Here is a 72,089-nt window from a genome sequence, read left to right as displayed (position 1 = left end):
AGTCCCAGGTAGTCCTGTCACTTTAAAATAGCTCTGTGCACAGCAAGTCCTGGGCTGTCTGGGACTGCAGGAAGATACCTGGAGTCCTCTCTAGTGATGGCCTGGGTGCCCACAGAAAGGGTTCTGAGTGCCACCTCTGACACCTGTTAGCCACCACTTCTCTATAGCATGACAATAGATATCTGCATCAAGCGCAACCACCATATGAATTACCGCCCCTTTGTCGCTTCTCCATAGTTCTCTGCACCTCCATTTCAGAAGACATCTGCGATCGTCTTCCATTAAACATATGAAGTGTCTTCTACGTCAAATGTCTGACCTATGTATGTAGCACCTATGTATAGCCAGATTACCTCAGCCCTGGTCTACAGATGCGGGGGAGGCCTAAGCCTCGGCTATTCCTCCGTAAGGTAATTGAATGAGCAGCTACAATTTTCCCTGTGATTAAATATTTATAAAGCCGAGTGAAAGGTGATGTTTTATGAGGTAACAAAAATTGCTTTCCCTAAATAATACCCCATAATAATTCAGTCACTGGTCATGCCAATCCGGATCCTGCGGTACGATACCGTGATTTATCATCTCTGGCCGGCTAATATTTCACTAGAAGACATGCCTGGCCATTTACAACCTCAATGTGAATGTATTACTTGGTGAAGAAATAGATTTGCTATATATCCTGCTACTTACACCTCACACCATATTCACACTAGATTCAGAGCATCAGACCTGCACCCCTTTATCATGATCTAGGGTCATTACTTATACAAGAATCAGATTGAAAGTATAAAGTATTTAAACACATGACAAAAGGACTAGAATTCAAGTTTATGGCTAAAAAATTTGAAACCACTATGAGATGACAACCCGATATAGCCTCTCTTTTTGTCATTTAGGGCCTACTCAGACAAGTGTTTTTTACATTACCGTATTTTCCGGGCCATTAGGCGCACCGGACTATAAGGCACATTAGTAGTCAGCGCCTTATATATGGAATAATTCCATATATAAGGCGCACCGGACTATAAGGCGCAGGGTCGGGGGCGTGGCGGAGGTCCGGGGGCGTGGCAGAGCGGAGACCGACCGGAGTGGAGACCGACCGGAGCGGAGACCGGAGAGGTGAGCGGGGAAGGGGGTCCCTTCAGGTGCAGGATGGCAGCGGACCCTACTTACATAGGTCCCTGCTACCGGAGACAGCAGATCTCCAGGGGGAACTGCAGACCACGCGGCAGAAGTTGGTTCGCGCTATGGCGCCTGTTGTCCGTGCTGCATGGTCTGCAGTTCCCGCTGGAGATATGCTGTCTCCGGTCTCCGGTAGCGGGGACCTATGTAAGTAGGGTCCGCTGCCCTCCATACATAGGGCGCACCGGACTATAAGGCGCACTTTGGATTTCTAAGGAAATCCTAGGTTTTTTTGTGCGCCTTATAGTCCGGAAAATACGGTAGTATGCTTATCCTTTTTTTTCCACATACCATAGTGACCCTTTGATTTCTATGTGTCTATTCACATGTTGGTTTTTTTCAATGGTGTGCACACTGTGAGGAAAAAATTGCAGTATGCACTATTTTTTCTCACATGCGGACCACAAACCGCCATAGAAGTCATTAGATCCACAAAAAATGGATAGCACTCGGATGATCTGTATGTGGTACGTATTTTCTCACATGCGGACCACAGACCTCCATAGAAGTCAATGGATCCGCAAAAAATGGATAGCACTCGGATCATCTTTATGCGGTCCGTATTTTCGCAAATTTTCCTAGGAAACTGGGCAGGGCAGGGTTTGTTTGTTTTTCTTTAGCAGATGTGAAAAAAAAAACGATGGCATACTGATGTGAAAAAAAAAACGGATGTTGATACAATACGGACTGCACATGAACATTTTTTGCATACACGTACATCTAATTGAGCCCTTTACTCAAAGAAGATGTGTGTATGTATCACTAGCTGCAGCTCCCAGCGTTGCCCAGGATAGTGAATAACTGCTCTCATCTATAACAAAATAGAATGGATTAACAAAAAATATTTTATATGTATCTATCTCTCTGACTGTCTCTCTAACTGTCTGTGTATCTCTGTTTCTGACTCACTGGGGCACATTTACTTACCCGGTCTTGTCACGATCCCGTGGCGTGTTGTCCGCCACTGATTCGGGTTCTGCCGGGATTCACTAAGGCCGTGCGCCCGATGTCCAGTAGATGTCGCTGCTGCGTCGAGGTCCGCCGGAGTTCACCTGCTTCTTCTCGGTGCATGTAAGTGCTTGATCTTGCAACACATTTCGTTTTTAAATTCTGCGGTTTTTCCGAATCCGTCGGGTTGTCCGAAGGCCACGCCCCAGATTTCTGTCAGTCCAAAATCCGATCCCGTGCGCCAAAATCCGGGCGGAATTCGGCGCAAAACTGAAAAAAAACTGGAAACCCGACGAAAGTGCAGCCGCGGAGCCCTTAGTAAATAAGCCCCAATGTCTCTGTCTCTTTCTCTAACTATATAGGTTACTGACTATCTCTGTCTCTGACCTTTTTCTGTCTTTCTCTGACTCCGGTTTTCTCCGACTGTCTCAGACTGTGTTTCTGTGAGTGTTTTTGATTGTCTGTCTCTGACTTTGTCTGTATCTGTCTCCGAATATCTTGTCTACGACTAGCTCTGTCTTTCTCTGTCTCTGTCTCCTACCTTCTCTGTCTCTATCTGTATTTTTTTCTGAATGACTCTGTCTCTGACTGTTACTTTGTCTATGGGGAGATCTATCAGAAATGTCAGAGCAGACCTGTTCTAGTTCCCCACGGCAACCAATCAGAGCTCAAGTTTCATTTTCCCAAAATGTCCAGTGAGTCATAAATAACTGAAATGGGAAACCCCTTTTAATTTTCAGGGTTAAGACTGCTTTAAAACCTTAATCTCTCTATGAAGGCCAGCTATACACCAACACACATGATTGGTGCTGCCAGAAGTAGAGACTAATACAGATGTAGTGTATAGGCAATATACTGCAGTAATGTATTGCTGTTTATGATATGAGCAGTCAAAGCCCCTCAGGTTCAAACACTCTAGGAGGTCTTAAAGATCATAACAACATGAAAGTTAAACTCAGCCCCTTTCCCTACACAGTAAATAAAAATAAACATTATCCCAAAATGTCTGAGCTATTAAAATCTAAAAATGTTGTCTGAATAGCAACTTTTTAACAACAAAAAATTGAATAAAGACTGACCAAAATGCTGCACATTTCCTACACTGATATCAATTAAAATGTCTACTAAAAATTACACCTTCCAAAAAGATAGAGAAACCGATTATTTCGCTTTTCCATCTTTTTTTTAAATGTATGAAAGCATAAAAAAATATAAATTTGTTATCTCTGTGCTGGTACTGATCCAAAAAATAAAGAGGATGTGTCATTTGGAACACACAGTAAAAGGTGTCAACAGAGCCCGCTGGAAAATGGCACAGAAAAGTTTATTTTAAAATCAGTTTCACAACATTTGTAATTTTTTTCCAGCTTTCCAGTACATTGCATGGAAGATTAAATGGCACCACTAGAAAATGCAATGTGTCCCAAAGGAAACAAGCCCTCAGTTACCGTTCAGTTTAAAAAGAAAATGCTATTTGGGAGTAGAGGAGAAAAAAATGGAAACACAAAAACGGAAAAGGGTTGCAGTGGTAAGGGGTTAATGGTGATTGTATCTGCAGTGGAACATATGCAGTGTTCTGATGAAGGTGTAGAGCTCTGAAGAATTATATTATAGTGGTAGTATTTAGTGATTATAGTTATTGAGCTCTGTTACTTTTACCTATAAATGTCCTGTATCTAAAAAAGATTAAAGTGTAATAAAAGTTACATCTGTGAAAAGCCATAGGGAAGATTTCTTTATAGGTTGTTTATTGTACAATAAAAGAGGTTTTATATGGACTACTGTAGACTAGAACATATCCAATGTCATAGTCATATATAACACTTGCTACAGGCAGGTCACTGGATCAGGCGCTGCGGCTGTCGGGGTTTAAAGCTAACTTATATAAGCCCATCCATATGGGATGCATTCGTATATATCCCTATGGACCTGACCCACATATGGATAATATTATATAAATGAACACAGCGTGGGTCTAAATCATAAATTATACATGAAGCTGTCTGTTGAGGATAATATATAAGTGTTCCAGTTATCGTTCCTATTATTGTAGGATGTCATTGGGGATTCTAAGTGTGATGTAATATAGGAATATAAATGCACAAGGGGCCAGATTTTGACTTCTTTATCAGGACATCAACATTCTTCACTTCCTCATAGCCTTATCTTGAACAACTAATGAAATGTCTGGAAGGTTCTACTTCAAAGAATGAAGAGGGTCTCTGGCTCTGTAGGGGTAGCTATCAACTAATACATTCAAAGTCCGGGGAGACTCCAGGCCTTCAGGGGTATTCCCATCTGGGCATTCACATTTAATTAAATTCACTTGCCATATGTAAACATTTCTTCAATTGGATGTTAATAAAAAAAAATGTTCATATGTGAAGATAATTTCTCATAAATGTAGTCATGTTGTCCCTTAGAAACCAGATGGCTTCCCCGGATACGACCACGTCACACTCTGGCAGCTGTGGCCAGACTTGCGCTATAGAGTCCTGCCGGACCTCCTGGCTTCAGCGATCATTACCACAGGACGGCTGTGCGACATGTTGTAACTCCCGGACATTTTATATACAATAACCTTTTGTATATTTGTGCACTCAATCCATCAGAGGTGGCCGTATCCGAGGAAGCTATCTCGTTTCTAAGGGACAACATGGCTATATGTATGAGAAATTATCTTCACACAGGAACATTTTTTTTATAACATCTAATTGAAGAAATGTTTATATATGGCAGATTAAATAAACTAAATGTGAGTGCCCAGACGAGAATACCCCTTTCCTTAGAGTTCCCTCCAAAGGATCATAGAAATCCAACGTGGTTGTATGACCAATATGTCAGTTAGGGACAGTTATGGAGTAGAGATAAGCGAGCACTAAAATACTCGAGTGCTCGTTACTCGGGTCTAACTTTTCCCGATGCTCGAGTGCTCGTATCGAATAACGTACCCCATTGAAGTCAATGGGAGACTTGAGCATTTTTCACTGAAAGAACACATTGAAAGAACACTAAGACGTCCTATGGGAGCGGTACGGTGCAGCACACATGCGGCACCGTACCGCTCCGTACCCGGAAAAAGATAGGACCTGTCCTATCTTTCTCAGTAGTACGGCGCCGTGCGCCATTAATTCTAATGGAGAGGGGCGGGGGTGAGCTGCGCTCACCTCCTCCTCCTCTCCCCGTACACTGCCGTTGCCCGCTACGGTACGGTACGGGCGGGCAACGGCAGTGTGAATATAGCCTAAAGAAGAACACATTGCAGATGTTCCATACATCTGCTAACCTATCGGAAGACACGCGTGCAGAACAGTGTTCTTCACAATAGTATATAAAGAACAATATGTGTGAAGAACACATTGCAGATGTTTCCTGCTCCATGATGCCATTATTATATTATGGAGTTATGATTAACCCCACCCCAAGGCCAAATACATATTTGGAATAGGGATAGCCAGAGTAACCCATACCTGTGTCTTAATTAGTTTTAGCATTCATAGACACAGAAATCTAAATATCTCTCAATTGGAGCATAGTAAGTGGGTCATGTCTAGTCTCAATGTTTGATTCATCTGGATCAAATAAGGCCAGAAGCCTGATCCTATGATTTCCCATTGAGAAGCTAAACTCCTCCAAGGTAATGGATCTGATTCAAGGTAGGAGGGTTCCTAGAAGGGGTATGTATGCACCAAGTGCAAGAAGGATCTTCAAGTGTGGACTAACCTTCCCCAAGTGTGCACTAACCTTGACTCACAAATTACTTTACGCTTGCGCTTGTATATACATCCCCACGACGGTCATGTGGATGTAGTCTGTGTGTCCCTGATTTATCATGATAGATTTTGGTGATATATTTGGCGTTTACATTGCTTTTTGAAACACAATACAACAGCTGAGGAGAGGAGACTTTCCTAATTATATTGCTGTTAACATTTACATTTACAAAACGTGTTCATTAATACGATGTTAATGCATGCATTAACATAACACATGCATCGAGGCAATGCTAATATGCTATATAATTCTTGATGTGTAGACTGTTTTTGGCACGTTAACCTGCATTTTTTCCACATTATTTACCTCTCTTTTAACCTGATCATTTCATGCAAAAATTTGCATAAAATCCACATCATGGTGCACATTTGAATCAAATTTTTACAGGCCTATAGACTTCAATGTAAAAAAAACACACACACAAAAAACATAAAGCCAAAGAAAAGTGACACAATCATTTATTTTGTGCTACACAAAACAATTTCCACACAGCATAAAAATGCATTGATGACATTACTATTTCCAAATCACATGCACCGTAAAGGAAAACTACTACTTGGCCAGGGCCACCACTAGGAATTTTTTTTGTATATTTTTTGGGCCCCATTCACCCAAACACAGGTTTCCCATTACAAAAACAGAGATGAGTGTACCCAACGTTTCCATACCTTGTATATAGATAGCCCCAGCACCTGCACCTCAATATATAGATAGCCCCAGCACATGCCCCCTCAGTATACAGAAAGCCCCAACACATGCCCCCTCAGTATAAAGATAGCCCCAGCACATGCCCCCTCAGTATAAAGATAGCCCCAGCACATGCCCCCTCAGTATACAGAAAGCCCCAACACATGCCCCCTCAGTATAAAGATAGCCCCAGCACATGCCCCCTCAGTATAAAGATAGCCCCAGCACATGCCCCCTCAGTATAAAGATAGCCCCAACACATGCCCCCTCAGTATAAAGATAGCCCCAGCACATGCCCCCTCAGTATAAAGATAGCCCCAGCACATGCACCTCAATATATAGATAGCCCCAGCACATGCCCCCTCAGTATACAGAAAGCCCCAACACATGCCCCCTCAGTATAAAGATAGCCCCAGCACATGCCCCCTCAGTGTATAGATAGGTAGCCCCAGCACATGCCCCCTCAGTGTATAGATAGATAGCCCCAGCACATGCCCCCTCAGTGTATAGATAGGTAGCCCCAGCACATGCCCCCTGAGTAGATAGATAGCCCCAGCACATGCCCCCTGAGTAGATAGATAGATAGATAGATAGATAGATAGATAGCCCCAGCACATGCCCCCTCAGTGTATAGATAGATAGCCCCAGCACATGCCCCCTGAGTAGATAGATAGCCCCAGCACATGCCCCCTGAGTAAATAGATAGCCCCAGCACATACCCCCTGAGTAGATAGATAGCCCCAGCACATCCCCCTGAGTATATAGCCCCAACACATGCCCCTCAGTATATAGATAGCCCCAGCACATGCCCCCTCAGTATATAGATAGCCCCAGCACATGCCCCCTCAGTATATAGATAGATAGCCATGGACTAAACGTTGCTGGGAGTGCGCCCCGACCTCTGCAGTGTGTGAGGTAGCGGAACCGAGCACATCATCCTGACACTACTTCAGCTCTGACCCACTGCTCACTGCTGATAAAGGATATATAACAGAAAATAATGGTCATAAATAAGTAAAATGAAAAAAAAAAAGTTGCCCTCTGTGGTCACATCCCGGAGTGACCCTGGGAAAAAAATCTAAAAGTATCCCAATTATGTAGGCATGGCCATCACAAGTAGACGGAGCCATCACAAGTAGGCGAATTCATCACAAGTAGGCGGAGTCACCCTATCATAGGCAACAATAAACAAGTCATAGCCAATGGTAGCATAAGGATAGGTGCAGATAAGCAGGGGATTGCATTCATGTACTTATGAGATTTTTTTTTAGCAGCTGACGTATTGTGATGTTCTGCAGCAGCCTAGGTGTGTCTTATGAGGTTCTGCAGCAGCTCCGTTGTATCCAATGAAGTTCTGCGGCAGCTCAGGTGTGTCTTATGAGGTTCTGCAGCAGCTCAGGTGTGTTTAATGAGGTTCTGCAGCAGCTACGATTGTGCTTCAAACCATCTTGTTTTAGTGAGCTGTAGGGATGGGAAGTCCGGCTCTTCTTAGAGAGCTGGATCGTTAGACTCCACTAACTAAAAAGAGTCGGCTCTTCTGGCTCCTGAAAGGCTCTTAAATATATATTTGGGTGCCTCAGTCCAGCCAGTCACCCTACTCCCTTTCACTTTTAACCCGATAGTTATCAAGCTAAAGGAGACTTGATTACCCGTTTAGGGGCGGGGAGCCGACTGCAGGGAGTCAACTCCCGTTGTTCTTATGAAAAGGCCGGCTCTTAGTGCCTTCTTGTTCCTGAACGATCCATCACTCATAAGCTAGATCTTTAGGCCCCGCTCACTAAGAAGAGCCGCCTCTTTTGGCTTCTGAATAGCTCTCTATTAAATACATAATAGGGAGCCGCAGGCCAGTGAAGTCATCCCTCTTCACACCACTTATGGAATACGGCCCCATGTATTCCAAGGGCAATACATCCATCCATGTACATGTACCATGAGCCGTATAAAAATATAGAGCATGTCCCATTATGGGCAGAGCTGTGCCCCATCTCCCTCCCAGGTATCTGAGAGGACACCATTTGCGATTATTACAGGAGCGTCTTACCCACATAGCCACAGTATGAACACCGTCCAAACATGTTTCTATCGTCTGAATAGAGACGTTGGCTGTGCAAAGGGGAGCAGCTAGAAGGCACAGTATGAAGGAGGAGCAGCACGGGGGAATAGTATAAAGGGGTGCTGCTTTAGGGGGGCATAGTATGAAGGGGAGCTGCTGGGGGGTACAATATGAATGGAAGGTGCTGCAGGGGGGAGAGCACAGTAAGAAGGAGAGCATCTCTTGTGGCACAGTAAAGGCGAGGGGAAGGGGAACTGCAGTGGGGGCACAGTAATAAGGGGAGCTGCTAGGGGGCAGAGTAAGAAGGGGAGATGCTGGGGGGCACAGTAATAAGGGGAGCTGCTGGGGGGACAGTAAGAAGGGCAGACGTTGGGGGGCAGAGTAATAAGGGGAGATGCTGGGGGGCACAGTAAGAAGGGGTGCTGCTGGGGAGCAGGGTATGAAAGGGAGCTGCTGGGGTGGGCACAGTTTGAAGAAGTGCTGCTTGGGGGATCACAGCAACAAGGGGAGCACCTAGAGAGTACATTACGAAAGGTAGCTGCTGGGGAGGACCAATATGAGGGGGAACTGCTGCTAAGGTACACAATATCAGAAGGACATTGAGGAATTTGTCACAATTTGACAGGAAACTGGTGGTGGGGAGGGGGCAATGTGAGGGGGAGATAGGGAGCACTAAAAGAGGAATTATACTGTGTGGTGGTTGTGGAGTAAGGAGCTGGGAGGTATAGGTGTATGACTGGTAGATGACTGGTATATAACTGGCAGATGACTGGCGTATGACTGGTAGATGACTGGTATATAACTGGCAGATGACTGGCGTATGACTGGCACATGACTGGTGTATGACTAGCACATGACTGGTATATGACTGGCACATGACTGGTCTATGACTGACACATGACTGGTGTATGACTGGTGGTGGCAGTTGGCAGAAGACGTCCAGTAAATATATAACAAGAGGAGATTAGGAACGTGTCCACATACAGGGGGAGATAGTCCTCATCTTTAGGTCCTGTCATCCTCCATATATACAGAAAGCAGAACTTCAGGTCATGTCATCCTCCATATGTACAGACAGCAGAACCTCAGAACCTGTCATGTGACAATGAATCCATGGCGACCAGGAGTAGGGGATGGCAGCCATGTTCACACCAGAAGACCCCGCTGCCCCTCCATCCAGACCTCCAGTAAGAAAGACTCCTCCTGCTCCTGAATAAGGACGCCGGAGACATCTGAAGAGAAGGAGGTCACACAGTTACTGCACAGAAGGACTCATGGGGAGGCTCCATCTATGGCCGCAGGAGCACTATAAGGCAGGTGAGAGTCGGGGTAGAGCGCCCCCTGTCCCCTAACTGGTTACCCAGGACTCATAGTGATGGTCATTAATGTTAATGGGGTTGAGAATAAAGCTTCCTGACTCTATAGCAGTGACAGCAGGGGGTATGGGAATTACCTTATCAGTGGGAGTCATGTGGGAGGAGCTTCAAAAATAGACAATTCTTCTAAGGGTCATTGCCCTATTATATATGTATATGGATGTATATATAACTGTATATGAGATAAATCTATGTGATGGACGCCAGGACGTCATTGTATATGCAGATTGCAAACAACATATGAAAGGATGTATACATATAATATACAGTATTTGGCTATACAGGCAGTTCCCAACTTAAAAGGGATCTACCACCAGGATGAAAGACTGTATGAAAATGAGCCTGAGGGGCTCCAGGCTCCATTAACACCTATAGAGCCTGGAGCCCCTCAGGCTCATTTGCATACAGTCCTTCATCCTAGTGGTAGATGTCCTTAAAAGGGAACCTGCCAACAGAAGGGTATTTCTCACTGGTGACAGGTTCCTATAAACACTTAACAGTAGATAGTAAAGACATTTTTATCATTGATAATCCGTGTTCCCATTACAGCACATTCATGGGAACACGGACAATGGTCACAGGGACAAAAATAAAATTTTATCTGGAGCTAAATTTATAAAATCTACCAAATCCAACTTGCATACAAATTCAACCTAAGAACGAACCTAACAAACCCCTTCTGGGGACCGCCTGTATAGACTGGATAAATCTATAACAAGTTTTCCTACTCAAATGATTTGCTGCTAAATATCCCAAAATTGTAGAGGTTTATTGTTTTTTTAATCTTTTTCCTTGTTTAGAATTTCTTATTTGCGTGATGCCACTAGTCGTTCTGAGTGGGTAAGTTACAGGAGGTAAGTGACTGTAAATGATGGATTTATATTATGTGTATTAGATATGTACATTCATGGCCTGATTTGGCTACATGCACCCCCTGCAGTTATACAGGGCGCTGGCCTACAGGGGGCGCATACACAGAACCCTTCACCTCCAGGCTCCGCCTTCTCTGTGATGTATCTAGTAATGTATAATGTAATATCATTCTCCAATAACATTTAGTAACACTGAAACATGTTTTACCACTGTGTGGTGTAGGGAGGGATATAGGATCCCCCCACCATAATCATACTAGGCCTCTCCCTCTCTACAATGTGAAAACAGGTAAATTTAAACTCATCATTAAGTTTAAAGGGGCAGAAATTTTAAACTGTTCTTATACTTTGTATAAAATGTACAGATATCAGTGTCCACTAAGTAATAACTCTTTGTTCACTCATTGTGTAATCTTTATTTTCTAGCAGCTTCCTCCCTCTGCAGTCTCTGTCTCTAAATTTTGGGTCCCCTCTGTGCCGGTGGGTGGAGGCTTTTCTCCTCCCCTCCCCTCTCCATAGACTTCTATATAATCCGACTCCTCAGTGAGATTGTGCCTAGAAAAGATGAAATAAATCAGAGACTTCAGAGGGAAAAGCCGATTAGGAGGGAAGGAGGGAGGATGGTAAGCAGTATAGTAAGATGATGAGGAAGCACTTTAATAAGAAGAAGAATTCCTTTATTTACTTAGCGCACAAAGATTACGCAGCGCTGCACAGGGCTTGCAAAATTGCTTTCATCTGATAAGATATATTACACGGCTTCTTGTAGTCACTATCTATGTCACAGTTGATTTATTGAAAGATCACTGAGCTTTAATGGGGCTGCACAGGCTTCCTGGCAGGGTAAAAGTTGTGGGGGGTCTGGGTGGTAGTTGTGGGGCAAGGTAAAAGCTATTGGGACGTATGGTAGTGGTGGAGGATGAGGGTAAAAGTTGTGGGCAACAGGGTAAACATTGTGGGCATTGGTGGAGGGTAGCAGGGTAAAATTTTTGTGATGGCTTAGTGGTGGTCGGTGGCAGGGTAAAAGTTGTAGGGGAGTGGGGTGGCGGTGGTGGGACAGGGTAAATTTGTGTGGATCGGGGTTGGGTAGGGAGCAGGGTAAGTGTTGTGGGCATTGGGCTGGAGGGGGAATGCTAAAAATTGTGGGGATCATGGTAGTGGGGAATAGGGTAAAAGTTTTGGGATGGTAGAGTGATGGTTGGTTGCAGGGTAAAAGTTATGGGGCCTGGGTTGGTGGTGAGGGGATCAGGGTAAAAGTTGTAGGGGAGTGAGGTGTTGGGAGGGTAAAAGTTGTGGGGATTGGGTTGGTGGGGGGGGGGGGGGGGGGTCACGTAAAAGTTGTATGTCAGTGGGGCGTCGGTGGAGGGTAAAAGTTGTGGGGCTTGGGTTGGTTGGGGGGAGACAACACCCAAAATGGCAGAATTTTAGTGCAATAGGAGGAGCAGAGTTATAGACCATCTCATCCTCCACCAGATTTATCCTCCAGCCTCAGACCCTGGGATAGACCTGGCGTCTAGTATAACTGTGCACTGTCTGAGTATTAGATACTTTTGATAAATCTGTCCCATTGGTGTAGCCAGGATAGCCGTTACACTACAGACGTCTGCTTCTGGCTCCCTCTTTAGGGTAACACAGCTGAGCAGCGGAGTCACCCACAGATTACCCATTGGATAGGTCATAATAGTGTGGGACCTGAAACCCCTTTAGTTCGGGAGTAGGTGGGACATTAAGAGATCTAATTATTGTTTCTTTGATGATGAACGGAGAACCAAAAGCAGAACCTGCAGAGAGCACAGTACAGACAGTCCCCTACTTAAAGACATCTGACTTACAGATGACCCCTAGTTACAGACGGACCTCTTTGACCACTGTGATCTCTAGTGAAGCTCTCTGGATGCTGTACTTTAGTCCCAGGCTGCAATGTTCAGCTGTAAGGTGTCTGCAATAAAGTTTTATTGACAATCTTTGGTGCCATTAAAGCAAAAAATATTGAAAATCAAATTGTCACTAGGACAAACAAGTTTTGATAAAATATATAGTTTTTACTTGCATACAAATGCAACACAAGTACAAACCCAAAGAACATGAGAGGAGTGGTAGATACATCAGCCTCGCCTTAATATATGGTGTCCTAAAGGGACCAAACATTACCAAGCTAAACAAATGGGTGGGTGTGGGTTGGTATGACAATTATGTATGTTTATGATTGTGCTATGATTTATTATCTGGATATAAGATTAAAAAAATAAATATTTAATTAAAATTAAAGGAAATCAACCAGTATGAAAAAGTAAAAAAAACAGGGATAGACCTGGCGCAGAATATGACTGTCTAAGAACATGAGAGGAGTGGTACATACATCAGTCTCACCTTAAAATATGAGTCCTAAAGTGGCCAAATGTTACCAAGCTCAACAAGTGGGTGGGTGTGGATTGGTAAGATAATTATGTAAGTTTATTATTGTGCTATGATTTATTGTCTGGATATAAGAATTTAAAAATAAAGGAAATAAACCAGTATGAAAAAGTAAAAAAATAAACCCTGAAAATACTCACCTCTCCATCTTGATCCCGGCGCTTGTCTTTGCTAGTCTTGACACACCGGGATCACCTAGAAAAGAGACTTATAAAAATATCCCTCCCTAGACCCTGAGTGGTCTAGGGAGGGGTATAGGGTCCCCCCACCATAATCATGTGAATGTGAAAACAGATAAATTGAAACTTATCATTGGGTTTGTTAAGGGCAGAAATGTTAAGCTACAGTTCAATTTTCTACAAACTGTACAGATATCACTGTCTAGTAAGTAATAACTCGATGCCTGCTCATTGTGTGACTTGTAACCTTCATTTCCTAGCAGCTTCCTCCCTCTGCAGTAAACATTTTGGAATGGCAGAGAGGTGGGGATCACAGTGGTGTGGAACAGGGTAAGAGTTGTGGGCATTGGTGGAGGGTAGGAGGATAAAGTTTTGGGATTGCTTAGTGGGGGTGGTTGGCAGGGTAAAAATTGTGGGGGAGTGGGGTGGCAGTGGTGGGGCATAGTAAAAGTTGTGGGGATTGGGGGGCCGGGTGGGCATTGGGCAGGTGGGGGAAGGGTAAAAGTTGTGGGAATTAGTTTGCTGGGCAATAGGGTAAAACTTTTGGGTGGTGGTGGGGCAGACTAAAAGTTGTGGGGATCAGGGTGGTGAGTGGATTGGGTTGGTGGTGGGGGAGCTAGCTAAAAGTTAAAGGGATTGGGTTGGTGGTGGTGGGGGATGAGGGTAAAAGTTGTGTGGGAGTGGGGTGTCAGTGGAGAGTAAAAGTTGTGGGGATCAGGGTGGTGATGGGTGGTCAGGGTAAAAGTTGTGTGGACTGGGTTGATGGTGGGGGAGCTAGGTAACAGTTGTGGGGATTGGGTTGCTAGTGGGAGGATCAGGGTAAAAGTTGTAGGGGAGCGGGGTGTTGGTGGAGGGTAAAAGTTGTGGGGATTGGGTTGGTGGTGGGGGAATCAGGGTAAAAGTTGTGGGTGACTGGGGTGTTGGTGGAGGGTAAAAGTTGTGGGTATTGGGTTGGCGGTGGTAGGGATCAGGGAAAGGTTATATGGGAGTGAGGTGTCGTGGAGAGTAAAAGTTGTGGGGATTGGGGTGGTTGGGGGGAGACAACAGCCAAAATGGCAGAATTTTAGTGCATTTTTCTGGTGTAAGCAAAGACAATAGGAGGAGCAGGCTTATACTAGACCGTCTCATCCTCCACCAGATTTATCCTCCAGCCTCAGACCCTGGGATAGACCTGGCGTCTAGTATAACTGTGCACTGTCTGAGTAATAGATACTTTTGATAAATCTGTCCCATTGGTGTAGCCAGGATAGCCGTTACACTACAGACGTCTGCTTCTGGCTCCCTCTTTAGGGTAACACAGCTGAGCAGCGGAGTCACCCACACATTACCCTATGGATGGGTCATAATAGTGTGGGACTTGAAACCCCTTTAGACCCAGAGTAGGTGGGACATTAAGAGATCTAATTATTGTTTCTTTGATGATGAATGGAGAACCAAAAGCGGAACCTGCAGAGAGCACAGTACAGACAGTCCCCTACCTAAAGACATCTGACTTACAGATGACCCCTAGTTACAGATGGACCTCTTTGACCACTGTGATCTCTAGTGAAGCTCTCTGGATGCTGTACTTTAGTCCCTGGCTGCAATGTCCAGCTGTAAGGTGTCTGCAATATTTAATCTTTGGTGCCATTAAAGCAAAAAATCGTGAAAATCAAATTGAAAATCAAATTGTCATTAAAGGGATCAAACGTTACCAAGCTAAACAAGTGGGTGGGTGTGGGTTGGTATGACAATTATGTATGTTTATGATTGTGCTATGATTTATTATCTGGATATAAGATTAAATAAATAAATATTTAATTAAAATTAAAGGTAATCAACCAGTATGAAAAAGTAAAAAAAACAGGGATAGACCTGGCGCAGAATATGAGAGGAGTGGTACATACTGTACATCAGTCTCACCTTAAAATATGGGTCCTAAAGTGGCCAAATGTTACCAAGCTCAACAAGTGGGTGGGTGTGGATTGGTAAGATAATTATGTTTAAGTTTATTATTGTGAAAATGATTTATTGTCTGGATATAAGAATTTAAAAATAAAGGAAATCAACCAGTATGAAAAAGTTAAAAAAAACTGGAAAATACTCACCTTTGCTCCTCTTCATCTTGATCCCGGCGCTTGTCTTTGCTAGTCTTGACATGCCGGGATCACCTAGAAAAGAGACTTATAAAAATATCCCTCCCTAGACCCTGAGTGGTCTAGGGAGGGGTATAGGGTCCCCCCACCATACTCATACTAGGCCTCTCCCTCTGAAATGTGAAAACAGATCAATTGAAACTTATCATTGGGTTTGTTATGGACAGAAATGTTAAGCTACAGTTCAATTTTCTACAAACTGTACAGATATCAGTGTCTAGTAAGTAATAACTCCATGCCTGCTCATTGTGTGGCTTGTAACCTTCATTTTCTAGCAGCTTCCTCCCTCTGCAGTAAACATTTTGGAATGGCAGAGAGGTGGGGATCAGAGTGGTGGGGAACAGGGTAAGAGTTGTGGGCATTGGTGGAGGGTAGCAGGGTAAAAGTTTTGGGATTGCTGAATGGTGGTGGTTGGCAGGGTTTTAGTTGTGGGGGAGTGGGTGACAGTGGTGGGGCATAGTAAAAGTTGTGGGGATTGGGGGCCGGGTGGGCATTGGGCAGGTGGGGAAAGGGTAAAAGTTGTGGGAATTAGGTTGCTGGGCAATAGGGTAAAAGTTTTTGGTGGTGGTGGGGCAGAGTAGAAGTTGTGGGGTTTAGGGTGGTGGTGGGTGGTCAGGGTAAAAGTTGAGTGGATTGGGTTGGTGGTGGGGTAGCTAGGTAAAAGTTGTGGGGATTGGGTTGGTGGTGGTGGGGGATCAGGGTAAAAGTTGTATGGGAGTGTGGTGTCTGTGGAGAGTAAAAATTGTGGGGATCAGGGTGGTGGTAGGTGGTCAGGGTAAAAGTTGTGTGGACTGGGTTGATGGTGGGGGAGCTAAGTAAAAGTTGTATGGACTGGGTTGATGGTGGGGGAGCTAAGTAAAAGTTGTGGGGATTGGGTTGCTAGTGGGAGGATCTGGGTAAAAGTTGTAGGGGAGTGGGGTTTTGGTGGAGGGTAAAAGTTGTGGGGATTGGGTTGGTGGTGGTAGGGATCAGGGTAAAAGTTATATGGGAGTAGGCTGTCGTGGAAGGTAAAATTTGTGGGGATTGGGGTGGTTGGGGGGAGACAACACCCAAAATTACAGAATTTTAGTGCATTTTTCTGGTGTAAGCAAAGACAATAGGAGGAGCAGGCTTATACTAGACCGTCTCATCCTCCACCAGATTTATCCTCCAGCCTCAGACCCTGGGATAGACCTGGCGCAGAATATTACTGTCTAGTATAACTGAAAAAGCGGAACCTGCAGAGATCACAGTACAGACAGTCCCCTACTTAAAGACATCTGACTTACAGATGACCCCTAGTTACAGACGGACCTTTTTGACCACTGTGATCTCTTGTGAAGCTCTCTGGATGCTTTACTTTAGTCCCAGGCTGCAATGTCCAGCTGTAAGGTGTCTGCAATAAAGTTTTATTGATAATCTTTGGTGCCATTAAAGCAAAAAAAATTTGAAAATCAAATTGTCACTAGGACAAACAAGTTTTTATTATAAAATATATAGTTTTTACTTGCATACAAATGCAACACAAGAACAAACCCAAAAAACATGAGAGGAGTGGTAGATACATCAGCCTCACCTTAATATATGGTGTCCTAAAGGGACCAAACGTTACAAAGCTATACAAGTGGGTGGGTGTGGGTTGATATGACAATTATGTATGTTTATGATTTATCTGGATATAAGATTAAATAAATATTTAATTAAAATTAAAGGAAATCAACCAGTACGAAAACATAAAAAAAAAACACTGAAAATACTCACCTACTCCTCATCTTGATCCCGGCGCTTGTCTTTGCTAGTCTTAACATTCCGGGATCACCTAGAAAAGAGAAATATAAAAAGCAGGCCGGATAATGGGGACGAGATGTCTGGTGCTCTGAACTCCGGTCAGTATTTTCAGTGTTTTTCTACTTTTTCCTACTGGTTGATTTCCTTTATAAATACAAAACAGTCTCATAGCATAACTAACTCAAGTGCAGTAGAGATGAGGCAAATGGAGGGGAGCTGGTACTAGTCAAGGGGTAAGGGGCTTATATCTTGGTCACATACTGGAATGTGGGGTTTTTGTCTCCATCCATTTCACACTGGCTAGACTGGGATTATTCCACCAAGGAGGTTGTCAAGGATTATTGCTGGTGATGATGGAGCAGTATTGTGGTCAGGGATGATGTTTGACACCAGAAGATCCTGTAAGGTGATATAGGACAAGATGAGAACATATCAGGAATGAAACCAAAGGGCCAGTAGAGCCATCAAGAACAAGATCGTCCTCATAAGTAGAAGCATTGGAAAACAAGAGTGACATTACTAGCAGGGTCAGTAATTATAGGAAATAGCACTATAATGGAGAAGATATAAGTAAAACAAATACCTGTAGGTCAAGCTACTATCCTCCTTCATGTCCCTTCAGGGTCAGGCACCAGTTCCTCTAAACCCTTCGGGGTCAGCTGTCACTGAACTGGGACTACTCCTGGGGTAGCGACCTGGTGGTTCCCTGCAGCGAAGACCAGATCCCCGTATGGGGGTTAAAGGGTGAAAACCAGGGGATCACTTAGACAACGCCCTCAGAATTAGCCCTAAGCCAAACCAGTTCAGTGGCACAGTGGGTCCACACCCGCTGCCTTACATTGCCCAAGAGAGGAAGATAGAGATGCTACCCGCAGGATAATTCTCATAAGAAATGGAAATTTATTGAAAACTTCATGAAAGTTAAAGTAGATACTGGACAAATTCACACATTTCTACATTAGACCACCCCTTAGAGAAGACCACCTCCCTAAAAGTTTTTTAGCAATCATTTTTTTCTTGTTTACACTCTATAAAAGCTGCCCCTCTATGAGCGGACCCCTATTTATCTAACTAAACACCACATTCTGATCTACAAATTTGTAGAGTTTGGCAACTTCCTGATCTTGCCTCCAATATGTTTGATTTCCTTTACAATATTCATTCTAGCATCTGTACGCCTGATTTATCAAATATTAAGTTGTAAAATTTCCAAAAATTCTTGGATCGAATCCCAGTGAATGGATGGAGTAGAAAATGGAATTTTGTAAACTCAACCCCCTAAAATGAATCAAATTTGGGCTTAAAGACCTTCCACCACCCTCCTCCCTCATTTCTCAGGCATCAATGTCATAAGTATCATTGCTTTCTTGTCAATTGGGTGGAGCCAGAGCGTTTGCTCCAGCTTAGGGCCAATCATCTGACAGTAGAGATTCTAATTAGAATAGTTCCAGGGTAGGCTCAGTACACAATATGCTAAATAGGCTCCCTACTGTCAGATGGGCGGTCCTAGCCATCAGAAATAATGACAATGTTTGCCCAGGAATGATGAGCGCTAAAATGTGTCACCAAAGTAATTCCAGATTTTTTTTTTTAATGAGAATCGTTTTTTTAACCTTTTACTAATTGTTGAGGAAAACTTTTTTTTATTGCTTTACACATTTGAGAAAATATAAACATTTTTTTTAGAAATTAGGCCAACTGTAGTAGAAATAACAAAATATTCAATAATTTGTAATATAAATAAATATAAAGGCAGAAAAATACTACAATTGTAAGAAAACAATTCCATCTACGCTGCAATGAGTGGATTCGCACATATTACAGGATGGAGGAGATGGAGGTGGTGAAAGGTCATCTTTAAATGTTATGAATTTGTAAAATTATATTTCAGGGGGAATGGAAAAAGAGAGTCACGCTGATGTGTAGCCATGCTGGGACTCGAAAGTAGAGGTTAAAAATGGGGGGATCATTAATGAGAAGGAAAGTTTAATGGGAACCAACACGTGGAGGAACCATTCTGGGGACCTGGAATATAATTTATATTGTTTGTGTCATGAAGAGTCATGAATTTTCCAATCTACTTTCTGTATCAATTTTCAAGATCTTTGCTTGCTTTGTAAAGCGCTGCAGAATTTGATGGTGCTATATAAATAAGGTTTATTATCATAAGAATAGGGATCCCGAGAGGAGGGCCTTGTGCTGGAGTAAGATTAGGGAGGGGTCATGTTGGGGGACAGGTCTGGTTATGAGTGTGGGGGCTGGGGTGACTTGGGTATTTAGTCATAGTCTGGGCCAGGTTCTCTATAACATACTAATGTGATACCAAGCATAAGTTTTGGGGCCTTTCATCATTATTTATGTGTTTCGGGGCGGTACTTGTTTGCTGACCCCATTGAAAACTTTATTCAGCTTTGTGTATTCTATTTCCTTTGAGCCACATTTTTTTCTGTGCGAAATGGTGTGTTCTGCTCAGAGGCTTCAGTTTCATTGTATCACCTGTAATAGTTACATTGAATAGTGCCCAAGAGAGGCCAAAATATATGGTGACACAGATAGGCCACAATGATGATGCCCAGGAGAGGCAAAATGTATGATTCCAAATAGGCCAAAATGTATCATGCTCAAGAGGCCAATTTGTATTATGCCCAAGGGAGGCAAAATGTGTGATGCCCAAGAGGCCAAAATGTATTATAGCCAAGAGCTCACTTTGTATAATGCCCAAGAGACAAATATGTATAATGCAAAAGAGGTCAATAAGTGTGATACCCAGAAGGCCACTATATATTATGCCCAAGAGGCCAAAATGTATGATGCCCAAGTGAGGCAAATCTTTGATGCCCAAGAGGCCAAAATGGATGATGCCCATGAGGCAAAGAGTATGATGCCCGAGAGGCCAAAATGTATGATGCCCAAGAGGCCAAAATGTATGACACCCAAGAGAGGCCAATATGTATGATGCCCAAGAGGCCAAAATATATGATGTCCATGTGAGGCAAATCTGTGATGCCCAAGAGGCAAAAAGTATGATGCCCAAGAGAGGCCAAAATGTATGATGCCCAAGAGGCCAAAATGTATGATGCCCAAGAGGCCAAAATGTATGATGCCCAAAAGGCCAAAGTATATGATGCCCGAGTGAGGCCAAAATGTATGATGCCCAAGAGGCAAAAAGTATGATGCCAAAGAGGCCAAAAGTATGATGCCCAAGAGGCCAAAATGTATGATGCCCAAGAGGCCAAAATGTATGATGCCCAAGAGGCCAAAAGTATGATGCCCAAGAGGCCAAAATGTATGATGCCCAAGAGAGGCCAAAATGTATGATGCCCAAGAGAGGCCAAAATGTATGATGCCCAAGAGAGGCCAAAATGTATGATGCCCAAGAGAGGCCAAAATGTATGATGCCCAAGAGAGGCCAAAATGTATGATGCCCAAGAAAGGCCAAAATGTATGATGCCCAAGAGAGGCCAAAATGTGTGATGCCCAAGAGGCCAAAATGTGCGATGCCCAAGAGGCCAAAATGTGCGATGCCCAAGAGGCCAAAATGTATGATGCCCAAGAGGCCAAAATGTATGGTGCCCAAGAGACCAAACTAATGGTGCCCGAGTGTGGACCAAACTAATGGTGCCCGAGTGTGGACCAAACTAATGGTGCCCGAGTGTGGACCAAACTAATGGTGCCCGAGTGAGGACCAAACTAATGGTGCCCGAGTGAGGACCAAACTAATGGTGCCCGAGTGAGGACCAAACTAATGGTGCCCGAGTGAGGACCAATCTAATGGTGCCCGAGTGAGGACCAAACTAATGGTGCCCAAGTGTGGACCAAACTAATGGTGCCCGAGTGTGGACCAAACTAATGGTGCCTGAGTGTGGACCAAACTAATGGTGCCCGAGTGTGGACCAACCCCTTATCTGAAATCTCATCTGATTATTGTAGATTATTGTCTTTCTGATTATCCTGCATTTATTAATTTGTCTTTTTTTTTCTTGCAGAGCTCATGTGTGTACAAGCAGTATATATCCCATATATGCTGCTGACTGTGGCGCTATACGCCGTATACCATCTGTGAGAGGTGCCAGTATCACATGCTGCACTCAATGGCAGCGCATATAGAGGAAATCTCTGTGTGCATTGATATAGTAATCAATTGTACTGGTGTCTTACAGAGATACCGGTACATTTGATAGAGGGGTTAATATTGAGACTCCTGGAGGAAGAGGTGAGTAACTGCCCCGGTCATGACATACACAAATACCTAGGTACCAGAATCAGGCCCAGTACATGGGAGGTGGATGGAAGATGAGCTGCAAGAATCCTGCTCAGCCGCTCCTCTCCGGTAAGTAGTGATATCATATTATGTTACTGTTACCATATATAATTACACATGTTTATGACGTGTTTGTATATGTCAGTAGGTCACCCAGGCCATAGAGGGATCACAGGTTCTGTATATAGGCTCCAGATCAGCGGCAGCAGAGCTTCCAGGAATATGCTCCGGATACACGGCATCACAGCCGGAGGAAGGAGCGTTCTCCATGCTAATCCCTGGTACTTACCCTGCACTGAATACATTATATCTACAGGCAGTCCCCGGGTTACGTACAAGATAGGGTCCGGAGGTTTGTTCTTAAGTTGAATTTGTATGTAAGTCGAGTTTAAACATTTTTTGCTGTATTGGGACCAAGGATTATCAATAAAGCTTCATTACAGACACCTTATACTAATCATTGCAGCCTGGGACTATAGTAAAGCATCCAGAGAGCTTCACCAGAGGTCAGAGGAGTCTGTCTGTAACTATGGGTTGTCTGTAAGTCAGTTGTCCTTAAGTAGGGGACCACCTGTATTCTATAATTGTTGTTATATGATCTCCAAGGAGAAGTGTCAGGCCTGGAGATTGGGAATACAGATGTAGAGACATATAGTTTCAGCTCTATTGCAGTATATAGGTCTGAGCTGTAATATCATATACAAACTGTGTCCAGAATGGTGACCTGTGTTTATGGACAATGCAAAAATTACTGATGCATTTCTTTGGGGAGGAGGACATGGGGGAGGAGGTGTGCGGTGCTGTACCCCACCTGTACAAACCGGGGTGTCATTGGTAAGTGCACAGCACCAGGTATGGGGGGGTCAGCGCGGTGCTCTGTGATTGGGGGTGCTCAATGTCTAATGCCTGCCAATAGAGAGCGCCCCACAATTCTGACTGAATTGGGGGAATTGGGGTGACTCTCCTTGATGATGTCCAGCACCACTAAAAAAGGATATTATTTTATCTGCTGTTCCTCATTGCCATTTGTGTCCTTTCTTTCTCCAGGACATATCACATCCATCACAGTGTTCTGAATCCCTACAAGGAATCCGACTGCTCATCCATATCATACAGATAGAGAATCCAGAGAAGAGAGAGACACAGATCCCCCTCAGCCATCGATTCCTGTCCTGACCTGGAGAAGCTGAGGTCGAGCGCCAGGTTCTCCATCACTGCTTCACGTCTCTGCCTTCTTCTCCCACCCAGAAGATGAGGCCACGGACCTGGGATTCCTCCTCAGACTAATGATCACATTGTGTAGTAACAAGTCATGGAGAGATGGGAACAGCTCAGCTGGGATTTGTCATTTAGGGTCCAAGTGTGATTAAACTTTGTGTTTCCATCTGATATGTGAGTGACGTGTATGTTTTATGTCATCCATATCTATATCTGCCAGAGAGCGTATAGAAAGGGAAATGAGAACTAGTGCACTATTGTTTAGGCCACTTTTTTTTACCACAAATATATAAAAATTGAGGCTGCAGAGGTCAAGCCCTTTCACATCACTCATCTTATAAAGAAAAAAAATGAAGAAACTTTTATCATACCTCCCAACCGTCCCGGATTTGGCGGGTTTTCACCTCTGTCCTGTCGTCACGGGCAGCTGGAAGAATGTCCCGGATATTCCCTCCAGGTCCGGGACTGGCTGGAGTTGTCCCGGCTCTGTGTCCCGCCCAGTATATACTTTCAAAGCCAAAACTTGCCGTACTGAATTACTTCTACAGACATCAGGCAATCCTTTTGAGAGATGTGTTGGGTTAGCATAGAGCAGAAACCACCTCATCAGTGTAATATCATCATATATCCATATATGGTCTCCTAGACACAAGGGGGCATATTTATGATACGCTGGCCCCTCCGCTGCATTTTTGCAGCAGGATACATCAAGTGGCTTCCGCCTCTTTAAGTATTGGGGCAGGCTGCCACGCAGCGTCTATTCTACACTAGTCATGGCATGGCATAGAAAAAGATGCGGCCGATGACTTTTCACATATGAAAAGTCACCGGCAGGAGCAAGTGCGCCCATTCCCGGCGCCCGCTTCACGCCCCCCTGACGCGAAGGTGGCGGATTGGGGCAAATAATCACAAGTGCTAGAAATAAACTGGTGTGGCACATTGGTCTTGATATATATGCCGCAAGGTCTTTAACATATACATAGCCAGTGATTTAATTCCATGAATTTTTCCCCATGTCACAACCTACTGCAGCATCTAAAAGATTTCCTAATACTAATGAATGGCGTGGGGGGAGCCGCCGCAATGGCTGCCGCTAGGTCTTATTTTCAGGGGAGGCCTTATATTTCTAAGCCCGAACAAACTTGTAGTAGGTCTTACTTTTGGGGGAGGTCTCTTTTTAGGGGAAACAGGGTAGTATAGTATACTACTACTATAACATATACTACTGCTATATACATATATACTAGTGACAAACACTCACCGGCCACTTTATTAGGTACACCTGTCCAACTGCTCGTTAACACTTAATTTCTAATCAGCCAATCACATGGCGGCAACTCAGTGCATTTAGGCATGTAGACATGGTCAAGACAATCTCCTGCAGTTCAAACCGAGCATCAGTATGGGGAAGAAAGGTGATTTGAGGCCTTTGAACGTGGCATGGTTGTTGGTGCCAGAAGGGCTGGTCTGAGTATTTCAGAAACTGCTGATCTACTGGGATTTTCACGCACAACCATCTCTAGGGTTTACAGAGAATGAGCGGCATCCAGTGAGCGGCAGTTCTGTGGGCGGAAATGCCTTGTTGATGCCAGAGGTCAGAGGAGAATGGGCAGACTGGTTCGAGCTGATAGAAAGGCAACAGTGACTCAAATCGCCACCCGTTACAACCAAGGTAGGCAGAAGAGCATCTCTGAACGCACAGTACGTCGAACTTTGAGGCAGATGGGCTACAGCAGCAGAAGACCACACCGGGTGCCACTCCTTTCAGCTAAGAACAGGAAACTGAGGCTACAATTTGCACAAGCTCATCGAAATTGGACAGTAGAAGATTGGAAAAACGTTGCCTGGTCTGATGAGTCTCAATCCAATAGAGCATCTTTGGGATGTGGTGGAACGGGAGATTCGCATCATGGATGTGCAGCCGACAAATCTGCGGCAACTGTGTGATGCCATCATGTCAATATGGACCAAAATCTCTGAGGAATGCTTCCAGCACCTTGTTGAATCTATGCCACGAAGAATTGAGGCAGTTCTGAAGGCAAAAGGGGGTCCAACCCATTACTAGCATGGTGTACCTAATAAAGTGGCCGGTGAGTGTATAGTTCTGCTATATACATATATACTAGTGACATATACTACTGCTATATAACATATATACTAGTAACATATAGTACTGCTATATACATATATACTAGTAACATATAGTACTGCTATATACATATATACTAGTGACATATAGTACTGCTGTATACATATATACTAGTGACATATACTACTGCTATATAACATATATACTAGTAACATATAGTACTGCTGTATACATATATACTAGTGACATATACTACTGCTATATAACATATATACTAGTAACATATAGTACTGCTATATAACATATACTACCGCTATATACATATATACTAGTGACATATAGTACTGCTATATACATATAATACCGCTATATACATATATACTAGTAACATATAGTACTGCTATATAACATATACTACCGCTATATACATATATACTAGTAACATATAGTACTGCTATATACATATATACTACCGCTATATACATATATACTAGTGACATATAGTACTGCTATATAACATATAATACTGCTTTATACATAAATCTTCCATACAGAAGGGATATACAGCACACGCATACATTGGCTGTTTATTACTAATGCACACACAGCTCTGCTCTATAGTCCAGAGTTATGACAGGTCACATGACCAGGCACGGACCAATGGAGCGCGGGACTACAATCCCATATCGCTTTACTGCCCACAGCCTGACTTCCTCTCCCCGCACCGCACGTGACCAGATGATCATGTGACCCTGACGTCATCTAAGGTCCTAACGGCTGCCGGACTGCGGCGGAGGGAGACAGAGGAGCGCAGTGGTGGGTGATGAGGCTGAGCGCTGCTGAGAGGAGGGTGCTGTGTCACTGCGAGGCCAGGACTAATCATGGATGAGCTATTCCTTACCACCTACACTGATACACTGTAGCAAACACTCAGCAGAGGGATGGGAGATGTGCTTAGCTCCATAGACTGCAAGTAGTTGTGTCCACCTGTCATTTGCCAGGAGCTGTGCTACAGGGCAAGTCCTTAGATATATATACTACAGAGGTTTCCATTCACTGACAGCAAGGATGATGATTAGTATGTGCGGGGTTATCCATCTTTTGATAGTAGGATATAAGGGATGTATATCCCACCAGCAGATCAGATTGGGCCACTGCATTGCCCATAGACTTCCTATTCTGATACTTTCCTGCAATACCACACACAACCTGCGAGCAAGGGGGGCGCTGTACAGACCTAGTCTACATACATAGTTTACAATTGTGGAACTATTACTGTAAAGTCTAGTATGATTTCCATCACTCATCGCCTTTGCTATAGATTATATAGATATAGAGCTGCATTTACAATTTTAGGCTTCAGAGCTGGAATCTCCTGCTGACCTCCTGACCTTTGTATTGTCTCTATATTGTAACGAGCCCTGGCTCTTCTCATGTACCTCTGCAGGTTGTACCTATATGCTGTGGGGACAGAGCTCACTCCAATCATGAGGCTGGTAATCCTGGATGACTATGCCCTGGCCAGCGAGTGGGCAGCAAAATATATATGTAATAGGATCATCCAGTACAACCCCGGACCAGACAAGTACTTTACACTTGGGCTGCCCACAGGTAATGAAGTTCTTCTGTGTTATCTAGAAAACTCTGCAGCTCCTGTCCAATTTTCACTATAATTTTTGAGGTAATAGTAAAAGTGGCACAAACTGAGACTAACAGAAGATATTAAAAGTCCATAAACATCAATGCACATTGTAACGGATCTGATAGTGATGGAAGGGAATAACGGAGGTCAGAACTTCAGTCTGAACTGGTCCTTAAAGGAAATCTACTATTTGTTTTTATGCATTATGAATCAAACATACCTTGAGAATACTGTAGCTACACTGATGCAGAAACATATCTTGTTTAATCCCTGAAAATAGTGGTTTTGCAAAAAAAAAAAAAAAAAACAATTATGAAATTCAGGACCTTGGGAAATCTGGGTGTAGAACATAAACACCTTACACAGAAGCTGCCTGAACTGTCCAGACAGGACTAATCAACCAGACCTGGATGACTCAAACACAGCAGCTGTGGGATGGTGCAGCGATTGATTACTTCTGCCTCTCAGGGACAAAACATTGATGATGTATTCTCAGCTTATGTCGGGAGCAGTGCATAATTAGGCTAAGGGGAGATGCGCCAGGGCAGCCACAGGAGCGACAGAGCGTCATCATCATAATTTTTTTTTATTGTTTTTTAAGCAAAACCACTCAGTTCAGGGATTAAACAAGATATGTTTCTGCATCAGTGTAGCTACAGAATTCTCAAGGTGTGTTTGGTTCATAATACAGAAGCAAATGGTAGATTTCCTTTAATTGTGAATCTAAAGGGGTTTGCCCATGGATGAAATTTCTCAAATTGCAATCCACTAGTGATTTTTACACAATAGCGATAATTTTTAACCCCCTTACTTTACATTTTTACTAGTTTTACAAGTTTTAATGCTGTTTTAGCTCCTATCACTCAGTGATGGTCAGTGTAATATTCCAGAGTGTGGACGAGACTCTCTGACCAGACATTTCATGATTACTGTGTGCTGAAAATGTACTTGGGTTATCGGGGTGCAGGTTTATATACACTTGTATTTAGCTTCTGAACATTCACTAGTATTTGACACATAGAAAGATAAATGAGACAGAACAGAGATGAGATCCATGAGATGGATATAAAACACAATTAATCATTCAGCTCTGCTATCAGAGCTATAACACGCACTGTCAGCGCTGCTACATCTCAGCCATAACACACACATAGTCAGCTCTGCTATATGCCTCCCTCCCCTCAGATAAAGACCTTGTCTTGCCTGTAGCTAGTAGTGCAAGTCTCTGTACGCTGTTTGCCGGCAGAAAGTTCCTGTGTCTTAGCTGGTCTTGTAATGCAGGGGGGAGGGGCAGGAGGCAGAGAGCACTACAGTGTGCAGACAAGAGAAGCTATTCCTGAGAGTAATCTGACCATCATCAGATAATCTATGGTCATGTCCAACCGTGTACACAACTAAAATTGTGTACACCAGGACTTGTAGAGACAGGTTGGAATTATATCTGTGAAATGCTTTTTTTTTGTTAATAACCGTGAATTACAGAATTTGTTATCCTGAGTATATGTAAGAATCTTGTCTCCTTGGGAAAACCCCTTTAAATTTATTGGTTTTTCTAAATACAGACTGGTGAGTAAAAGAAATGTCCTCTTTTTAGTCGCTTTTCCAGGAATCTAGAAATTCCTAGGGGACTGGGGTTGAGAATACTTACCACACTCTGACTCCCTGTGTCAATGTGTCTGCAGTAGTTTTTGGGCCAGTGCTCAGCTGGAAAGTTCTGTGGGGTCACTGACCCACTTCAGCCAATGAATCGCCTCCTCTGACCAGGGACTTCACTTGTGTTTTCCTAGGACTTTACTTCCTTTGTTGTCCCCAGGTCCGAGGAGGCTGCTCATTGGCCAGGGTGACTCATTACTGACCCCTAGACATTTTTCCATGTTCCTGGAAAACTAAGGGGGCTCATGGATGTGGATGCCACCTCTCGGGCCCATCCATTTCTTGAGCGAAGTCAGCGATCGGATTGTGGTGCGGCCGCGTCGGCTTTCATGCGATAGAAATGGGGGAGGTGGGGGGGAGGTTTGCCGTCGGATGATCCGACTGATTCGGACTGAGCGCAGGATTTAACTTTCAATTTGTCTCGCAAGCACTTGCATGCAGGATATCGGGCGCACAATCTTAGTGAATCGCGCCAGAGTGCATTATCGTTGGACAATGCACTTTCTGTGAATTCCGCGGGACCGGGTAAATGTGCCCCAATATATTGGTTACACAGGGTATGTTGGTTTTACCTGCTCTAATGAATTTAAAGGGATAGTCCTATTCGCCTTTAAATGGCATTCTAAAAATGTTAATTAAAAGAGAGACTTGCATTAGATCCAACAGCTCTTGTACATGGGTCCAACTCAGGGGGTTATGGAAATACAGGGGGGCGTATCTATGCCCAAGTGGTGAAATGTAGCACAAGGCAGCGGCTTGTATCTGAGAATAACAGGATTTTGTTATCGTCTGTGATTTAATTTTCTGAACATATGTTCCTGTGTGAGGTCTGTTCTATCCCCATTGATCTCTCTCCATTCCTTCCCGGACAGGCAGCACGCCATTTGGATGTTACAAGAAACTTATTGAGTACCACAAACGTGGAGACCTTTCCTTTAAGTATGTGAAGACATTTAATATGGATGAATATGTAGGTGAGTCCTAATCATGTGAATTAACCCTATTGTGATCAAGGGTTTTTGGTGCCTGAGCGTCCAGGTCAATTTTGACAGTTCTGCTTCTTTATATGACAATATCTTTGCAAACATTTTGCACGTTAATACAATTTTGTATTTTTTGCATGACGTATGAGATGGATAGTTTTATTTATTACATTTTTTTTTCTTTATAACATTGGCCAGTAAATGACTTCTTTTATTTGTCTTTTTTTTTTTTTTTTTTTTTTTTTTTTTTTTTTTAGATAAACAGTAAAACTGAATAAACTTTTAACAAAATATTTTATAATAATGTACAGAATTATATCATCACCCTTTCAACAAGTTCAGCTACAAATGCAGAGGGTGCATGTACTTCCGCAATTCTTCAAACTGTAAGCTAAGTCTTTCCTGTAGCTCCTTCCACAGCTGACAGGCTGGAGGGGGCGGGGCACTTCAGACACCTATATCTCCTGTACCCTGGCACCTAGAAACATTCTGGTGTCATATTAAAAAAAGAGAATCTCCCCTTCTATAAGGATTATGTATGGATGAAGTATACACTCTTAAAGTTAGTTGGAATTTTTGGAAATGGAAAGCTGTATATAAAAATCAGGTTTTTTTTTTTATCACAACTATAAGAGTGATCAGAAGATATAGCTGTTTGAAATTGGTGACTGTCATGAGGTTTATGAACGTCCTTTCTGCACGGGGCATGTGCACATAGGATGTATGTAGCAGCTGTGAGATATATAGCTGTATGTAGCAGCTGTGACGTATATTGTGTTACATAAAGTACACTATATATAAAAAAAAAATATCTCAAAACTTGGACTAAGGTAAAATAAAAAACTGACCTACCTGGGGACCTGTAACTGACAGTAGGCAGAATATAGACTTTGGCCGTGGTCTGTCGGTGAAGAAATGGATGACACGCAGACTAACCACTGTGCCGAGGACTGGGCTCTGTACAACAGAGTGATATGTAGTCCACTTCTTCCAGGCAATGTAGCAGCGCCAATCTATGATCTCCACATCGTCCTCTGTACCGTGGTTGGTCCATAAAATCTGTCCAATGCAAAGGACCAACCATGGTCCATGTGTCACCGGCCTTAAACGGTTTGTTCCAAGTTTAATTGTTTAGGGATAACAATCTGATCTGAGGATGAATAAGTGTACTTGTGCACACAGAAGGGCATGGTGGTATCACAGCGGGAAGACCCTGGGTGATGAGACAGGAGTAGTAGATCCCCTCTTGGTAATGATTTCTATAAAGCCTCTGTAACTTTACACCCAGAGACATTTTGTCGATCTATTATGATTATATGTAGTCTCCTGCAGTGATCCTTGTGTCTCTTTATGGACCTCAATATGTCTTTAGTTTAAAGGAAATCTGCTATCAAAATAAACCAGGGGCCCTACCTCATAGATACAGGCATCGTGACTGTGGTAATCTTCTTATATGTGTTATCCTTCAACTAGTTCCTTCTACAATCAACTTTTAAAATCATGCTAAGGTTTGTGTTACCAGAGGTCTTCTGTGCTGTAGCTTCACAGGCTGTTACACTGCAGGAGCACTTTTCCCCCTTCCCACTGTGTGCTTAAACATCCTCTGCTGCAGTGATTAGATCAGGCAGAGGGAAGGTGGGGACGTGCACAGTGTAATTGCCTGTGAAGCTACATCATGGGGGGGCTTTGATAAGATTCCCAGGAGCCTTTCTGTCTTATTAGCATAATTGTAAAAGTTAACTTTAGATGGAAGGAGGCCATGGATAACAAATATAAGATTACAAAGATAAGATTACCACAGTCCCGGTGCCTGGATCTATGTGTAAGTCTCCCTGGTTTATCATCATGGATTTTTATGGTAGATTTCTTTTAAGTAACCACCTTAATATTGTATTTTCTCACTCATAGGATTACCTAGGGACCACCCTGAGAGCTATCACTCTTACATGTGGAATAATTTCTTCAAGCACATAGACATAGATCCTAACAACGCTCACATCCTGGATGGCAACGCCGCCGACCTGCAGGCCGAGTGTGAGGAGTTTGAGAGAAAAATCCAGGAAGCTGATGGCATTGAGCTGTTTGTTGGAGGTAAGTGACACCCGGCAGACGTGTAGAAATCATCCACCAATCAGTCACGCTCTGCATCTGATTAACCCCTTCCTGCCAGTACTATTCGGTCCTGTTGTGGTTCGGGTGCCTTCTGTATTATGTAGCAGACACCCGCTGCTTACACCAGTGGTGGTTGTGTCGGTAATGAATGGGGAGCACAAACCTGTACATCCTGAGCCCAAAAGAGTCTCACAGCATGGACCACTCATGTACATTATGATGATTAAAGAGCTAGTCAAGTTTTATTAACTCCTTCTTTTCTCTCCCTTCACAGGTATTGGTCCAGACGGTCACATTGCCTTTAATGAGCCAGGTTCTAGTTTGGTATCCAGAACACGGCTTAAGACCTTAGCAATGGACACCATTTTAGCAAATGCCAAATACTTTGATGGGGATCTTTCTAAAGTCCCTACAATGGCATTAACAGTTGGAGTGGGGACAGTAATGGATGCTAGAGAGGTAACATTTCATTCCAATTATTCGCACACGTTTCTTTTTCTGGAGAGGCAGCTGTGCAGGTACTTCCTGCATACCCATACCCTGATATTATCCCATTAAACTACCTGCTCCCTCAGAAAGGGTGTGAAATGTCCTTTTTTAGAATTTCATCTTTTATGTTAAATCTCACCTATTTTACCTTCTTTAAAGAGAAGTGTCAGAAGAGAGGAGAGTCACGTTTAGAGGCTGCATGGGGAGATTCACTTCAGACAACTCAATCATTTGTCCATAGTGCTGCTGGTGCCATATTAAAGATAAAGAATCTCCTCTTCAAAATTGCATCAGGCTTGTGGTTCTGGTTGCTACAGAACTGGAGATACATGCAAGTAAAGAAATAGGCAGGAACCTGATTTTTTTTTTCTTAACTATTTATAATTGCCTGTATCTCCTGTTCTTCAGCTCACAGAACCACAAGCCTGATCCGATCTGAAAGAGAAAATTCCTTTGTTTGATATAATATCAAAAGCATGATTCTATATAATAGAACTGAAGATGGGTGACTCTGCCCCTTCAGCCTCTAAACTTTACTCATTTCAGGCAAAATGACACTTCTCTTCTCGATTACAAATGACTTTGGAGGAGATGTCACATAAAAGAGGGACTTCTAGTAAGAACTTTTCATACCCTACTTGAAAGTGCTGCCATTTCAGTGGTGTAAAATCTAGTGACACGGCCCACCCCATCTATGTAGTGTGGTGCAGAATGTAGATATATATGTGTATGTATGTATACAGGGTGCCCCATACTTAAGAACGCCCGACTTACAGACGACCCCTAGTTACAAACGGACCCCTGGAAGTTAGTAATTTCCTGTACTTTTGCCTATAACAGTTAGTACAGTCTGCAATTAAGACTTATTGTTAATCCTGGTTCTGATGACCCAACATTTTTAAAATCCAGGAAAGAGAATAAAAAATACACCAAGCACCAATTCACACTGGTTTTGTAAGACAATTGTTTGATTGTTTGAATTTTTATGGAAATTTTGATCGAGTTATGGTCTCTATACATAAAAAAGGGTTATACATCCTTATTCTCACATATTATACTACAATGTTATACATAAAAAATAAAATACATAACATTACTCAATACTAGACGGTTATAAAAATAGGATCCTATATAAATCAGCAGCAATGTTGAGCTGCAAAAATTGATAAACGTGATGTTTATACAAAGTTAATGTGTGATCTCAGGCAGGTGGAAGTCAAAGGGGCCCACGTGCTCACCTATACCTCAAAAATATGTAAAAGAATCTCATTTGTTGTTCCGTATAAGCATATCATAGTCCGTATATGTTAAATTGAATTGTATAACCAGTCACATGCTCTAGTATTGAGTAATGTTATGTATTTTATTTTTTATGTATAACATTGTAGTATAATATGTGAGAATAAGGACGTATACCCTTTTTTTATGTATAGAGACCATAACGCAATCAAAATTTCCATAAAGTTTTTTTAAAACAATTGTCTTACGAAACCAGTGTGAATTGGTGCTTGGTGTATTTCTTATTCTCTTTCTAGTTTTATTTTGATACAGAGAGACACCGGTATCACACCGATAGCACTTCCACTGTTGGGTTGTTTCATTAATTGGTCTTCTCTAACAATCAATGTCCAGGTAGTGCAGAGGTTTTATTTATTTATTCATTTTTAAAATCCAGAGACCAATATATATTTATATATATATTTTTTTTTGTGAACATACATACATATATATAACTTTTTTTTTTTTTTTTTTATCCAGGTGATGATCCTTATTACCGGAGCCCATAAAGCTTTTGCCTTGTATAAAGCTATAGAGGAAGGTGTGAACCATATGTGGACAGTGTCCGCTTTCCAGCAACATCCTCGCACTATATTCGTCTGTGATGAAGATGCAACGTTAGAACTTAGAGTCAAAACTGTGAAGTATTTTAAAGGTCAGAATAGAAGCATTAAGGTATTACTTATAGATTATGTTTTGTCTATTTCCATATATCACATACTGGGGCTGGCTAGTGGTGATGATAGGGGTAGTAGTTGTTTATCATACATTATTGGGGGGGGGTGAGTTACACAGCTCTGGGATACGTGCCTTTTACAGATTAAGGCTGTAAAATTAAGCCCTATATACGTCCCCCATACACCACAATGGCCTCACGGCGCTGTACGAGAGTGGTAGGGTGCAGCGCCGTACCGTTCCATAGCCTGTAGAAAGATGGGACATGTCCTATCTTTCGACGAAATACGGCACCGGGCCCTATGTTACTGTATGGAGAGCGGCGCTCTGCCTCTCCCCGGCGCCGATGCATGCCCTCCGTACAACGGTTGGCTCCAGGTTTCAGTAGTCCCCTGGGCAACAGAGCCTCAGTGGGCCCCTTTGCAGTGAAGTCAAGTGGCAGCATTAAACATTTGGAAACTAAAATAGTTTAATATTCCCTAGTTTATAATACCATACAGCCCCCTCATGGTTCATTTATATAAGCCCCCCTCATTTCTTATGTGGGTCCCGCAGCAGCTCTGGGCCCAGGTATGGCCAGTGCTTGTGCCGGCCCTAATCACAGATATGTGATGCAAGGAACCACTGCTAAACCTCTTGACAACAGCGCTGTAATGTGAAAATAATTGTTCTGCCTGGAAGCGGGGACTCTTGTATCATATGTCTGTATCATATGGTCCGGCATTCATAGTCTGTGTATGTTTGCATGTTTTAAGCCTATGGTCTTATTTAAGTGTGGGTTGTGGTTGCCGGATTTCACAGACCCATCTCTGCTCCTAAAACAGCCCCCTAAATTCTACAGTTGATTATTATGCTAGGAGTCCCTGCATCCCTGGGGGACTACAGCTCTGTATTTAAAGAGGACCTGCCACCAGTTTTTGACCACTCTGACTAACAATGCCTGCTGATAAAGGGTTACAAGTCCTCCCCATTATCACCTAAAATTAGCTGCCAGTGGGGCCCTGTAGCTTAATTACAGATGTTTTTCTGATATGCACATTAGCTCCTGTCTGCTGGCTTTGACTCTTCTCTTTCCCAGGAAGGCAGTGAACCACACCCCATTATTCTGACTGACAGCTCTGTCTCTTCCCATCACTGTTCTGCCTCCTTGTACTTGGGGACTGTCTGCTAATATTCAACTACAGACATACAAAGCTATATGTACAGATGGGAAATATTGTGCCAATTTTTTTCACAGTGCCTTGTGTTACATTCATGACATGTGACCAGAGTGACCTCATTGCAGGTCTCTCAGCCTTCTAAGAATAGTAGACTATGTATGTGATTACAGCAAATTACAGCAGTCTCCATGGAGGATGAGGAAGAGTAGAAGTCCATGGAGACTGCTGTGACTTCATGTGGTCAGATACATGCATGGGGTACAGTTTGCTATTGTCAAGAGGCTACAGGACCTAAGATTATGTCATTCCGGTCACAGGACATGAACTGTGACCAGTAAGGAGGCAGAAGGAATGCAGACAAGTAGGTGGGAGGGGCTGGCGGAGCAGGACACGCCTCTCGCTGATGCCAGGTAATATAAGATAAAAGATGATTTATGTGGATGTAATGTAAACAATTTTTAGCTAAAAGTAGAGAGTTAGTCAGTTATTAGAGCTCTATGGGAACCTGTCACTGGCTGTATATGTGTAGATGTGGTGACAGGTTCCCTTTGAAACTTGAATACGATATACGATGAGCAGTAGCCCCAGCTCTCCTAGCAAAATTCTGTCTGTGTTTAATGGACACAATGTCGTTGTGAAAATAAGCCTTAAAGATGTTTTACTAAGTTTACTTAAAGGAAACCTACCACCATGGATCTACCTATTAAAGTAGATCGGGCAGTAGGTGTCTCTATTGTACGTGAGGATAGCCCTTTTAAGAGCTAATCCTCAAATCACCTGTATCTTTTTAAAACTTTAATTGTGGTAATATGCAAATTTTCAAAAGAGGCTACTGGGACGTGGAGTAGTCGGAGCTGAGGCTACATGGCACAGCTACTCCACGCCTCAGTAGCCTCTTGCGTTCCGCCTACCCTCACATCTTCAGCCCGTCTGCAAAGCTGGGTTTTGCGCATGCGCGATAGCTCCGGCTTCAGAGCGGAGACTGCGCAGCCTGCATTCTGCACATGCACAGAACCCAGCTTCGCAGACGAGTGTGTGCAGCTACAAGGAGCTGCGCGCTAAAGATGTCAGTGTAGGCGAAACACCTACTGGGGTGTGGCGTATCCCTGGGGTGTGGAGTAAGGGCTCCTGGAGTAGCCCTTAAAAGGGGCTGTCCTCACGTACAATAGAGGCACCTACCACACGATCTACCTTAATAGGTAGATCCGTGTTGGTAGGTTTCCTTTAATAACTTGCTTACTAAGTTGGATGTCCCATCAAACAATTGGTGGGGATCTGCCTGCTGGGACCCACAGCAATCACCGGAATAGAGGTCCCCTTCTTACTAATTGATAGAGCATTCCTCCTACTGCCCCTTTCTATTCTATGGGAGTGTCTGCAATTGCAAAGCACAGCGCTCGGCTATCCCCAGCACTCCCTTAGACAGTGAATGAGAGTGCTGTAGATGCCTGAGAACTGTGCTTGCTGATTTCCGGCACTCCCATAGTATTGGATAGTGGCAGGGCACCACTTGACTTGCTGCTTCATTCAGTTAGTGAAATCTTGCCCCCTACTCTTGTGATCAGTGGGGTTTCCACCGTCCCCCCAGGATCCGATCCGATGTGAATAGGGGATAACTAGAGAATAGTATGCCTGATGCTTGGTGTCCCCTGGCCATAGATATGGCTAGTTGGCTGGGGGCGTCAATTTGCTGGATTGACTGTTTGGCCCCCAAACCAGGAAATATGTCCAAGCAGGGCCGGATTAAGATTGGTGAGGGAACCTGGGCACAAAATCTGGTCAGGGGGGCCCCCACTGAATGTAGTCCAGACAGATTATATACAGTCTGTACACAGCCCCCAATAATAAATATATATGGGGGTACCGGAGCAAAGAGCCGGACCCAAATATACTGTGGGCGATTTGGCAGGTCATGTGACCGCCAGAATTGCCCACATGTGGTGGGGGCCTCGGGGTGCGTGCCCCTGGGTCCCCCCCTCATAATCCGGCCCAGTGTTCATGTAGTGCCGCTTTGGAACTTTGGGCCTACTCCTTCATCTCTAGGGATAACAAACCATGTTGGTACAAGTGGGTGGTTTGGAGGAAACGTCATATGGTTTCTTCTTAGGTTATTACTGTATTTTCATCTCTTCCTCAAGGGTTAAGCAGTCTCTTTGATGTAGAAAGAATGTGCGTGACAGAAGTCTTGGTAAAAGTAGATCTGTTTCTGTTCTCCTTCCAGGTATAATGCATGTACATAACAAGCTGGTGGAGCCGCTGCACAGCATGAAGAAGAACTGACGTGGCGTGACAGTGGAGGATGACCACGTAGTGGCTATGCAATATTACTGTAACCTGCACAAGTACTGTATCCTGGAGGTCCAATCTCTCTGCTTCAGCCCTGTGACATTCCATACTACATAGGTTCTATAGACGACCTAACCCTGAGCCCGGCGCCGGTGTACAAGGCTCCCGCCTTATCGTATGATGCAGATATATTGCTACTTACATATGTACTAACCTGCACTTGCTGCTGAATGATTTTCTCTCTGGACATGTATGTCTGCACTGGGGGTGGCGATGCGTTGGGCTGCTTACGTGAAAGCGGACGGCTCGCTACCTGTGCTGGTCCATATATATCTCCTGCTGCCAATGTAAACTCTTTCTCTTTGGATAAATTTTGTTTTAAAAATTATTTCAAACTATGAAAATGTGTCTGTGCTGAATACACAATGCAATTTTCTATCATTAGTTAGCGTCTTATTCAACAATAAACTGTTATATAGGAAATCCAAGAGGGTGTGCTTTTTATAATTCATAAAGATTTGTAAAGGAGTCTACCATAAAGGGGTTTGCCCATGAAAGCAAGAGCATTTTAACCTTGCTTTACAATTTGGGTCAGTGTACATTCCAGAGTGTGAGCAGGGACTCTTTAAGAAGACACATTGGGGCACATTTACTAAGGGCTTTGGGCTGCACTTTTGTCAGACTGTGCACGTTCTTCATGGCTAACAGTTTGCACATGTATTTAAGAAGTGTGCACGCTGGGATTTTGTCGCACGCGACCCTTTTGTGGTGTATCTGCACGCCCTGACACAAATTAGGGGGCATGCAGTCGGACAATAAAGGTGCACCACATTAAAGATGGTTGAACGCCGTTGGGCCAGTAGGCGGAAGCGACCGAGGTTCACTATTTTGGGCACACATTCTTATTGAATTGCTGCACCCAGTATTATACACGGAAATAACACTTTTAGTGCAGTTTAAATGAGCCACATTATGATCCATCTAGTGCTTTGAGATGCTGTGTGCTAACAATGTGCTTAGAGAATCAGGGTATAGGGCTTATCTACACTTGGCTTTGAGCATTCTACTAGTATCTGACATATTGAAAAAGAGAGATTGGAGTCAAGAGATGGATATAAGACACACTGACACACTCAGCTCTGCCTCCTTACTATGAAATACAGTCCGCACTGCTATGCCCCTCTTCCCTCGGATCCAGAGCTTATCTTGTCTGTAGAGCTGCTGATCAGGTCAGACAATACTACGGCCATGGCCTAAATAAACAAACAAGGAGGCAAGAGATGTCCTCAGCTCATGCATATCGCCTCATATTTTTCATCTTGCAGAAAACATTTCACTTAACAGCAGTGCACATAAAAGGTACAGACGACATACAGGCGTCAGTCCCTGCATTAGGGAGAGTGGTCCCTAAACAAATCAGTTTTTCCCGTGATAACCAGACTGGGGATCCCCATACATAGACCTCTTTACCAACAGTGAAAATCGCAAAGTTTCTACTTGTTCAATCTAAGGCCTCATTCACACGGCTGTTGGGGGTTGGATATATGTTCCCCATAGGCCGGCATGGTACCGTTCTGTAGCTGTGAAAAGACAGGACATGTCCTATAATTTCTCGGCATACGGCGCTGTGCACCATGTTCCTCTAAGGGGAGGGGTGTGGTGAGCGGCGCCAACGTGTTCCTGCTGTATCAAGGTACGGCAGACACACGTCAGTGTTAATTCAGCCTAAAAGATCAACCTCCAGTGTTAGATGCCTTTTTTCAGTCTTGGGGGTCAACACCTTATGTATGGCTTTCCTGTAGTCATTCCCATTCCCAGAAGCTTAAAAAAATGGCCGGGAAAGAGTCGCGATCAATAACAGAACCCTGGGTAATAAACTTACTATCCTTATTTGTCATCCAGAGGTGAGGAATCTTCATCTCACAGCATGGCTATTGAATGGTTAATTCTGGAACGTAAAGGCCTTTCTTCTAAGGTTATTTCCACCTTACAGAATAGTAGAAATCCTGTCACTTAGGCTACATTCACATGAACACTTGGCCTGCTGGGCTGTAGCTGGTTGGGCATACGTCCGGCGCCATGGAGAGGAGTGACCCTTCCCCTCTCCATAGTGAGCCATTGGGCATGGCCCGTAACACAGGGAAAGATAGGACATGTCCTAGATTTTCCCTGTGTGGCACAGTATTTTCTTTCCGCTTCCCAGTATTCAGCCTGGAATATTAAATACTTTCATTAAGAAAAAATGGAAACACAAACTAACAAGGCCCTCAGCGTTAAAGATTAAACCTCTGCTTGTAGCCTTAGAGAATCTAAGTTTCCGAAGGGATGATGTTACCAGGTTCTTTAACCTAGTATATGTAGTGATTGCAGTGTCTGTGTGGATGAGGAGCCTTCGGCCTTCTGATAAGTAATTTGTAGTGTTTGGGAGTAAATTTAGAGATGCCATTTTGTGTGTGGGCGGAGCTTAAGAGCGAAATTCTGGGACTCCATAGAGTAGGTGGACCCCATGTTTGAACTCGAGAGTGGGGGTTCATCACCTCCCTAAAATTCTCTCTCTCTGGTGGGGTCGTCAGAGAGAAGGGGAAAACAGTAGTTACTTACTGATAATGACGTTTCCTCAAACGATTTGCTGGATCGGCTGTATGACCGCCAATCCAACGATATGTCCAGGTAAGCCAGCCATACTTGAACGTTGTGAACACATCTCTAGTCGGGATGATTCAGCACTGCCAGACCCACTTGACCACTTACCAGGAGATTGGGTGAAGTGCTTCATCACCCAATCCCCGAGTGCACAGCCTTTGCGTTCTCTCTGATGACTGTATGGACATGACTATTAGTGCAGGACCTACAGTGATGTCAGAAGCATGTGACTGATCACAAGATTCCTGTATCACTGCAAGGTCCTTTAATCATACTTCAAAAAGATGAGCCACTCTGATATCATGCCCACCCATCAGCTCCCCATCTTATTGTGCCCACCCATATAAGTTCCTGTTATTGTAAAGCTCCAGAAGCCCCCCTTATTTTGACCTCCCCTCCAGCAGCTCCCCTCTTAAAAAATAGTACCCCCTAGCAGTACCACCTCATAGCTCCCCACTATTGTTCCCCAACAGTAAAATAAACACGATTACTCACCTTTCCCAGCTCCCCCCCCAGCAGCTCCTCTCTCCTCCTGCTGTACATAGAAGTGAAGCAGGAGTGTCACCACCTGCTGACTGTGCTGCACACAGCAGGACCAGAGGAACAGTGATAGTGCAGGAAGATATTGACTCCCTGCACCATCACTGTAATCAGCTCTTTCGGCATCTGCCGGAGGATGTCCCGGCAAAGGGGATAGGACTAAAGAAGTTGTTGCTTCTGGGACTGGGTATGAAGAAGAGCTGTGTGTGCATCACTTGTGTGTGACCAACAGGGAATTTTCAATTGGTGTCAAATAAATTTTGTAGTTTTTGGATGACTCAATCTGGTGTGTGTCTTAGGCTACATTCACACGGCCGTTGTGCACAATGGGCGCATGGAGCAGTACACGTTAGTATGAATGTAGCCTTATAGCTAGAGGTCTAACTTATTGTTAAAAAGAAAAAGTATCACATGCAAATATTTACACCAAAGAAAATTTGTGGACATTTGGATACCAAAAACCTAAATACATAAAAAAAATATTGTTGTGTTTTCTCAAAATACAAAACTCTCTTCTTCACAAGTTTTTTTTCCATGGATTTCTATAAATATTTTATTTTTTTATCAAATGTAGTCGTTAGATATATACATTGCGGGAGTGAGACCTGCTCCAGAGGTAGAGATACAGATCTTCAACTTGTTACAAAAGGATTTGCTCAGCACACAAGAAACTTCAACAAAACTCCTCATGGGCATGTTTTTCTTCGTGAAGTGACCAGCAGGGGGAGCTTTGGGCTTCCCAGTCTATTAATGGCTGCAGGTCTGAAAACCTTGGATAATAATATCACCAGGACCTGAGTGTTTCTAGAACCACACAGAGGAGGCACATGGTGCTGACTCTCTATGATGGACAGATCTGAGGTGTCACTTGTCCAGTTGTCTTTTCAATACGCTGATGAACGCATCTTTAGGCACTTCCACGTTACCGATTTTCCTCATTTTCTTCTTGCCTTCAGCTTGTTTCTTCAGCAGCTTCATCTTCCTTGTGATGTCCCCTCCATACTGCCCAACAAACCAGCATACAAGATATGGTTATAGACATATCCAATATATGTACACTCTATTCTAGCTAAGAGCATGTTCACACATACAGCAATCTAGTTCCATCTAGTTCTGTGAGGTAACAGTGTGGTTACATTATCAGGGTACAGTGTTTATATGCACTTTCATTTGGCTACTGACATTGAAACACTGAAACATAGAGATGAGACACGAGGCGATTACAGAGAGGCTGAAAGACCAGTACACTGTTACACTGTGAGCTCTGCTACATCTCACAGACATGTGCCTGCCTCCCCCTTCCCCCAGGTCACTTATCTCCTTGTAGCTTGTTACACTGTGAGCTCTGCTACATCTCACAGATACGTGGCTGCCTCCCCCTTCCCTCAGATCAGTTATCTACTAGTAGTTTGCAGCCTGGCAGGATGTGATCAGCGAGTGTCTCTGAGCTCCATGCAGGGGGTGTGGCTACAGGATCAGAGCATAGAGACAGAAATCTCATCTGCACAATCTCACACAGAAATCCAAGATGGCAGCCGGACAATAAGTCAGAAGTTACAGGGTCGTGTTTAGGGACAACTGAAATTGTGTGCAGCAGGACTGGTAGAGACAGATTGGACTTATATCTGTGAAATTCTGTATTTTTGTTAATAACATTGAATTAGAGAATGTGTTATTTTCTTATCCTAAAACACATATAAAAAAACTTATCTTCGTAGGAATACCCCTTTAAGTATGTTGGTGATACGCAAACAAAAATAAAAACCACAACTGTCCGCCGCGTTTTCATTGTCCTAGCGATTCTACCAATATACTACATCTTCTAAAATATTCCATTAACACTTCAGAACTCGAGGTTTTCCCTTCAGCTCCGCTCAGACATAAAGGTAAATGTGTGAAAAATACATGAGATTTTTTTTTTTTTTTCATCGTCTAAAATCCACTAGAAACACAAAAGGTGTTAAATCTAAAAAGTTTGTTTAAGTAGAGAAACTGTTTGACAAATTAATGTATTCCACCATCCTGCCACACAAGGTTTTAATATTTTATAATCTTCAAGATCTTCCGACTGAGCTGTAAATTGGAGGGAAGAAGTAGTAATCTTCAGATGGGCGTAAAGAGGATTAAAGGAAGACGTCCATGTAATATCAAAGCGACAACATACTGGAGAGAATAAGAGAGAAAATACATACACATTTGGCCAGGACATTCTTCCTGTAGGGTTTAATCCTGTAAGAGAAGATCCATAAATCAATGCATGTGATTATAGGGATCTTATCAATAATACTTATTCCTCCACTTATCTCTTCGAAAACTGACTTTTAGGCTAAAAACACAACCATGTTGACCCCGGGCCATGGGTAACTGGATTCTGTGGACCAAACACTGTTCCCTGGATGGGAGACCAAGCATCATAGTCATATACATTACAAGGAAACCTCAGCGCCATAATGAAATCATGTTCTCAGTTTGGCTCCGTTGTTCCATGAGGAAGACTCCAGTTTTCTGGTGTACAAGCCTTGAAATAGTTGCAGTTCCTGCCGTGAAGCCTAGAATGGTGCCTACATCTCTGTATACACCACCTTTAGTTTAAGTGGGCATGGAGGGGCATGAGGAGGCCGTTGCAGGTTATAGTGCAATTATACACCAAAGCAAAATTGCCCGGCTGCACATCAGGAGACTGGAGCCTCTAGATAGATCCTGCACAGGGAAAGGGTTTAAATTACAGGGGTTTCCCACCAAACAAGGATAGGGCCTAACTTGCTGATTGGTGGGGGTCTCAGTGATAAGACCTGCACAGATCACAAGAACGGGGGTAGAGCCATGCGTGTCCTGCTGCTCCGCTCATCTCAGGGAGCGACTAGGGATCCCGACTGGAGTACATCGGACCCCCTGTTCTTGTAATCTGTGGGGGCTCATCACAGAGACCCCAATGATCAGCAAGTTAGGTCCTATCCTGTGAGGTCACGTGATATCTTGGACATGTGTGTTTTATCAAAGAAACAGAATGCAAAATCGTGTAAGGGCGCATGCAGACGGTGCCGGGGAGAGGAGGAGTTGAGTGCCCCTCTCCATAGGCGCGGTATGCCCGGAAAAGATAGGACACGTCCCTCCAGAGCGCCCATTGCCAGTCTATGGGGGACGTATACACTCACCGGCCACTTTATTAGGTACACCTGTCCAACTGCTCGTTAACACTTAATTTCTAATCAGCCAATCACATGGCGGCAACTTAGGGCATATAGGCATGTAGACATGGTCAAGACAATCTCCTGCAGTTCAAACAGTACGTCGAACTTTGAGGCAGATGGGCTACAGCAGCAGAAGACCACACCGGGTGCCCCTCCTTTCAGCTAAGAACAGGAAACTGAGGCTACAATTTGCACAAGCTCATCGAAATTGGACAGTAGAAGATTGGAAAAACGTTGCCTGGTCTGATGAGTGTCGATTTCTGCTGCGACATTCGGATGGTAGGGTCAGAATTTGGCATCAACAACATGAAAGCATGGATCCATCCTGCCTTGTATCAACGGTTCAGGCTGGTGGTGGTGGTGGCGTCATGGTGTGGGGAATATTTTCTTGGCACTCTTTGGGCCCCTTGGTACCAATTGAGCATCGTTGCAACGCCACAGCCTACCTGAGTATTGTTGCTGACCATGTCCATCCCTTTATGACCACAATGTACCCAACATCTGATGGCTACTTTCAGCAGGATAATGCGCCATGTCATAAAGCTGGAATCATCTCAGACTGGTTTCTTGAACATGACAATGAGGTCACTGGACTCAAATGGCCTCCACAGTCACCAGATCTCAATCCAATAGAGCATCTTTGGGATGTGGTGGAACGGGAGATTCGCATCATGGATGTGCAGCCGACAAATCTGCGGCAACTGTGTGATGCCATCATGTCAATATGGACCAAAATCTCTGAGGAATGCTTCCAGCACCTTGTTGAATCTATGCCACGAAGAATTGAGGCAGTTCTGAAGGCAAAAGGGGGTCCAACCCGTTACTAGCATGGTGTACCTAATAAAGTGGCCTGTGAGTGTATAGTTTATCATCCCAAACATCACCCTCATGGTTATTTTATATAAAGCCCCCCTCACCCCAGGGATTCCGTATGTACAGCCTTATGTGGGCCCCCCTAGCAGCTCTGGGCCCCGTCACTTGCCCAGGTATGCGCAGTTCTGTTGCTTTTCCTGGTCAGACCCCAATGATCAGATGTGTATCCACTATCCTATTGAAATATGGTCCTTTTATGGATATTCCTATAAGTAATATGAAATATTACAGAGCTTACAATCTAATACTTGTAACTTAGGCATAGCAGAAGTATATAATTCCTGTAGAATGATAACCATGGCTACACAATGTACATACATATATACAATTCTATAATACCATACAATCAAGTCAATGCTGTATGAAATTCTAACTGGGCACAAAAATAGAGAGTTGCATTCTATGTAGGAGTATAACACCGCACTGGTCTCCTGCTTGTAATCCCCTTTATCCCTCTTTTGCAGACATTGTCACATCGTTCATGGCGTCGCTGTAATTGATACTTACGTTTCGCGTGCAATTACCCTGCTCCCGATGGAGGCCTGAACAGCGATCTCAAACAGCTGCCTCGGTATGGCGTCTCGTAAGCGTTCACATATCGCTTTACCCACCCCGTACGCCTTCTCCCTGAATGAAATCATGCGCTCATTAATAACAGGGAACATGTAATTCTTGATAATAGGGGTTTATACACCCCTGCACTCTACAGGATGGACACCTCCAGCTGTAATAGGCACCACTACCCTATACTTCTTGTCCTCCAGGGTGTTGAAGGAAATTCTTCCGATTCCTAGATATATCACAAATATGAAAAATCTATCCCCCCAGCTTTCCCAGAGTTCACTTGACTTGGCAAGTCTGTAATGAACCACAGAACACCAGATCTAGAATGAATATTTACAATGGTCCCAACCTGTCACCACCTCTTGGATTTCTGCCGTGTAGGTGGAATACAACAGTTTTTAAAAATCAATAAAAACCAGACCATTGTACAAAACTTTGTCATCCATGGTGGATTCATATTCACGTAAAAGGCCTTAAACAAAACCATCAAGTCTCTGAAATTATTTCTGTCACCACTACCTGTTGGAGCAGCTCACAAGGAGTCTACCCATCTTTTATGTAGTTATTTCATACATTTATCATTCTAAAATCATCTTAATTATGTAAATGAGCCTGGGCTCGTGGAAAAAGTGATGTCACCCCTGTTACCCCTCCCCTCTCCTCCCCCTGCTCATGTCTGTGTGTAATGTATAGTAAAGCATTGCTAGTGTCTGCGCTTTATCTGCAGAAATACTGTGCTCTGCTATACACATGAGACACACAGACATCAGCTACACAAGTACCTGACATGTTCTCCTATACACATATGAGACACAGACATCAGCTACACAAGTACCTGACATGTTCTGCTATACACATGTGTAAGACACAGACATCAGCTACACAAGTACTTGCCATGTTCTGCTATACACATGTGTGAGACACAGACAACAGCTACACAAGTACTTGCCATGTTCTGCTATACACGTGTGTGAGGCACAGACATCAGCTACACAAGTACCTGCCATGTTCTGCTATACACATGTGACACAGACATCAGCTACACAAGTATCTGACATGTTCTGTTATACACATGGCTGCATCCTGGAGCAGTTGTATTTCATACACACACAGGCTGCAGGGGGCTCCAGCACCAGCATCATTATACAGGCTGTCAGTCATGCACTGGGGGTGTGGCTGTGCCTCCCACTCATGAATAAGCTGGACAGCTGAATATGATAATGACTCCCTGGACCTCTCTCAGGTCATTTGCATACAGCTTTAGTACCCGATTGTCCCTCTACATGCCTTTAAACTTAAACAATGAAGGGATAGAGGCAATGCTTTCTAATGGCAGTTTATGAAAATATATTTAGTTTTGGGGGTTAATTTGCCTGATGGGTTCTCACTAAGTGATCCTATTTAGGTAGGTGATAAAATAACATGGAGCACAACACTCACCTATGTGCAATAGTCACCAATTCCTCCACCGCACGACCATTTAATAAAATATCCATCTTCACCAGATCAGCTGCTTGGTATCCTGCGTCTTCATAGTCAAAGCTGTAATATAAATGGTAAACCGGATTGTAAGCTCTTGGGAGTAGGGGCCTCATACGACCATGTTTTTGCTCTGTAAGGTCTTATTTTGTCTGTATATGTCCTCCTTAAAGGAATATGATGGAGCTTAATATTGTATAAAATATAAGCTATAATGTAATGGTAAATATCAGAAAACTTTGGAACAGAACCCAAAGAGATATAAAAATAGGCAGTAAAAAGGGTTACTCTCATTTTAGAAGTGTAAAACATGTCCACAGTTTGTAAATGACTAAAAATGTAGATGTGGGTTCCACCAATGTAATAGGGGTCCCCAATACCCTCAAGTGATGTGAATGGAGAGTTGTGCCATTCTCCGATAGCAGAGTAAGTGTGTGAGTGCTCTGTACGGGCCGGTACCTTGCATAGCCAGAAGATAACGATTTCAAATTGTCATAAAAGTCCACCACAACTTCATTCAAAGGGAACAAATACTTCATCATAATCCTGTGCTCATCGATGTAGAGGAAGCTCTTCTGCTCCGCTCGTCGGGTCTGTGGGAACAAGCATTTTTGTTCATGGATATTTAGAGTTTTTCCTTTGGGTTCACATTGATATTAGAAACTATGACACTTAGTTACACTATTATTTGTGCAGAACCCGGCTCCATGTAGCTGAGCGCTGGAGGTATATCGATAGGTGGATCACAAGAGGCTACTGGGACGTGGAGTAGCCGATCCGTGTAGCCTCAGCTCCGGCTACTCCACACCCCAGTAAACCTCTTTGGTAAATTTGCATATTTGGGCCATTAAAAATGATAAAAGATTTGGTGGACTATAGGATTATCCCTAAAAAGGGGCTATCTTGCTACAGATTAGAGGAACCTGTCACCAAATCTACCTTAATAGGAAGATCCGTGGTGTTAGGTTTCCTTTAAGGTGTGTTCTAAAAATGCCCGATGTGAGACCGATCAACTATCCCAACGATAGGTTTTGCATTGATGGAGAACAAAATATAGATTTATCAAAACGAATGCATGCCAAAACAGCCTATGGTAGTGCGTACATGTGCACAACCTCTCTATTCATTCTACTTTTACATTGGTAACAACCCCTTTAATTAGAGCCTGAATGTCCAGGTCATTATTTGCAGTTACGCACTACTTTAAATGACGAGATCTTTACATTTGAATGACGAGATCTTGACAGAACGCTTTACATTTCAAGACTATTTTGACAGTTTTTTTCAGGACATTTGAGACTTGATAGGAAAGTTCTATTAGTTACATATATATATTTTTTTTTTAAAAAATTAGTCGATAATGGACTACAACTGAAAAAAAAAAAGTTTTTTTGTCATTTTTCCCATTAAAGTTTTATTTAATAAGTAGTAAAACTAAATAAACTAATAAAATAAACTAAATAAACAAAAATATGTTGTTATAAATAAGTACAGCGTCATATCATCACCTTCCCCCAAGTTCAGCTACAGATGCAGAAGGTGCATGTACGTTTGCAAACTAAGTGTTTCTTGCAGCACCTACATTCAGCTGACCGGCTGGAGGGGGCACATTTCAAACACCAATATCTCCTAAACTCTGGCACCTAGAAACACAATACTGGTGTCATAAAACAGGACATTCTCCCCTTTACTACGATACAAGGATTGTATATGGATGCTTCACAGAGCTGGATATCTACCATCACATCTACTGATAGCAGACAGTCCTCACCACACTGCACATTGTTTTATTTAGCTCCAAAAGGGCCATATACATGAAAAACTAACTTATGAACACATGAACTTAAGAAAAATATGCTAATGAAACTGGCAACGTTGGCCTGAGAGCCTTTTGGCTCCACAGTGTTCATCCCCCTGCCCCCACACATTCACCCCTTCCGTTCTGCCCTCTTATCAGGTGGAACCTGAAAGGTGATCTGCAATAAGCAGGTGAAAAGTAATTAATGAGTAGGAGGGACGTGAATATATTACAATACAGTGGAGCCAAGAGGTGCCGAGGTGACATCAACCCAAGCGCCTCAGACTTATTAGCATATTTTTATGTTCTTTTCTTCATGTATTCGGCTGTTCCGGAGCTAAATAGCAGGTAACGTGCAGTGTGGTGAGGACAGTCTACAATCAGTAGATCTGATGGTAGATGTCTGATTGTAACTTTAAAGGACATCTCGGAAATAGAAAGCTGCATATAAAAAATCTAAATGTTTTACTACAACTTTAAGAGTGGAGATCTCCAGTTCTGTGAAGCATACACAAAGGGGAGATTCTCCCGTTTAGTATGAAACAAAAATTGTGTTTCTATGTGCCAGGGTTCAGGAGATGCTCACCATCATGGCACTTATAAACATCCTGTGTGCACTGGGCATGTGCAAATAGGATGTGCATAGCCGTATGATTGTGGTCATGAAGGGGTTAAGGCACATGTAAAATGACAGACACAAGATAAGTGGTGCTATGTATAAGAATTACTGACCTGGCACAGCGACATAATCTTCGAAAGATATTCATCTGGTGAAATAATTGTTCCCAATATCATAGGTTCAAGATACTCCTTCACTAGAGACTTGTCAGGAAATTCTGATGGATTTACAATGGTTATCTCTTCCTCTCCATACTCCTATGTAAATAATGGGAACATATAGAATAACCTGGAAAGGAGTAGTGCATAAGGACTTACTGACCAGGATATCAAAGGGTCCACACGGACACACATTACCTTTATCAGCTTGGGGGAAGACAGCACAGCTTTGTAGGGGACGGTAGGGGAGGTCATTATGACAGATGCATTGTATTCCTGCTCCAGTCTCTGGTTAAACACCTCCAAGTGTAATAGTCCCAGAAAACCCAACCTGCACGAGTTACATAGATGGTCAATTATTATGTATTTATTCTTGGAAAAATATGCTTCAATAAAGGGAAAGTCAGAAGATGACAAAGCTTTAAAGGGGTTTGCCCATGAAAGAAAGTTCTAAAATTATAACCCCCTAACGATGTTTACCCAAGATCATTTTTAACTCCTTATTTTTACAATTTTATTGCTGTTTTAACTCAGTGATGGTCAGGGTAGAATACCAGCGTGTGAGCAAGGACTCTCTAAGCAGACACAAAGATCCCTCTAATTCTGTGAGGTGATAATGGGCTTAAATTATCAGGGTACAAGGTATATATACACTTTCATTTAGCTTATGAACATTCTACTAGAATCCGACACATAGAAAAAGAGAAGTGAGATCAGAGTCATGAGATGGATATAAAACACAATGACACACTGAGCTCTGCTCCCTCGACTAATCAATAAATCACAGTCAGCTCTGCTATAAAGACCTTATCCGTCTGTAGCTAGTAGAGAAAGTCTCTGCACACCGCTGCTTGCCGGCAGAAAGTGCCTGTGCTGGTCTTGTAATACAGGGAGGGGCAGGAGGCAGAGAGCACTGCAGTGTGCAGACAATAGAAGCTATTCATGAGAAGAAACTAACCATAGTCAAAAGATTTACGGTCGTACCCATTTTGTTATCTTTATTAAATTTTGTCTTCGTGGGAATATCCCTTTAAGGTTTATTTTTGCCTCTGCTCATTATGATACAGAGTTAAAGGAGTCGATACTGAAAACAAAATAGATGAAAAAATATGAGACTGACGCACCTCCAGCCGGCACCTAGCGCTGCGCTGCTGTCCCGACTTACAGACACACTGGAATCATTCAAGGTCAGTTTTTCCAGGGCACCTTTCAAATTGCTGTACTCTGATTGGTCAACAGGGAACATTCCTATAACAAAAAGTTTAAGAAAGCGGGGATTGTGATTCTTGTTTACATAAGAAAAGAACAGAGAATCAGTAAGCCAGGGGAAAACAAACTTCAAAGAGTAAATCAGAAGAGACATCCTTATGCATTATTTATCACGGTGGCATGGCGCCATCAATCCCCGTACTTCAGCTCTACCTAAACTTCTGACAATGTGGCAAAAACCTTGTCACCGTGTAACGGTTGATGGTGTACTGCCTATATCTCTCCCTCATGATCTCTGTAAATGCAGTGACAGAAGAAGCAAGTTTGCCCTCCGATACTGAAGTGCCTCTGATTGACAGCGCAGGATGGGCTATTCAATTTCAATGTTTTCTGCAATTTCCAACATCCCATAATATTGGAAGGAATAGTACAGGACCTCTGTTCTCGTGATCGTCGGTGTCCCAAAAGAAAAAAAAAAATCTGAAAATGTATCTCACCTGCAAACACCATGGGCTTTGCAGGCTTGAAGCCAGGCAGAGGCTCCACGGGCTGCTTCAGTAAATGCACAGTGTCTCCTATTTGTGCTTCCTGTACGTCCTTCATCCCAGCGGTCAGGTAACCCACCTGTCCGGCATATCTGAAAAACAGTAAAAGTAATGTATACAGAACACGGAATTTGCAATACTCTGTTCTATGCAATATGTGTCCATGTGCTGCCACCCAGTGGTTGGAAGGTTAAATTATTAACGGCAGTCTGGGAAACTTTTGTTAGTATTTCCACATATTGGGGGTCATTTACTAAGGGCCCGAATCGCATTTTTCTGTCACGTTACCCGAATATTTCCGTTGATTTTCCCTGAATTGACCTAGGATTTTGGCGCACGCGATCAGATTGTGGCGCATCGGCGCCGGCATGCACGCTACGGAAATGGGGGGGGGCGTGGCTGTAAGAAAACCAAACGGATTCGGAAAAACCGCCGTATTTTTTTTTTTTTAAAGTGTCGCAGCAGCAGCAGCGACACCTGGTGGTCAGCAGGCACACTACCTTAGTGAATCGCCGGAAGACCCGAATCCTCCACTGAGAACGCGCCACTGGATCGCGACTGGACCGGGTAAGCAAATCTGAATAAATTAAAAGGCTCCCTGAGGATACATGTCAGCTTTCCCAGTGATCAGGCTGAATGCCAGTACTGGGAGTCTAGTATACACTTCTGCCTGTAACCGATTGACCCCCCACACCATGACCTCAAAAGGGAAGGCAATCAAATCCAATGTAGCGGCTTAGCCGGACGCATTTACATGGTTAACACCCGTGATCTGTGCCAGCATCGTTTGTGAGTGTTATGGTGGGTGTTTGCTGCAATATGCAGCAAACACCCACCTGGTAGGGAGATACCTCGGTCCTTGAACAATAGTGGAGTCAAACTTTTATCTATGAGTAAAACGTACAATTTTTCAGCGGGCACTTCCTCAGGGGTCAGGATTCCAACCTCATTGACTTCATAGCACTTTCCAGAGTGAGCCAACACTATTTTATTGCCTTTACACACTTCACCCCCAAAGAGGGCAACACTGGCGATCACGCCTCTGTAGTGATCAAACGTCGAGTCAAACAGCAGGGCTTTAAATGGGCTGCCCTCTTCAATTTTAGGCCTAAAACATAAAAATGACACATTGTGTTAAGGGGGACATGTCCAAAGAAAACATCTGCAAAGTTCAACAAAGAAGTAAAAACTCATCAGTCATGCAAGTCCATTATTTTTTACTAAATAATTATAACAAAGAATATCCCTTCTAGCTCATACTCACGGTGGGAGTCTTGTGACAACTTCCTCAAGTACTCGTTCCACATTTGTTCCCAACTTTGCCGAGATCTAATAAGAAGAAACAGAGAATTTGTATATAAAGGAAAGGGCAGTGTCAGGCCGGTGATCACTCTCACATAGGGGGAGATTTATCATCAAGTTTGAGGCAAAACTGTTCTAGTTGCCCATGTAAACCAATCAGAGCTCAGCTTTAATTTTTTAAACAGCTGTGGGGAAATGAAAACTGAGCTCTGATTGGTTCCTTTGGGAAATTAGAACAGTTCTGCTCTAATAGACTGATTATAAATCTCCCCCTATAGTCTCAGAGATTCTTGCATTCACTTTTTTTTAGTTGCAAGTCAGGATTCCCTCGGGTAGGTCTCCTTTAAGTGTGGCCACAGACCGGCATATAGAAGTAGACAAAGCATTGGCCCATACAAGACTAGAGTCCCATATACACACCCTAATGCAGTCACTAGCCGGGATGTCAAACATCTTTTCAATTTGTTTCTCCACTCTCTCAGGATCCGCATTCTTCAAATCTATCTAAAAGCAAAAGTTAGAATCAGAAACTTTCATTCTAACTAAAAGTTAACATTTAAAGAAACAAATACAAATGTATAAGGGGCTAAACAATTATTTTAAAAGAGATTTTCAACTTTGGCTCAGTTCACACCTGTGTCTGGGCTTTCTGTCACACTCTGTGTGCATTCAATTCAATTTGGTCTCCAAGCTCCTTACACTTCCATTAGCAGACTTCTATATGTGTGACTCAGTGTAAAGGCTGCAGGAATCACAGGACACAACAAAACACCCTGTCATTTCACCTTCTATATATTTTCATCTATCCAATGTATATATTTCCATCTAATTCAGGGGTCCAGAAACTATAAATCACACCTCACACAGTGAGTTGCCATTAGTTTCAGTGATTCCCTATATATAAAACTCTCCATGATTCTGCAGCTGATATTAACATGGAGAAATTAAAGGGAACCCATAAGTACAAATGGACTTTATAAGCCATGACCAGTGTGTTATAAAGCAGAACACCACCTTCCAGATCATGTTTCTTTCATGGATTGTGTTAACATCATCCAGAGAATCAGTTTTTGAAGTGAGATGTAAAATGGTGGTATCTGCGCTGAAGTCAAGCTCTCCTCCACTCAGAATGCCCCCTCTGCTGTGATTGACAATCCTACGTCCAGAGAAATTGCAACCGACTCTCCTGAAGTCTGGCGAATGATGTCCCTCACAGCAAGGGGGGTGTTCAGAGGAGCTGGACTTCAGTGCTAAACTGTCCACCTCCAAGTCTTTATAGAACCAATTCATACATCTCACTTCAGAGTAGATTTGGTGTGCAAAGACCCACGAAGACCCATGAAAGACAGCTGATGATCTGTTAAATCAATGTGCTTGACCACACACTGGTAGGGGTTTAGTAGGTTAATTTATGCTGACAGGTTCCCTTTATAGGGCAACAGTAATTCAAGTCTCCTTTTTACAGCAAAGGTCTTTAAGCTGACCACTGGATTCATGCTACAACTATGTGTAACTTGTTACAAGGTCTGGAAATGGGAAACATAGACAAGTGAGAACTTGGTGAATCCTTAATTTTAAGGAACCCTACCCACCACAGATCTACCCATCTAAGGTAGATCCCGTGGCCGGTTCCTCTAAATGCATTGTAGTATAATTCTTTCGTGGCCCAGAACTTTCATAAATTTTAATTCCCCCAAAATGCAAATTTACTAAAGAGACTACTGGGCTGTGGCATAGCCGGAGCTGTGGCTACACAGCGCAGCTACTCCACGCCCCAGTAGCCTCTTGCGTTCCGCCTAGCAATTCACCTTCAGCATGCAACCACGAGGAGCTGCGCACACTCGTCTCCAAAGCTGGGTTCTGCGCATGCGTAGACCGCAGGCCTCCGGCTGCACAGTCTCGGCTCTGAAGCCAGAGCTACTGTGCAGAACCCAGCTTCACAACTCCTTGTAGCTGTGCGCTGAAGATGTCTGGGTAGGAGGATCAAAAGGGCTACTGGGGCGTATAGTAGCCGTGCTGTGTAGCCTCAGCTCCAGCTACTCCACGCCCCAGTAGCCTCTTTAGAAAATTTGCATATTGGGGAAAACTAAATTTATAAAAGTTCTGGGCTACAAAAGAATTAGCCCTAAAAAGGGCTATACTACTATTAGAGGAACCTGCCGTCGGATCTACCTTAATAGGTAGATCCGTGGTGGTAGGTTTCCTTTAATGCACAGTTTGCTCTCCGAGTTCTCCTTACTTGGAGCAGCGGGAGACTCGGCGCAGTTTACCCGCTGTAGGACTGAGCCAGTTTCATCACCTGTTCGGCTGTGTTAGCGTTTTACCTTGTTTATGACAGGAATAATCGAAAGCTGAGCTTCAAAGGCGAGGTAGAAGTTTGCCACAGTCTGCGCTTGAATACCCTAAAGGGGGAAAAAAGAATTACATATACAAATATTGAAACATCTTAATATATTTTACAACATCAAACCTGCTCAAACAGTAAATGATTCACCCTCTGGGGACAGGAACTACTGTCATCCAGGAATCAATGGAAGGGAACTTTACATTTTATGTGATTACCAAACTAGAATTTACATGAAGGATATAAAAAAAAAAAAAAAAAACACAACATCTTTTATACAACAGCATTCTTTTCAGCATAAGAGAGCCGAATTACCCTGCACCATATCCTTGAAAGGGAAAGTTATTGTACCTTTATTACTGTTTTTTTCTTACTACATCGAGATTTGGGGAAATTAACCCCTTAATGCCAAGGCCATTTCATTTCCCATTTCCATTTTTTACTCCCCACCTTTAAAGTAATACCTAACATTTTAAATTTTCCATGTAAAGAGCTGTATGAGGACTTGTTTTCTGCGTAAAATAATTTTTTTTAAAAACTTGTTTTTAATTAATTTTTTTTACTATTTTTCAGACCCCCTAGGGTACTTTACCCCTAGGTTGTCTGATCGATCCTACCTTATACACAGGCAGTCTCCGGGTTACATACAAGATAGGGTCTGGAGGTTTGTTCTTAAGTTGAATTTGTATGTAAGTCGAAACTGTATATTTTATAATGGAAGTTCTAGAAAAAAAATTTTCTTTTGCCCCAGTAACAATTGGAGTTTCAAAATTTTTGGTGTAATTGGACCAAGAATTATCAATAAAGCTTCATTACAGACACCTTACAGCTGACCATTGCTGCCAGAGAATATAGTAAAGCATCCAGAGAGCTTCACCAGAGGTCACAGTGGGCAGAGGTGTCCGTCTGTAACTATGGGTTGTCTGTAAGTCGGGTGTCCTTAAGTAGGGGACCGCCTGTACTACCATACTACAGTATGGCAGTAAACGGGGATATTACACATCATCTATTACAATGTGCAAATCTGATGACGTCACAGGGAGCAACGATCCAAGCCTCACACCCAGCTATGCTCCCTCAACACTCCCCCCCCCCTCTGGGAAAAAACCCCCTAGAGCCATTCAAGCTGATTGGAATAATTTTATAAGTTTATTGGAGCAGGCCATGGATAACAAATATAAGAAGATGTGTCCATGGTTTCCTTTAACCAGAACAAGTGTCTATCGTAGGGATTTCCCCTACCTTGTATTCCTTCAGGTGTATTCTATTATTGCATAAAAGATTGCTATTGATTTTCCTTATTATTTGTTGCTCCACTAATTATTATAGTTTAGGATTAACAATACCACTTACAGCTTTGTGTTGGGTATAAAATATAAAACTTTGGCTGTATGAGGACACTGATACTATAAATGTACATAGTGCATAATATACAAGAGTAAAACTTACCTCATTTGCATCAACCACCAATAATACACCTTGGCAGGCAGAAAGGGATCTTGAGACCTCATAGCTAAAATCAACGTGACCCTAGAAAAGAACAGAATGCACAAAAATCCTCAATAGAGGAAACATTTGGCCAATACCGCTGGATCTTTCTATTTGAGGGCCTTGTAATAAAGAATGGATGTAGTACTAATCCAATGTAAGCACCAGAATGCTGGAACGTACATGATCAGGAATAATTTACCAACGTTCATCAAGCGACTACAAGAAACTTTGTAATATTTCCCCATCAGAGTAAAATACTTCTTTCTCCGCTTACTTTAGCTCTTATATTCCTCCCACCTTCCTTCTGAATCTGCTTTTGAATTTAAAATTAGACTGAAGCTCTCTGAGGTGAAAACTACCAATTTCAGGGGAAGATAAGAAGTGCTTTAAAGGGGTATTCTGGGAACATGAACATCTGAGTTTTGTTGTATTCGTTTATTTATAACCGCATGGGTTTTTGTAGCAATGTAATTAATCACAAAATGGAGTTTAAATAGCTTTCTTTAATGATTCACAAATTTTTATGGGCTTCATAATTAAGAGGAGTTATCTCCAAGATGACTGCCACTGGAAACTACAACTCCCATGACCCCTCAGTTCTCATAAACTCCTCCTCCCTGTTATGCTCTGCTTCCAGTGATGATGTAACAGACTATCCTGCTCTGTTACCATAGTAATGATGTGTAACTGCCAACTCGCCACAACCTTGGCCTTACTGAGTGCACTGCAACCAACTGAATACAGCCAAACCTAGTGGTTATCACATGACCTGCCAAGGCAGGAGCAGCACATGTGATGTGGACATGTGACCAGTGGCCTCTTCTGTCCTGTGTCTCCTCCATGGGGAGAAAATCAATGGACTGATTAAAGGACCAGTCGCATTCTCCATAAAATTTTTCTGCTAAGGGGAGCAAAATTTAAAATAAAACTAATTAAACATTAGCTTATATTTTAATGACCCTTTTGAATATGAATTATGCTTATTCCTGGAATACTAATTTAACTTCTACAATCTTCATGATATAGACAACCACATATAACACTGGGGGCCAATCTACGCCTCAGATAGAAATTAATATGCTATAAAGAAAATGGTTTTAAAGGAAACCTACCACTTAAAAGTGGTAGGTTTAGACACATATACATGGCACCAGCTCAGGGTGAGCTGGTGCCAGAGCATATTTTTGTTAGGGGAACAAAGCCCCTATCGCCGTTTTATAAGTTATATTAACTTATAACTCGGCGCACCGCACTTGGGCACGGCGCACCATGCGCGCGCCCGTGCATGCGCTGGATTGTGAAGTGCAGGAGAGCCGGTGACGTCACCGAGCTCTCCGGCACACGCGCGCCTGCGCAACTTAGCACGGCCTGTTTCCCCGTGCTAAGTTGCGCAGGCGCGCGTGTGCCGGGGAGATCGGTGACGTCACCGCCTCTCCAGCACGTTAGAATCCGGGGCACGCGCATGGTGCGCCGTGCCCAAGTGCAGTGCGCCGAGGTATAAGTTAATATAACTTATAAAACGGCGATAGGGGCTTTGTTCCCCTAACAAAAATATGATCTGGCACCAGCTCACCCTGAGCTGGTGCCATGTATATGTGTCTAAACCTACCACTTGTAAGTGGTAGGTTTCCTTTAATGTTAAGGTGATCATGTATCTGTTACAGTGTAACATCCAGATGTGTGTTAAGTCTATAAGTGCATATTTCCAGACTAGACTATTTCCCAGGAGTAATTTGAGACCAAGTTGCAGCAGGCACCAGATTCAATAGAACTCATCCTGTATCTGCACAGTCACAACATCACCATAAACCTAAATCACAAAAAGATGAAACTTTACGGCAATCTCACCGGAGTGTCTATCAGGTTCAGTAGATACTTCTTCCCCTGGTAAGTGTAAAATAGCGAGGCGGTCTGAGCCTTCACGGTGATCCCTCGCTCTCTTTCCACTTGGAGCTTATCTAGAACCTGCTTATTGGAGGCGGCTTTTGGAATACACCCTGTGGGGAAGAGCAAGATAATCAGTATTTCAACTCACAGATGAAATTATTTTATTGGCACCAAGAAAGTATCAATGGTTCTAGACACCTTAGTTTTTAGATATATTGAAGGAAATCTACCAGGATGATAAACCACGGGCACCTACTCATAGATCCAGACACAATGAATGTTGCAACCTTCTTAAATCGGTTCTACATGGCCTTCTTCCTTCTAAAAATCAACTTTTAAAATATTGCTAATAAGTCTAAAGGGTTCTGGGAGTGGAGGAGGATTACCAGAGCCCTTCCTTGCTGCAGATTCACAGGCAGTTACACTGTTACAGTCTATGGGGGGAGGGTGTCTTGAATAATAGGATAAAGTTAGTTTCAGAAAGGAGGAGGCCATGGATAACAAATCTAAGAAGATTACCACAGTCACATCTTTATTTATGGCCCCAAGGTTACTTGTTTGAAGCCTGTGTCGTTGGAGCTTGTGATCTACTTATGCATCAATAACAAGAGAAGTGACTGCCCAAGCTACACATTTGTGTTCTATAATTTACGGATCATGCGTGGGGCCATGAAACCCACTTCTTTGTGTATGAGCCCTCTGAAGTAACTGGGGATGTTTTTTGACAAGTGTCACAGAAAATACCGTGAGCACACATCCCCATTATATGTTTGTGTGAGACACTTTTGATAAATCTGCCTGGGAACAGGAGGAATCAATGACATATATTGTTATACCTGTGATCTCCAGGAGTCTGTCTGCGAGGGTACTTTTCCCATGGTCCACGTGTGCTATTATGCTAAAATTCCTAATATACTCAACATTGTATTCAGACATGTCAATTCTTTCCTGCAACACATAAAGTGACATATTAATGGTCAAAGCAGATCAATCATCTTCTCCACCTTAAAGGGACTGCTGGAAGCTCCCCCAATTACTTATAGGCCAATCATATGTCCTTGTTGGTGTGGTGTCCAGCATCATAAGGATGTTATTCTGTTGCCTGAATGCTGAGAAGTTTTGGTGCAAATTTGGGGTGTGGCCGCAAGGTCCCGAGCAGCCTCTCTTGCTTAGTTTTATAGCCAGCTTCTGTCAGTCAAGGTCAAGAAGGAGCAGATAATAGTACAGCTGGACAAAGGAGCGTGCACCAGGCTTCAGGGACATGCCCTCAGTGCATCAGTTTAGATAATACAAGTGAAGACTTCTATCCATTTTTTTCTAACCAATTTTTCAAAAATGCTGTTTATTTTGTAGGTCCTGGCAGTGGTTTATTCTGGTTTTGTAGTCACATGACGTGTGGGCCCCAGTGCAAAGTCTGTGCCAGGCCCCCCCAACTATAATGTATGGTTTATAGTAATAGCCTTCTCATATGAGAAAGTGACACCATAAGGGCCCCCTAAACCTCTTGGGCCCAGGTGCACCCTCTGCACTCCCTCAAGTTACGTCCCTGGGCAGGGGTCTGATCATCAGCATAAAGCAGTCAGGGATCTCAGCCGCAGGATAGTCTACAGCTGGTTTCCTAGTCATTACACAGGACACAGCGCCACCTACTTCCAGCTCCATGTTCTGTGTAATGACAGTTGTCAGCCCCAGAGGTGGCCCCCGGAGTCCTCTCAGTGGGCACTCAGGCTGTTGTCCCAGAACAGCGTTCACAAGACAGGCATTAAAGGCCTTTTTGATGGGACCACATGGATCACGAGACCATAAGCTGAGCGCCATACTCGGCAACCCATGTCAATTCCATAAAGTTGAACGGGACAGCCCGGCCACGCATGACGGCGGCTCTGGCCATCTTGGTGGACCACCATTCTAGTGATCCTGGTCTACCTAAGACTGCAGGAACAAAAAGAGAAGTTGTGGACAGGGTCAGATTATCATTGGACCTCCTGCTCTGTGCCCCACTTGAATCCTCACTCAGGGGGCTCCCAAGAGAAGCTCCAATGGCAATCTGAATTTCCATTTTATTTGTCAGCGATATGGGGTTCCTCAAGACCTTAAGAAGAATGGAAAAAGTTACTGCTTGAATTGCTGCATTGACACATTGCAATAAATAAGCAGGTTTTGGGTTGCAGTTTGGGCAACTGGACTATTAAAGATCCACCATCACTGTCCTAGCCCTTTAACATTGGATATCCCCAAACCCAAATTATTCTGCAGCAAAGAATTTCTCAAACTATATTAAAGTTTTCACCTTTTTAGAACTATAGGGGGTGACCTGTGATAAATATGCAGGATGAAGATTCTGTAATAAGCGGCCCCTTCCCCCGAGGATCACCCCTGTCCATCGCCGCCCCGACAGGTGTCTATGGAGGGTACAGACTGGATGCTTCCACATCCAGAGGTGAAGACATCTTGCAGTGTGACGAGGAGGTACAGTCAGCATTCTCCACAATCCGTCCAATGAGCCGATGAAGAAGACCTCATACATCCAGTGCAGCTCGATATAGGACATTCCCCCTTCTATCACATTTACACTCCATTATTCTGATACAGGGAAGACTGCAAGAACAAGAGAGATACAGGCATGTTACACATTATCAATCATACATGTTATCCATAGACAAAAACAAATGGAAAAAAATCTTCAATTTTATTAACAAAAAGGGTCACAGAACCTACCGAGGGCGGTATAGACATCATGTGTACATAGTCTTAAAGGAAACCTACCACTTGTAGTGGCTGGTTTCTGATGGAAATGCCTCTTCTCAGCTGTTCTGATTTGTTTTTTAATGCACTCTGATTAGGGGCCCGGTTTAGCTATCAGCTCTCTGCAGGGAGACGTAGTTTACATGAGAGACAGCTCTTAGAGCCAACTAGTTTGATGGAGAGCAGACAAGGTAAAACCCCTGCTAGCAGGCAAATGGCCGCAGATTGCTAATGAGAGTAAATGAGAGAATTGTTTACTTTGGTTTAGTGCCGAGTTCGGCAAACGTTTTTATACTTTACAGTGGTTCTTTAAAGGAAACCTACCACTTGTAGTGGCAGGTTTCTGATGGAAAGACCGGGCACCAGCTCAGGGTGAGCTGGTGCCGGAGCTTATTTTTGTTAGTGTTTTAAACCGCGGTATCGTGGTTTAAAACACTTTTTAAACTTTATAGCCGGCGCAGGCAGGTACGCGCTCGGTGCTTACCGCGCGGCTACATAGGAAGTGAAGGAGAGCCGCGCGCATGGTAAGCGCCGAGCGCGTACCTCCCTGTGCCGGCTATAAAGTTTAAAAAGTGTTTTAAACCGCGATACCACAGTTTAAAACACTAACAAAAATAAGCTCCGGCACCAGCTCACCCTGGTGCCGGAGTGCATTAAAAAACAAATCAGAACAGCTGAGAAGAGGCAAGATGTGCCTCACCACATAGCTGTTAACATTGTGTCTACAAAATGCATGTGTTGAAAACACCCATGTTAACATTGTGTTAACATGATACAGAAATTATATTGGAAAACTTGTCTTTAACACAAGGAATATCAATTACCCAAAAGGAAAACAGATTTGTCACCAGATTTTACCCAATTAAGAAACGTTTGCATTGGGGGCGGAGCTAAGCCAGTCCGTATTTACCTTTCCAGTGAAACGCACACAATGCAAAACACTGGGTGCTGGAGAACAATTTTATGCAGGAAATTCACATGTGATTGGGCTCAGCCCCTCTTCCGTGGCGATTGTGTTGCATTTGTAAATTTAACGCCACATGTGAAATCTCACCCATTTACCATTAACAAAAACTCCTTAAAGGGAACCAACCACCACGAATCTACCTATAAAGGTAGATCGGGTGGTAGGTGGATCAATAGGACGTGAGGATAGCCCTTTAAGGGCTATCCTCACGTCCCGCAATGTTTTGAAAAGTTTTATTGTGCCTATATTCAAATTATCTTATGCGGCTACTGGGGCATGGAGTAGCTTCATCTGAGGTTACACGAGGTGGCTACTCCACGCCCCAGTAGCCTCTTTTCTCCTCCTACCGAAAATCTTCGGCGTGCAGCTACGAGGAGCTGCGCGCCCTCGTCCGACGAACCTGCTGTCCCGTGCCTGCACTTTTCAAAACATTAAAACCTTAAAAGGGCTAGCCTCACGTCATATTGATCCACCTACCACCCGATCTACCTTTATGGGTAGTTTCGTGGTGGTAGGTTCCCTTTAAAAGCCATATGCAAATGAGCAGAGAAGAGTCATATTTTGAGATGAGTGAAGCCTAGAGTCTGCAGAGGAACGTCACATCAGACACCACTATCTATAGTCCTATAGCACCTAGATACATGCTGCTGGTGTCATACAGCAGCCACTTGCAGAGGAGAGAGCACTGTGGAGCCTCCTGTGCAGCATGGAGCTGGTAGGAGACTAATGTGTGCAGGCCCAGTGCTGCAGCTGTGGTGGAGGCTCCGATGTCCCCCGGTCCATGTAGCTGTCACTCACCTTCCTGCTGTCCCCTGCCCTCCATGCGCTCCATGTGACAGCAGCCTCCCGGCATGCACTGCTTCCCGGCTGCTCTTAAAGTGGCAACGCCACCAGAGCCATTAAAAGGGAAATGCCAGCACCGATGTCAGCAGTCCGTCTTTATATTCCTTTTATCTCACTATTCTATAAGCAACAGGAAAATAATTTAGTGGAATCTATGATTTGCCGCACACCCGCTTTAATAAAACTTTATTGATAAAACCCGCACGCACCTCCATGTTTCTCTGCGTCAGTTCACACTGTTCTTGTTGTATGTTGTTGCGTTTTTCTTTTGCAGGCTCCATGTCCCTTTCCTTTTGTGGACACAAATCATGTCATATGTTATACCTCTATCTAAAATGAGACACATTCTGCTGGGCATCCTACAGACACGGCACGACACTAATGGAGGAACAGGGCAGATTCAAGAAAACTACATACAAGGACACTAGTGTAAAATTACTTGCTGGGACATATGGAATCACCAGCAATGATATACAGAGGCAGGGTAGTGTATGGCATGTATACAGCGCCCAGTCACATGCTGCATAAAATCAATGGCGTGGGCGCAGGCTATTCTCTGGACGCAAACAATGGATCCGTATTCTGTTTTTGAAGTCTGTGTGTCGTCATATGTGTGTAATCTGTTGTTGAACCATATATCTACAAATACAGTAGGTGTATTATCTGTACACAGTCCATGGGTTACATACAGCCGGTTGGGGAGACAAGCTGCACCAAATTTTTTTCCCCGGGTAAAGTTACCCCCTCACCAGGATCCCAGGTAAAAAAAATAGGTTGCCACGCAAATTCTTCATGTCTAACCCCAACCCATATAATGTGCCATTTCCAGCAGTCCCCGGACAAAAATGCCCCCCTTCCTGCAGCTGCCCCACTTTTCTGTAGCCTCCCTACTGAAAGTGCCCCCTTTTCTGTAGCCCCCTTTTTCTGTTATCTGTCTATATAAAAAAGGGTCTGCAGAAAAGGTGACACTATAATACCCTTTTTTTTATAGCCCCCACACACATTTATAATTTCCCTTTGTCTTTGGCCTCATGAAAAATATGCATAGCGTATGTAACCGAGTTTAAGCCAAGGCACCAAATTTTACCACAAAAAAATAACTAGAAAAACGTATTGACTCAAATATAAGCCTATGGTGGGAAATGCAGCTGCTACGTTTTAATAAAAGAACGTTTAATAAGAAGTCTCCCCTCATCAATTGCAGCAGCAACCCCTCACTAGTAAAATGTCCATCAGTGGCCTCCCCTCACTAGTAAAATGTCCAGCGGCAGACTCACTTCATTAATGAAATTTCATTTAATTAAATGTCCACAGCAGAGCACCCCCTTTAATGAAATGTCCAAAGCAGAGCCCCCTCACTAATAAAAAATATCCACAGCAGAGCCTCCCTCACTAATGAAGTGTCCACCGCAGAGCCCCCTTTAATGAAATATCCATAGCAAAGCCACCCTTTAATGATATATCCACTACAGTATGCCTCCGGATGTTCAGCATTACCTGTGGCACCAGTCTTTTCCACTTGATAAAGGGGTCCTTGCGCCCCGAAACGCGTTGTGACTGAAAGACCTTATAAAATCAATTGTCAATAAAATACCTTTTACCAATACCCCAGAGTGCGCCATTCGATTAGACTACCCTCTTCAAATACCGCCCATACCTCCTGTGTCGTTTTTGGCGAACGACACATAGGAGATCTCTATCTGAAGGCAGCACCTGCAATACCTGAACGTAGTGTTGTGCCTACTCTCAGCGCAACCATACACGGTGAGCACATTTCTCTCCTATACCCTGTGATCATTTCCAATAAAGGTGTCACACTATTAGCGCTCTCACCCTATCCTTCCTTGCCATTCTATACCCCATATCCACTACAGAGACCCACCTTGCTAATGAAATATCCACAACAGAGTTCCCCCTCACTCGGTAAGCAGAGCTTCCTCCTCCCCAATTATTAAAGTGGCCAGAGCAGAGCCCCTTTAAAGAAAAAAAAACTAAAATTACCTCCGGCTTCGTCTCCTCATGGCTCTTGGTCCATGGGTCACGGGCCACAGCAGAGCCTGCTTCGCTAATGAAATGTCCACAACAGAGTCCCCCCCTCACTAATGAAATGAAATGTCCACAGCAGAGCCCCCTTTAATGAAATGTCCACAAAAGAGCCCCCTAACTAATGAAATATCCTCAACAGAGCACCTCCTTCCTCATTATTGAAATATCCATAGCAGAGCCCCTTTAAAAAAAAAACAACTCTAAACTCTGCAACTACCAGTGGTTGGGAGATGTACAGCACATAGGGTTTTTTTTAAAGTGACACTGGCACACTGCCACCAGCCGCCCCCCATCAGGCAAATATGACTTTTTTAATCCCATTTTCACATGCTATGAGTCAAGTTTAGAGGACCTAGAAACATGCTTTATCATATTAACCTTTTCAAGACATGGCCCTTTTTAGTTTTTTCATTTCCATTTTTCACTCGCCATTAAAAATCTATAATTTTTTTTTTTACACGTAAAGAGCTGTGTGATGGCTTGTTTTCAGCGTAACAAATTGCACTTCATAGTGACGGTATTTAAAGGGGTTGTCCGAGTTTTTAAAAAAAAAAATATATATGTGGCCGGGAGCAGGCTGCCTAAAATAATAAAGATGTACTTACCTCCGGTGCCCTCCGGACTCAGCTTCCGGCCGGCCGTGGCCGGGTACGCCTATCCGTCCCTATACACAGCATTGTGTATGGGGGGCCGGAAGGTTGTTGGGTCCGACGGAAGCTGAATGCATACGGGAGGGCACCGGAAGGTAAGTACAGCTTTATTGTTTTAGTCAGCCCGCTCCCGGCCACATATAGTTTTTTTTGAAAACTCGGACAACCCCTTTAATATTCCTTGTCGTCTTCTGGGAAGCTGGGAAAAAATTACAAATGCAGTGAAATTGGTGAAAAAACACATTTGCGCTGTTTTCTTGTGGCTTTTACGTCTTTCATTGTGCGCCACAAATGACATGTCTACTTTATTCTTAATGCCTTTATTGACTTCAGGAGCTATTTTCCGTTACGGGGTTAAATGCAGTGAAAAAACGTTATTATATTTTAATAGACCGGGCATTTTCGGACGCGGTGTGTTTTTTAAAACTTTTTTTTATTTTTACTTTTACTATTTTTCAGCTCCCCTAGGGTACTTTAACCCTAGGTTGTCTGATTGATCCTACCATATACTGCCATACTACAGTATGGTACAGTATCTACACCAAGATGGCGGTGCCCGTTTTTGAAACTATGTATGGAATGACACCTATGATCTGGGTTGACCCGCGACATGCTAATACGTCACGGGTCGTTAAAGGGTTAAAGGAAATCTACCATCAGATTACTTCATGGTAGGTAATCATTATTTACCTCCACATCCCTTCCCTGTGTGTAGTAAGCTTCATTTCTAGTAACTTTGCATAGGCGCATTTATGTGAAAAAGAAGTATATTACATATGCAAATTAGTTTGTGGTGCTCTTCTGAGCACCACCAGGCTCCACCGTAATATAATTTATTTACACATTGGAGCATTCTGAGTTCTGCTGATGTCTACAATGGTAGCAGCCATGGTAGCTGTTATAGGGTCCATAGTGTCAGGGGAGCCCCATCATCCGATCTGACACACTAAAGAGTGGAGCATGTGCATAATGCTGCACATTGTACAGCATAATATGTATATAACATAGATATGATGTATATGTGCTGTACGTTTATATGAGGTATGGTGTGTGTATAAACTGTGTGTATGTATATATGCTGTACGTTTGTTTATGGCACTGTATGCTTATGTATATGCTCTAAATGGGTGCACATGAATGTATAAATCTATGATCGTAACTCGCATGTGTCAGTGCTACAAATATGTATATTATTTTAAGTGGGAAGGAGAGCCCCATTCAGAAGCCTGCTATGGGGCCCTACCTCTCCTAGTTATGCCCCTGGGCTTTCTATTTAAATCTCATGCTGGGCAGAAAGCCTGCAGCGCAGGGAATGTGAAAATCGGGCGCATGTGCATGGATAACATTCCCTGCGTTGCAGGCCTGCTGCCCAATGCTAGATTAGAATAGAGAATGGTCTCGGCGCAGAGCACCACAGGCTTATTTGCAGATGTAATAAACTTGTTTTTTATCGAAATTTGCCCATGCAAAGATATAAGAATTGAAGCTTGGGACACACGGGGAACGTAAGTAATAATCATGGTAGATGTCCTTTAAAAAAAGAATTTGCCGCCACCATCTGCCAATAGAGTTTTTTTTATTGAGACCCTTATCGATACCTATGGATAAAGGGTCCAACTGCTAACTGCAAGCCTTTACAGGTAAAATCATGAATTTAATAGAGAATTGTGGATATATGTAATCCCAGGAAGAGACAGTTGGGAAATAAATTTCTAAGAGAAATGCAACATGACTGCCATCCTCTGGTTGATGTGTAAACATGACTGCCTGAGGTCTGACAAGCAGGGACTTACACACAGTAGAAAATAGTCAAAGTTCCTCCAAAGTAGCCAATAGTCACACAGCCCCCAAAGTAGTAAATAGTCACAGGGGCCCATGTTAGGAAAAAAATAGTGAATACCTCTCTGCTGTTTTAAGTTTTCACCCTTTGTGTCACCACAGTGTGAAGATGTCATCATGTCCACCTATTAAGGCCCATGGCCGGGGAAACTTGTGAAACACTGTGCAGGTGGACTTGATCATATGATTACATTACCGGTACAGGCCCTCCATCTCACAGGCTTGAGGCTTACTGTGGCATGTGACATGGTGAAGCTATCAGGTCCTCTGCTGAACACTATGGATGGTAAATACAGATCCCACCCTAGATGCATGCAACACGATTATGTGTAACCCAAACTCAGTTTATGGTTCCAAGTACCTAGAGACACCTTTACAATTGATCAGGGCCATGGGCCCCAGGTCTCCATTTCATTGTAGAACTGGCCAGGCCAGTGACAAGCAGGGCCGCATCTGCCATGAGGCGAGAAGAGCATCTCGCCTCAGGCGGCAGATGCCTGAACCCTGATGGGGACAGCAGACTGGGTGAATATAATGTGGGTGATTTGGGTTTCCAATGCCGCCCGAATCACTCATCATGAAATTAAATGCATCTTAATTTCTTTAAGATCACAGATGCAATTAGTATACAGAGTGGCGGAGGCATGTTTGGCAGCGCCGCTCTGTTGCTCTGGAGTACCCAGGCGCGTATAATGACTTCACACCACCTGCGTGAGCAATACTGGAGGTGAGTAAATTATTTTTATTTTATTTCCGCATATTGGCGGAATGGCTGTGCATACTGGGGGGGGGGGGGCTGTGCATACTGGGGGAGTGGCTTTGTATACTGGGGGAGGCTGTTTATACTGGGGAGGTGGCTGTGCATACTGGGGGGGTGGCGTGTACATACGAGGGGGTGTGAGCATACAGTCTATGTTCGCTGGAGAGGCATAGCTATGTATAGTGTTTATGGGTATCTGTATACAGGGGCTGGATTTTAATTAAACCGGTTGGCTTTATATGGAGTACTGTATATAACTTACTTTGTAAGTATGTATAATGGGGCTGTTATAAATACATTAGGGGAACTGTATATAAATAATACAGGGATATAATAATAATAATAATAATCTTTATTTATATAGCGCCATCAAATATATATATATATATAAATTAGCTGGGTGCTGTAGTTCAGGGCATGTGATATATATATAATTCTCGGAGCTGTAGATTCTATAATTTGTTTGGGGGGGGGGGTTACATAAAGGATGCTTTATGTAGGAAATAGTGGATTACATGTATTTAGGAACACAATCCATTATACTGTAAGTGACTGTGGTTTTTTTAGGAGCGCCGTGTGGAGTTGTGCTGCATGGAGCTGACATCTGACTGAATTCAGCAGAGATAAACCATGGCCGGGAGATATTGTAAAAAAGTCCTCTTCCTGATGGAGCAGATAATCACCTGTAAGGTACTAGATACTAGATGTCTCTAATGTCTGTGTCGCTTACTGACTACAAGTGTTTAAAGTAGCATCTTTTGGCTCAAGGGGGGGGGGGGGCAGCATTTTCAATTTCCGCCTCTGGCAGCAAAAAGTCTTGAATCGGCCCTGATGACAGCAGTCACACTATTGTCCCCCTGACTGTACCACACCGCAGATTTTCTACACACAAATCCAGTCATATTACATATTATATGCGCCTAATAAGCTGAAGTTAAGTATTTGACAATTATCCCTCATACCCAAAAAACTTGTACCTGTAAAATGTACCTTGTACTTGTTTGGCGCAAATCAATATTTCCTTTCCCAGAACAAGCCCTGTGGGATGCAGTTCATGGTCTAACTAACGCCTTTGTTCCTAAATATTGCTGTTATTTAAAAAAAGAACTGAAATGTCAATGATTTCCCAGTTGGGCTTCAGATCTATTTTGCTCAGTTACTATTCTGCCAAATCCCCAGAGTGAAGCAATTCACAAGAAATTGTATTTCAGCAATTTGACCGATTCAAGGAAAAGCTTAACAGACCATCATAACGCCGCGCGGATATCATTGTCATTGTATCACTAAAATTTCATGCACAAAAGCAAATAGTTATTCTGGGAAGGAGAGAAATTAGTGTTCAGATGCCAAGGAGAAGGAGAATCTGAACATGATACAGGACTGATGCACTGAGACCGGTGGTTTGTTCCTTGGTCTTACTTTTGATTTCTGCAGTTTCTGGAGGTTGTGACCTTTTAATAATTCTTCATCTTCATCTTCTTTATCTCACAGGTTAGAGTAAATCTGGCAGTAAATTCTGACCCACCTTACTTCTTGCCCCCAAAGTTGCCACGCTTGACTTGCTCCAGAACTGAAAGACATGGCATGATCCATTGCCACGTTATGTCAGTGTCAGAAGGGAGATCTTGGGCCCACCAGATAGCATTATTCTGAAATCCCGCTCTTCGTTTCTCATTTGAAAACAGACCCCTGTAGCCCCCAATTTGAGTTGTATTTTGCTTGCCCTCTGGGATCAAGCATTCGTTTAGAGTTTGGGTCCACGAGAGGTTCCCCTTCCTAAACACAAGCATCTAGGTCTAAACACATCTTCATTTAGGAAGGAGATATTCTGGATGTGCTTGATATGTGTTTCAAAGCGCAGTTCAGTTGCATCTTGTGAATACAGACTTAATGTACAACATAAAGCAGGACCTCTTATTAAAAGCAATTGGTGTTATTTCTATCTCCCCCTCATATTGTGGCCCCTCTCATTTTCCCCACATATTGTGGCCCTTCATCTCCCACTCATATTGTGTCCCCTCATCTCCCACTCATATTGTGGCCCCTCATCCCCCACTCATCTTGTTTCCCCTTATCTCCCACTCATAGTGTGGCCCCTCATCCCCCACTTATATTGTGTCCCCTCATCTCCCACTCTTATTGTGTCCCCTCATCTCCCACTAATATTGTGGCCCCTCATCCCCACTTATATTGTGTTCCCTCATCTCCCACTCATATTGTGGCAGATTTACTTACCTGGTCCTGTCCTGTCCGATGTGGATTCGGGTCCGGGGCGATTCACTAAGGTCGTACGTCCGAGTTCCAGCATGTGTCGCTGCTGCGCTGAGGTCTGCTGGAGTTCACCTGCTTCTTCCCAGTGCATGTGAGTGCTTGATCTTGCGACACAAAACCTTTTTTAAATTCAGCGGTTTGTCCCAATCCGTTGGGTTGTCCGACGGCCACGCCCCCCAATTTCTGTCGCGTGCAAGCTGGCGCCGATGCGCCAAAATCCGATTGCGTGCGCCAAAATCCTGGGGCAATTCGTCACAAAACGGAAATTGTTGGGAAACCTGATGAAAGTGCGGCTTTTGGACTCTTAGGAAACAAACCCCAATGTGTCCCCTCATCTCCCACTCATATTGTGGCCTCACTCATCTCCCCCTCATATCTCCCCCTCTTATTTTGGCTTCCTCATCTGCCCCTCCTATTGTAGGCGCCTCACCTCCCACTCATATTGCGGCTTCTCATCTCCCTTCTTAATGAAGCCCCTCTCATATCCTCCTCATATTGTGCCCCTTGGTATCTCCCCTCTTATTGGAGCCCCCTCTAATTTTCTTCTCATATTGTGGTCCCTCATTTCTCCCCTCTTGTTTTGGGTCCCCTGTTATCTCCCCTTCTTATTGTGACCTGCTATCTTGTTGCCCCCCCCCCTCATTTGTGGCACCCTCATCTCTACCTCTTATTTTAGCCCCACTCATCTCCCTCTCATGTTCCCCTCTTATTATGGCTCCTCTCATCTCCCCTTATTTGTGGCCCCTCTCATCTTTCCCCCCATTGGTGACCCTTCTAAACTCCCCCTAGTATTGTGGTCCCTCTCCACTTTGCAATTTAGTTAAAAAAATAATAAACACCATATACTTACCTTTTCACGTGGTGACATCATCATATTGCGCCATACATCATGGGTGGAGCCAGTGGAGATCAGGACGGAGATCAGCAGGTGTCGGGGCCCACTGAATATTTCATCAGCACCACAGTGGGCAAGTCTAGCCCTGAGGCACTGTGACTGTGGTAATCTTCTTATATTTGTTATCTATGACCTCTTTCCTTTTAAAAACAACTTTAAAAGTTATGCTAAGGAACCAGAAGGGCAGTGTAGTGTGTTACCAGAGCATCTCTGTGCTTCTTCCCCTCCGCCTGCTACCTTGAAACATCCACCCTCTTTCTGCCTGTTGTAATCTCATGGCAATTGGAAGTTTTAGCACACAGCATGAGGGGGGAAGTGCTCCAGAACAGTGTGGGAAGCTACAGCATGGAGGGGCTCTAGTAATGCCTACCAGAGCACTTTTGACTTGTTTACATCATTTTAAAAGGAGGGCACAAGAAAACCCTTTAACCCCTTTAACGACCAGGCCCTTTTTTGTTTTTCCGTTTTCATTTTCCACCTGCAAAAATTCATAATTTTATTTTTCCATGTAAAGAGCCATGCCATGTACTGGGTAGCGGGAAAATAATTCTGAAGACAAAGAAAATGATGAAAAAACACATTTGCACCATTTTGTTTTGGGCTTGGATTTTAGGTCTTGCATTTTGCGCCCTAAATGACATGTCTTCTTTAATCTTTGGGCCAGTGCGATCATGAGGATAACAAATTTGTACATGTTTTCATACATTTACAAAAATTAAAACCTCCTGTACAAAAAAAGAATTCTTCATTTTCGTTGTCAATGCTACCATTTTGAGGACTGTTTGGCCTTTTTATCACTTTTATTAAATTTTTTTATATTTTGCAAAATGGCAAACAAGTGGCTTTTTCGACTGTGGGTGCTATTTTCCGTTACAGGGTTAAACTATGATTTTTACTGTTTATATATATTTATATCAGTTCTAGGGAAAACAAGGGTGATTTGAATTTTTAGGTTTTGTAACGGGTCACACAGACAACTGAACTAAAAGTCTCTTTGGGAAGAGTTCGGAGGGAGGAGTCTGTGGACCAGTGGACCCTCTGGACCACCGCGGGAGATGGTATGCGGCCCGCGGTGGCAGCCAAGGTACAGGGATGTGCAGGAAACAGTCCAAGCCTGGGATGACAGCAGCAACACAGAGGAACACTGGTAACGCTGGCACGGGCTGCAGACACCGCTGGACTGGAACCCTGGAAGG

At 43.4% G+C, this 72,089-nt stretch overlaps 2 protein-coding genes across 5 annotated transcripts; one reads left to right on the top strand and one right to left on the bottom strand.

Moving 5' to 3' along the window:
• The first annotated feature begins 25,631 nt into the window (after positions 1–25,631).
• Positions 25,632–37,702, top strand: GNPDA2 (glucosamine-6-phosphate deaminase 2). Of its 2 annotated transcripts, none has more exons than XM_072124919.1 (7): positions 25,632–25,772; positions 26,404–26,567; positions 29,124–29,225; positions 31,143–31,325; positions 31,621–31,805; positions 33,594–33,788; positions 37,170–37,702. In XM_072124919.1, exons 2-7 carry the CDS (start codon positions 26,444–26,446, stop codon positions 37,173–37,175), a joined length of 795 nt encoding a protein of 264 aa, XP_071981020.1. In that variant the 5' UTR covers positions 25,632–25,772; positions 26,404–26,443; the 3' UTR covers positions 37,176–37,702. The 2 variants fall into 2 exon arrangements, with proteins under 2 accessions (XP_071981020.1, XP_071981011.1); XM_072124910.1 differs by having other exon boundaries at positions 33,594–33,768; positions 37,170–37,701.
• Positions 37,703–40,945: 3,243 nt separating this feature from the next.
• GUF1 (GTP binding elongation factor GUF1) lies at positions 40,946–62,514 on the bottom strand. 3 transcript variants are annotated; one of them, XM_072124891.1, is made up of 18 exons: positions 61,533–61,635; positions 60,168–60,475; positions 58,714–58,825; positions 57,839–57,987; positions 55,949–56,029; positions 54,480–54,557; positions 52,576–52,659; positions 52,118–52,182; positions 51,758–51,961; positions 50,806–50,945; positions 50,224–50,347; positions 49,298–49,430; positions 49,055–49,198; positions 46,984–47,117; positions 46,486–46,587; positions 44,989–45,108; positions 42,610–42,646; positions 40,946–41,419 (listed from the first exon to the last, which is right to left on the bottom strand). In XM_072124891.1, the coding sequence occupies exons 2-18, from the start codon at positions 60,426–60,428 to the stop codon at positions 41,282–41,284; spliced, it is 2,106 nt and encodes a 701-aa protein (XP_071980992.1). In that variant the 5' UTR covers positions 60,429–60,475; positions 61,533–61,635; the 3' UTR covers positions 40,946–41,281. The 3 variants fall into 3 exon arrangements, with proteins under 3 accessions (XP_071980992.1, XP_071980984.1, XP_071981000.1); XM_072124883.1 differs by lacking the exon at positions 61,533–61,635 and adding an exon at positions 62,388–62,514 and having other exon boundaries at positions 40,947–41,419; XM_072124899.1 differs by lacking the exons at positions 55,949–56,029; positions 57,839–57,987; positions 58,714–58,825; positions 60,168–60,475; positions 61,533–61,635 and having other exon boundaries at positions 40,947–41,419; positions 52,576–52,655.
• Positions 62,515–72,089: the final 9,575 nt, after the last annotated feature.

Source organism: Engystomops pustulosus, chromosome 1 (genome assembly GCF_040894005.1).
Source record: "Engystomops pustulosus chromosome 1, aEngPut4.maternal, whole genome shotgun sequence".
Classification (NCBI taxonomy): domain Eukaryota; kingdom Metazoa; phylum Chordata; class Amphibia; order Anura; family Leptodactylidae; genus Engystomops; species Engystomops pustulosus.
Note: the sequence above shows the minus strand (reverse complement) of the source record. Positions and strands in the feature narration are given on the sequence as shown.

Excerpts from the sequence above, each read along its gene's own strand:
- GNPDA2 (XM_072124910.1), top strand. The coding sequence starts at position 26,444 with ATGAGGCTGGTAATCCTGGATGACTATGCCCTGGCCAGCGAGTGGGCA. Across the intron at positions 29,226-31,142 it reads TAATATGGATGAATATGTAG|GATTACCTAGGGACCACCCT; the intron begins GTGAGTCCTAAT and ends TCTCACTCATAG. Across the intron at positions 31,326-31,620 it reads CATTGAGCTGTTTGTTGGAG|GTATTGGTCCAGACGGTCAC; the intron begins GTAAGTGACACC and ends CTCCCTTCACAG.
- GUF1 (XM_072124883.1), bottom strand. The coding sequence starts at position 60,428 with ATGTCCTATATCGAGCTGCACTGGATGTATGAGGTCTTCTTCATCGGC. Across the intron at positions 50,946-51,757 it reads GAAGTGCCCGCTGAAAAATT|ATATGCCGGACAGGTGGGTT; the intron begins GTACGTTTTACT and ends ACTGTTTTTCAG. Across the intron at positions 49,199-49,297 it reads CTTCCCCCAAGCTGATAAAG|GAGTATGGAGAGGAAGAGAT; the intron begins GTAATGTGTGTC and ends TTATTTACATAG.